The 72,089-nt window shown below is 32.6% G+C and overlaps 1 protein-coding gene and 2 long non-coding RNA genes across 5 annotated transcripts; 2 read left to right on the top strand and 1 right to left on the bottom strand.

Annotated features, from left to right (window-relative positions):
- The first annotated feature begins 1,740 nt into the window (after positions 1-1,740).
- LOC139858186 (uncharacterized) lies at positions 1,741-3,208 on the top strand. Its single transcript, XR_011762839.1, has 3 exons — positions 1,741-2,081; positions 2,545-2,637; positions 3,110-3,208. It is a non-coding gene; the product is annotated as an uncharacterized lncRNA (long non-coding RNA).
- A 47,136-nt stretch (positions 3,209-50,344) lies between these two features.
- LOC139858179 (uncharacterized) lies at positions 50,345-50,955 on the top strand. Its single transcript, XR_011762838.1, has 3 exons — positions 50,345-50,410; positions 50,609-50,755; positions 50,856-50,955. It is a non-coding gene; the product is annotated as an uncharacterized lncRNA (long non-coding RNA).
- A 10,406-nt stretch (positions 50,956-61,361) lies between these two features.
- On the bottom strand, positions 61,362-68,469 carry LOC139858162 (pre-mRNA-processing protein 40B-like). Of its 3 annotated transcripts, none has more exons than XM_071847015.1 (8): positions 68,396-68,469; positions 67,972-68,013; positions 63,077-63,111; positions 62,618-62,723; positions 62,130-62,183; positions 61,931-62,035; positions 61,714-61,834; positions 61,362-61,583 (listed from the first exon to the last, which is right to left on the bottom strand). In XM_071847015.1, the coding sequence occupies exons 1-6, from the start codon at positions 68,423-68,425 to the stop codon at positions 61,934-61,936; spliced, it is 369 nt and encodes a 122-aa protein (XP_071703116.1). In that variant the 5' UTR covers positions 68,426-68,469; the 3' UTR covers positions 61,362-61,583; positions 61,714-61,834; positions 61,931-61,933. The 3 variants fall into 3 exon arrangements, with proteins under 3 accessions (XP_071703116.1, XP_071703123.1, XP_071703128.1); XM_071847022.1 differs by having other exon boundaries at positions 61,931-62,002; XM_071847027.1 differs by having other exon boundaries at positions 61,931-62,002; positions 62,130-62,174.
- Positions 68,470-72,089: the final 3,620 nt, after the last annotated feature.

The following is a 72,089-nucleotide window of genomic DNA, read 5'->3' as shown; positions in this document are numbered from 1 at the left end:
ATTTATCTTCACCATTCTTCCAGAGTGGACAATCCTTCTTGTAGTGACCCCACTCTTGACATTTGAAGCACTGGATACCCTTCATGCCGTCTCCTGATCTAGACCTACTTTTATCACTAAATCTCTTCGGGGCAAACCTTCCCCTTCCATGACCAACCATAGCAAACTCATGCTCAAAACAGTCATCAGATCTTCGTCTCTTATCCTGAGATAAGAGTGCCGGTACTACCTCCTCCATCTTTACAGTAGCCTTTCCGTAAAGAACAGTAGTAACCAAAGTATCATACGAACTGGGAAGAGAGGTAAGAAGAATAAGGGCCTTATCCTCTTCCTCAATATTAACCTCAACTTTTGCAAGTTGATCCACCAGACCATTAAACACGTTCATGTGTTCAATGATATTCCCGCCTTCCTCCATCTTCAACCGATAAAGATCACGCTTTAAGTTCAGCTTTGTGGTCATATTCTTCCCGAGATATAAATTCTCGAGGGCCACCCACAACCCTGTCGCGGTTGTCTCGCCACTGACATTATTGATGATCTTATCACTGATGGAAAGACGAATGGTACTGACACATCTTTCCTCGATGTCATTCCAATCGTCATCCGTCATCTTTTCTGGCTTGCCGTCCTTTTTACCCTTCAACGGCTTTGCCAAGCCCTGCTGAACTAGGACATCCTTCACCCTTGCTTGCCACAAGGTGAAATTCCCGGTTCCATCAAATGGCTCCACCTTAAACTGCATACTGCTATTTCCTGCCATCTCCAAACACAAAAATATCCGATAAACCTGGATACGCTCTGATACCACTTGTTATGACAATTTGCCTAGCGCAACCACACCAGCGGAAGCGAGGATATAATTTGTTTGAGACAAACTTGAGAGAAATAATAGAAAGCAAATAAGGTAACTGATAACACGACGATTTAACGTGGTTCGGCAAAACTCTGCCTACGTCCACCCCAAGAGTCTCCTTTATTCTTATAATATAAAAGAACCCGGTACAAGAAAAAGTACACTATGAGTTAAACCCAAACCCAAGCCCCTTAGATTTTAGTATAAAATCTAAGTTTCCCGTACACTCTTTTACACTCCTTACAAGAATAAAACTCTCAACCTCACAAATACACACTCTCCGTTGATATTATTGATCAACTGTGTTTTTCCTTTGTGATCTTATTTTGTGGATGCCTTATGCTCTTCTCAGCTCCATCTATTTATAGTAATTCTTTGACATGTGAAAACACATGTATGAAAACAATCTTACAAATATAGCCTAACTATTCCTTCTTTGACTTGTTAATTTGATCATGCACAAAATGTGAGTCACCCATTGTGGGCTACCGTCCAACATAAATTTCAAGAATAAATTAGGGGTTTTGATTTTTTTTTTTTTTTTACTTAATAATCTTGTATTAGGGTTTAAAATAACCTGAAATCTGTATGATTAATTAGTTTGCAGGTTTTACATTCCAGTCATTGAATTGATATATGTTAGGATAAATAGATTGAACAAAACTAACACCATCGTAAATTGAAATTGTTTTTAAAAATTCTTATCCATGTGTACATGTTGTAAGTTAGTGTTAATAATAGGTTGTTATTTGAGTTAAAAATTAATCACAGTTGAATATAATGTTTTGATTGCTTGTGATTATGATTTATACTCGCAAGCAATGGAAGGCAGATTTTAAGGTTTACATTGTTTGTGAATTTGTTATTGTGGAGTGCAAATCATCATTATATAACTATAATTGTAGATTGCCCATTTTAGTTTAACATGCAGTAAGTGGGTGATGATGAACTCGGGACTCGAAGACTACAAAAACTTAGAGATCGTGAAAGAGATGAGATGAATTTCTAAACTTTTACTCACAAAAGACTCAGATACATTATTCTTTTATATCTAAATTTCTTATTCCTTTTATTGATTGTGTTGTGTTTCAATAACTTTTGTTAGTTACTGTTGTGTTGTGCTTATATTATTGTTTTTTTTATAATAGATAGCAAAGTAGAGCTGATCCGGATATGAACAAGCATGTTAACAATGTTACTTAAATACGATGATCGAGTTCTTGAGGTTAGTAAAAAGTGTGAACTTTTCCACGTGCTCATTCATTTGACATATCTAAAGAGAGTTAATTCTTCCAACACTGGCAATTACGAGAAAATATGGGTTACATAGTGTTGATTAATATGTGAAGGTGATTAATATATACTAACATCTTAGTGTGCTTTGAAATTATCTTGCATGAACTGAGATTTGAGAAATGCTAATTGTTCATCTGTTAAACTGGATATAAGTGGATTGAAATCCGAACTTCTCATTTATGTGTATATATTTTCAAAATTAGAAGGATAAACATATAACCACAATTTCTTGGTACTTCTAGAGAATGGTACGACTCAATTGATCTTAATATTTACAGCGTTTTTTCACCAGTAGATCATACAAGCTGGTAGATCAATCTTTATTATCATTATATATGTGTAAAGTCCAGCTGCTTCATGATTTATCTCAATTGTTTCTTATGTAACTCCAGATTCAGATAATGATTGTTCATTTGGAGTGGAATCTGATGTAGGTCATTGTTTCAAGGCTTCATCGTAACTTTCGTTTCTATAGCGACAAAAAGGTACTAACTATATACATAAGTTTTTGAAATGTATTTTGATATACTTACTGAAATTTCACTCTTTGTATCTTTGTCTTATATAAACCAACACTCATTAGCTTTTGGTTCGTAAACTTATTTACCTAGGTTTACTAATGAAGATTAATGGTTATTAATTTTCCTATGTTTACACAGCACACAGTAGATATAGATTTACTACGATGAACTTTCCCTAAGCTCACTTTTTAAAACACTACTAATGAGCAATGGGAAACGGACTTATGAGGATTCATATGTTTATTAGTTTTCCTTCAAATATTCTAATTAATGAATGAATTTATAATTTTTACTAATTCTGTCTTGGAATTTTAGTAACTTTGCTTATGCAGATATCATGTAGGCTATTTGAACTGACATTAACACTTAAATAAGGTTTTATACCTACAAAAATTGATTTCAGCTGCTTTGTTTTTTTTTTTTTTTACCCGAGCAGCAGTTTAATGGTGTTTATACCTCATGGGAGTGGAGATGGGATGGATCTGTGGACTATGGTTTCTTTCCAACTTTGTAAATATGATAACATGGGAAAGTGGTAAGCTTTATATCTTAATGTAAAACGGTTTACATATAGAATCAACTATTTCGATAGGAATAAAATTCAATCTTTCTTCATTGTTCCTACAATATAGGACCCTTCTATATTTTTTTAATGTTTACAAGCTCCAAAACTCATTTTAGTGAAAGCATCATGATTATTATTGTAATATTTTGGTTGTATGACAAAAGGTACTTGATGATGTAGCGAGGTGTATACGAAATATACTATATATTTTTATTGCGAAATACTATTAAAAACTACACAAGTTTTAAATATTTATTTACAGATGGGATATACCTAAACCTTGCTACAACACTATAGGCAGTGTACCTAATCGTAGAGTAGTATAGTTTTTAGTAAGTCCGGTTCGTTCCACAGGGAGACGGTTACATTATATTTTTATATAATTATATTTGTACAAATATATATAATTATATATAATAATATTTATTATTATAAAAGGGGGTTTACCGTTTAATGACTGGTTTGTCGATTTTATATCTTAAGTCACAATTAAAACCTAATGCAAAATATAAATGACGATAATTAAAGGTACAATGAAATATAAAATAAAATAATTATGCTTATTTAAACTTCCGTAATCATGATGTTTCACGTTTTGATTTTAATTTATTACCCTGGGTTATTTGTCCTTTGTCCTGGATGTAATTGAAACCTATCTGGTTTTTGTCCATAATAGTTCATCGGTCATAATTATAAAATGCTCGGCAAATTTAACCTTATACCCGAAGTCAAATATTCCAACTAATTGGGGATTCGAACTGTAATAAGGTCTTAATACTTTGTTTAATGAATACACCAGGTTATCGACTGTGTGTAATCCAAGGTTTTAATACTTTGTTAACAATTACACCAATTACCCTTGAATGTAATCCACCCCTATTTTAATGAGTCCATTGACTATTAATCCATCCCCATGTCCGGTCAAATGAACAATAATTTGTATTTATAAATATCCCGCCCATCGTATCCGATTAAGCGTATGTGGTTATATATAGATACGTCAAATTGTAACCTTTATATTAAATTAACGAGGTATCGTTAATTTAATATAAAGCTCATTAATCATAGTCTAATTTCCAAAACTGTCGTTCTTTTGTCCAAACCCCAATTATGGTCCAAAGCCCAATTATGTTCCAAAGCCCAATTACCCCATCTTAATATTTAGCTCAACATTACGATTACTTTGGCTCAAATAAGCATAATAATAACTTAAGTACGAGACATTAATTTAAAAAGGAGAACATAGCTTACGTTGATTATTTATCGCGTAGTGTTACATGGATAGAGCTTCGACTTCAAAACCCGTAAAATAACCTTTGCATAACCCAAAACTAATCTAATATAAAACTAAACTAATATATATATATATATATATATATATATATATATATATATATATATATATATATATATATATATATATATATCTTACAGAGGGAGTAATATATTTTTGGTATGTTTTTACTCGATCAGAAGCCTAGTATTTATAGATGTGGCCTGAGATTTCACTCCATGAGATCGCATGGAAAAATAGCTTCCAGGCCATGCGATCGCATGGCCAGCTGGATCCAGCCACATTGCTTTGTTTTCTTCTTTGTCGACGTATTATTTAAATATATATAATATATAAATAATTTATATAATTATTTAAATATTATATTATATTCTTGTGCATAGTTGACTCATAATTTTTAGCCCGTTGCGTCGCGCGTTGATAGTTGGCTCAGGTCCCGGTTCCGGATTTTCGAATGCTTTTTCGTATAATTTAATATCTTGTACTTTGCGTTCCGCAACTTGTACTCTTGTAATTTTTAGACGTTTCTCATCAATAAACGGAACCACTTGAATTGTATCTTGTACGTTTGAGCATTTTGGACGTTTTTATCTTCGAATCTTCGTTTTCGCCTTTTGTCTTCGCACTTATTTAATATAAACGAATATTACTTGAAAATAGAATAATTACAACTAAAAACTTTACATATTGGGATGATATTGATACTAAATATATGTTTATTTGGAGCACTATCAAATATCCCCACACTTGAACGTTGCTTGTCCTCAAGCAATACAGAATTTGAAATTAAATTACACGAATCACTTCTTTATTCTTCACACTTTATACATAAGTGATTTTGATACGGCGGTATAAACAATGGTAGTAACGATGTGGTTTACAGTCTCACATGACTATGAAAATTTAGATCCTTTAAGAAAATTGGATCTTTATGAAAACATTTGATCTTTTTGAAAATTCAATCTAGATTTTACCCTAGATAAGTTTTCCGGAATAACCCTTCACCGGTGTTTGCAAAATATTTTTGTGGGTTTTGTGGGTTTCAGATTTTAAAATTTTAGCTCAAAACTTGCGGTTTTGTGTCACCCACTTGCTAACCTTGTATTAGGAAAGCACACGTCCAGTATACTTGCTCCGTATATTACCTTTCGGTAAACTACCGTCCGGTTGTAAAGGAAAGCGTTGAACAAGCAACTGTTAAGGCAATGTCCCCTGGCATGCTTTTAATTATGGTCTATAACGTGTTGGATGCAATTACTATCCTTTGTAGGAGCAATAGTAAAGATCATCCTATAGTTTTTTGGTCTGGCACAAGGTCCTGTCTTCGACCATGCTATGCAACCACCGTTCTTACGGTTGACACCCGATTTGGTTCAGGTGACCTAATGAATTCCAGGTGAATTCCTAGGATTTTACGTTCAATGAACGTATTGAAAATAGGGTTTTCAGGAAACAAATCGGTTTGTAATTTTGATCAAAATATTTTCTCGTTCAAGCTCGAGTTTAGATATCATCGAATTCCATGAGTTTGTAATTCTCAATCTTTAAGGTCAATCTCAAGGATTGAGTAATATCAAGCTTAAAAGCTGATTTTTAATCTTTAAGGAGATTATCCTTTCTGGGGGTCTGATTCATTAGTCTTATCAAGCTAATTTGCACGGCGCCCTCCCCATTTTACGAGACAGATCCTCTCATGGTTAGGATAAGTCTGACCACTTGGCGACCCTGTTTGATGCCGAGGTCCGTGGATTTCCTGCTGATTTTAGAGATGACTTTTCTAGATTTTTCGTCAACCTACAGCTAGTCTGGACGACAACTTCTTGACCTAAATCAAGAAGCGCGTATCTTTTTTGGAAGACTTTACTTCCTTTTAATGATGAAATTGATTCATCGTGTAGATCCATCTATTTTTTCAAAAGTATTACAATAAATCGGGTAAAACAGTTAATTTAGTTCAAAACAAAAGCACTTGCAACAAACTTTACAGAAACATGTGATAGATAGTTTTTAATTGAATAATTTGGTACATTCTCCGTACACTTGGCTTTTTCCATGCGTCTTTTTATATCTTAATAAATAAATTCAAGCGTTTTAGTTGTTTCTCAATTTATGTCCTTTCCAAGGTAACAATAATTTCGGTATTAACACCTAGTTTTATCGTTCATAAATATGTATAAACATGATTTTGAGTTCATTTAGTTGAATTTTTTTTTTAAAATTTTTACAAAATTTAGAAAATAAGCCAAATATAAACCCGAGAGAATTTATAACCCTTCCCCACACTTGAGATCATGCAATGCCCTCATTTGCATGAAATCAGACTCTAATTATAAATTCATGAGGGTGATTAGTGTAGAAAATGATTAAAAATACCCAGTTTGTATTTTTAAAGCTCGTCGAATGATAGATGATGCAACTCATAGTTCATCCCTTCTTGTTTTATCACACATGTTTTTTTTCTCTTCAAAAACGGCTGCTTTTCTGAGCTGTTTGTTAATATTTAAAAATGCGTCTTTTACCCTTACTTATTATGCATGTTTATTAACGAGTTATGCACTAACCCGAACTCCTAATTTAACGTTAAGTGGGGTTAGACTTCCCCACACTTAGCTGACGATATGTGAAGTCTGTAGAATAAGTTCCACGAATTAGAATAGTGAGCCAGTTATTTACATCTCGGGTGGTGTATAATATATCAATGGGTTTAAAGTTTAGACTCATCCGATCGTCATTACTTAATTCTTTTTTAAGTGTAGCTTTTAGTAAATGGATATGTCGCTTTTCTGGTTCTTGGTCAAATGGATCGATATACACCGACATACATATTATAGGGTGGACAATTCCTGACATTTCCTTCCTTTTATTGTCGGGATCAAAGTTTTCACCTCTATTACTCAATTGGGTGAAATTCGAGGTGTCAATATCTATTACAGCTTGTCGTTCATCTTTGGTAGATGACTCGTCTATTGAGAATATTGGGTTGGAAGGTTGTGGAATGGTGAATTTCGGGATCGAAGCAAATTCTTCTTCATTAATGGTACTTATCGGTCCCACCATTTTGGTCTCGGGGGTAAAGTTTTCAACGTTATCATTTTCCCAAGAGTACCAATTTGTCACCCTTACTTCTTCTTCATCCACTGATGGATCGATGATTTCGTCGGTAGAGGCTAATGTGTCGATATGTTGTGAAATTGGTAAAGCTGAATAAAAAGTATCATCGGGATAATTGGTGATTTCGGAGCTCTCGAATTCATCAAAATTCGATGATATGAGATTTTCTTGCACAATACTCCTTAGATCAACAGGTGTGTAATCTGATAGAGTTTCAGCTTGCCGATTTACAAACTCTCTCATTTGTTCATTTTGAGCATCAAGTTTTTCGAGTTTGATTTTCATATAATCTAAAGAATTTTCAGGCACATAATTTTCCTCGTCTTCTGGTTGTTGAGTTTGGATATATTCTTGGGAATAATCCCAATTAGAATTGTAGTCCTCATAATCATTCCATTCAGGTTCCATGGGTGCATAATTTTCCATAGGAACGTAATAATAACATTCCCATGTTGAGTGATAATCTCCACAGATTTCACAACCAGTTATTGTTTCATCATTCGTGATCCAAGATTGACCGAATGAATTGTCATCAACACCCGTTTAAGAGTATTGATTAAATTGATTTCGGATGTCATAAAGAGTTTCCAAAATATTCTCGAGATTTTCCATAATGCGCTTATTACCAAATTTTAGCTACAATGTGGTGCATTTACTTAATTATCCTATTAGTTATAAAAATAAAAATTATATAAGTTATCAAATTAATAGACTTTTCTGCTTTTGCCCACGTTTCGAATAGCCAATAGATGCAGCAGGGAGCCAGAACCCTTTAAATCGGAAGCTCACAACTCAGCCACTAACAAATCCAACTATTACTACGAAGCAGAAAATTTGAATGTCTATCAATTTAACCGCTTAAAATAATTTTATATAAGTCCAGTTTTTTTTTTATATATATAACTTTATATTGTTTTTCTAAAAATATATATAAATATATTTATACAAAAATAAATTAAAAATATTGCGTTTCGCCGACTTCCCCGGCAGCGGCGCCAAAAACTTGATGATGTAGCGAGGTGTATACGAAATATACTATATATTTTTATTGCGAAATACTATTAAAAACTACACAAGTTTTAAATATTTATTTACAGATGGGATATACCTAAACCTTGCTACAACACTATAGGCAGTGTACCTAATCGTAGAGTAGTATAGTTTTTAGTAGGTCCGGTTCGTTCCACAGGGAGACGGTTACATTATATTTTTATATAACTATATTTGTACAAATATATATAATTATATATAATAATATTTATTATTATAAAAGGGGGTTTACCGTTTAATGACTGGTTTGTCGGTTTTATATCTTAAGTCACAATTAAAACCTAATACAAAATATAAATGACGATAATTAAAGGTACGATGAAATATAAAATAAAATAATTATGTTTATTTAAACTTCCGTAATCATGATGTTTGACGTTTTGATTTTAATTTATTACCCTGGGTTATTTGTCCTTTGTCCTGGATGTAATTGAAACCTATCTGGTTTTTGTCCATAATAGTTCATCGGTCATAATTATAAAATGCTCGGCAAATTTAACCTTATACCTGAAGTCAAATATTCCAACTAATTGGGGATTCGAACTGTAACAAGGTCTTAATACTTTGTTTAATGAATACACCAGGTTATCGACTGTGTGTAATCCAAGGTTTTAACACTTTGTTAACAATTACACCAATTGTGAAGACCCGTCCTAATCCATCCGGACGAAGTCCATATCGATTATAAACGATTCACAACAGTTGATTACATCGCGAGGTACTTGACCTCTATATGATACATTTTACAAACATTGCATTCGTTTTTGAAAAGACAAACTTTCATTACATCGAAAGTTGACAGGCATGCATACCATTTCATAATATATCCAACTATAATTGACTTGATAATAATCTTGATGAACTCGACGACTCGAATGCAACGTCTTTTGAAATATGCCATGAATGACTCCAAGTAATATCTATAAAATGAGCAAATACACAGCGGAAGATTTCTTTCGTACCTGAGAATAAACATGCTTTAAAGTGTCAACCAAAAGGTTGGTGAGTTCATTAGTTTAACTTAAACAATCGTTTCCATCATTTTAATAGACCACAAGATTTCAGATTTCCATTTCTCATAAACATACGTCCCATGCATAGAGACAAAAATATCATTCATATGGATTGAACACCTGGTAACCGACATTAACAATATGCATATATAAGAATATCCCCATCATTCCGGGATCCTCCTTCGGACATGATATAAATTTCGAAGTACTAAAACATCCGGTACTTTGGATGGGGCTTGTTGGGCCCGATAGATCTATCTTTAGGATTCGCGTCAATTAGGGTGTCTGTTCCCTAATTCTTAGATTACCAGACTTAATAAAAAGGGGCATATTCGACTTCGATAATCCAACCATAGAATGTAGTTTCACGTACTTGTGTCAATTTCGTAAAACAGTTATAAAAGTTGCGCATGTATTCTCAGCCCAAAAATATAAAGGGTAAAAAGACAAATGAAACTCACGATACTGTATTTTGTAGTAAAAATACATATGACGTCATTGAACAATGCAGGGTTGGCCTCGGATTCACGAACCTATATCAATTGTGTATATATTAATACGTATAATGTAAGTTACAAAATTTCATTTATTAATATGTATTATTTATATATTATAGTTTTGTAGAATTTATTCTAACCTTTATTTTAAAACGTATACTTATATTATATTTTAAGTTATATTTTATATATATATATCTATTTTATGTATATATATCTATAATGATTTACGTTTATATAAATAGTGACATTAATATATTTATAAACATATATTTGTGGTTAGTATTGTATTTATGAAATTTTATTAGTTTGTTATGTGAATTATTAATACAATCCTAGTATATACCATAAGTATATATATAGTGTACAAAAGATTTATTTGTTAAAATAATAATTTAGATAATAATGATTTACTAATAATAATAATAATTTTATTAATAATGATAATACTAATAGCAAAAAAAATGAAAATGATAACTGTTAATGATACTAATAATAATAACTCTAAAATAATATTAATACTAATACCATACTTATGTTAATAATAAGGGTTCTAATATTTATAAAATGATAAATGATAATCATAATAATACTAGTAAATATTAATGATGATACTGATAAATATGATATTATTAATTGTAAATGTACTGATGATACTATTATTTATAAACCGGTACAAATTCTAATATTGATGATAATAATATATTTTTATTTCCTTCATAATAATAATAATGATAATCATAATCATAATCCTAATGATGATAAAATACTAAAATGATAAGTTTATTACTAATAATAATATTATTAATACCTATCATAATAATAATAGTAATGTCTATAATACTTTCAAATATGATAACAAGTATGATACTAATAATAACAATAACAATAACAATCAAAACAATCACAATAATAATAATAATACTAATAATAATTAATATATAATAACAATAATAAAATTAGAAAAGAAAACTACCTCACATGAAAAGAGTTTCAAAAAAAAAAAAGAAACTACCGTCCTCTGGACTCGATCTCGTGACCACATGCTCACACGCAAACACTCTCGACCATCCCACCAATTCTGATTCTCTGTACTAATATCGAATTTAAATTTTATATATAAACTGTTTTTCTTCTATTCCTCTTCTTCTCCACAAGTCTCATGGATTCAACAAAACATCAATAACCAAAAAAAAAAAAAAAAAAAAAAAATCGGGGTTCCCTTTAAAGCTTCAAAACATTACAGAAAAAAAAATAATTTGGGTTCTAAAATAAAAAAAAAATATATACTAAAGGCCTACTGCAGCGTCGGTTCTTGGAACAAAACAAAAAAAATTGATTTCGTAATAGATAACATTATAGATAATGTTTATAACACGAAATAGTTTTCTAAACATGTATAAAAACTACTGGAATCGTCAATTTGATCAGAAACATATACACGAACGCGAATTTGTCTCAAGAACAATTGTCGACTTTTTTTAAACTAAACTTTGACTTCAATATTCAATATCGATATAAAGATTTGAGAGTTGAGATTTTGCAGATAGATTCAAAGAAAGATTTCTAACCTTTCTGCATTTTTAGATTTTGAAACTTTATTCGAAATTGAATTAAGAGAAAAAAAAAATTGGAGCGTGCAGAGAAGAAGAAAAAAAAAATATCGCTGTGCTCTTTAATCCCATTGGATTTCCTTTTTATTTGATTTGCAATTATACATAATCATGTTGTAATAATAGAGATCGGTTGATAAAAAATGGAGAAAATGTCAACACAGGTTCACGAGTTGGGAGCAGGAAAGAAACAAAAAAAATAATAATAATAGAGATAAAGGATATAGAGGTCACGCGTATAATATAGATCCCTACTGTTTTTTTTTAATTAATAATAATAATATATAATAACAATACTATTAATATCTAATAATATTAATAAAATTAATAATAATGATAAATATAATATTAATGATAATAATAATTGTAAAAATGATAATAATAATAATAATAATAATAATACCATACTAATTATGATAATATTAATATTTTATCGATAATAATAATATTAGTAATAATAATAATAATCTAATTTATACATTCAATTTCATCTTTATATGATATAAAGTGATATTATGAATACAAATATTGATATTTGACGATACAAATAACATTACTAGAACAACTATATTTGTATTTAAATTTAATTTATTAATATCATCTATTATTATGTAATATTTAATAATTATGTAATATGTATTGTAACATATACTGAATATTATATATTTATGCATTTTAATATAAATATATTATAATATTTATTTACATACTAATTATATTATACTTATGTAAGTATTATATATATTTATTAAAATAGTACATTATTTCATCATAGATATATTATAAATTTCTACATATACATAATATAATAATTATGTATAAAATCATATATATAGTTATATTTATGTATATATGTATACTACCATATATATAAAATCATGTTTTAAATGTTGAGTAGATGATTAATTATGTATATTAAACAATTAACTACAAAGTATAACATTGTACATTTAATATTTTGATAACGTTGGTAAAATATGTTTGAATCATTTATATACAATATACTATATATATTCAAAATGAAAATCTTTAGTTATTAAATGTTATCTTTTATAATAACAAAATTACTTAATAGTTCATTAATACTAATATAATTAGTTTTATATATAATTATTTATATTTACATTCTTAGTTACAATTAAAGGTTCGTAAATCGTCGAAAATAGTTAAAGGTCAAATGTTATCATGAAATAGTTCAAACATAATGAGACTCGGTTTAATAGACTTTGCTTATCGAGTCGAATCATATAAGATTATGTTTAAATTTGGTCGGAAATTCTCGGGTCATCACAGTACCTACCCGTTAAAGAAATTTCGTCCCGAAATTTGAGTGAGGTCGTCATAGCTAACAATAAATATGTTTTCCTGACGAATATGAGTTGATAACTTGAGTTTTATCATCATTGAGTAATATGGATAAAAATAATTCGATTATTCGAAGAGTGCGAATGAAGCTATTCACAAAAGGATGAAATGAGAAACAAAGATTTGTTTTTAACTTTTGACGTAGTCAGGTTTGAATTTAGAAAATAAGGCGCGTCTTAACTTTTGACATTGTCTTGGTTGAATTCCGGAATTTAAGGGATTTAAAGAAAATCTTGAAGATCTATAAAATCTGATTCTTCGGGATTTATGGAAATTAAGATCTCTTTAATTAAATACGGTGATCTGCCCCGATTACTACGTCTGATATTTCCAGTATAAATTAAGCTCTTCCTTTCCATTATTCTCACCATTCTTATACTTTCTTTCTTAGTTCATACATCCAAAAGATTCTGAAAATGATTAATCCAGTTCTGATCCTTGTCCTCATCCTTACTATCGCAACAATCATTCTCCTTTTCCAACTTCCACCAGAGGAATCTGCTTTCTTCTACTTCGCCCTCGGGATTATAATGTTTTTAATTCTCCCGTGTCTTTATGTTGCGATAAACATTGATATACACGGTTTGTAATTTATGTGTTGTTATCGGACTTTATATTCTCCCTTATATTTCAAAGCTCTATGCTTTTGTTTTCTCTTCCCGACTTCAAGTCAAGCGAATAATGGTCCAGAATTTATAGATATAGAGTTTCGAATGATTATAATGTTCTAAGCATGAAGGAACGTGATAGCACGATTTGATTTTCAAATTTATCAACATCACGGAAGATAGAACCATCAAGAATACATTTTCTTGATTTGTTACGGAGTTAAGTAGGATGAAAGAGTTATGTAACATGGCACATGATGACGTTATGATCTGTGAATCATCACGTTTCATTTAGAAACTCAGCATGACTTACTGTAATATAATCACGTTGATCAAGTGTCATTAAATTATACTAACTCATGCATCAGTTCCCATCATTACTACAATAACATTCATATTTTAAGCTTGAAAATTTACAGAATATAGAAACTAACAGTTTCTATATGATGTAATACTGATAGCACGAAAAGATTAATGATTTCAGATAAGAATAGTTATAAAAATATCTCCAGAAATATGGAGGATATTTATAATGAAAGGTACGATAATATCTCAGAATATCTAAGATCAGAGGATGATAGAAACTATTGTCTGCAAGGGTTTAGAGTAAGGAGCAAGTTATTCACTATAGACTTTAGCAGACATTGAATTATTTGGATTCTTTGAAGTCAAACTTATTCTTTGTGATTTATCCACGGCTTTCTTCATAGTTTCGCATAATCTGCTTTTCGGTACTATATTTTCTATTGAATGTTTCCAATATATTGATACACAGGAAGCACGAAGATGTATATAATTTCGGACGAGAATATTTATGAAAATATCCTCAGAAATATCAAAGATATTGATGATGATATTTTGGAATTTCTAAGTTCGACGGTTGATGGAGAAAGATTTTCCGCAAGATTTTAACATGACTTCGGAGCAAGATATTCTCTAAAGATTTCAACGGATCCAGAATTACCTGAATCCTTTGAATATAGGATTTGGTCCTTGTATTTGTCCTTGGTCTCCTTCATGGGTAACTCAATCTGTTTTTCAATACCCAATTTTCTATCGAGCGTTCCTAACACTCCTTTCTTTATCATCAAACTTTTGTCCGTTTAGACCATCTACCATTTTTCTGTTTCCTCTGCATTTAATGCTATGATATCTGAATCATCGGTTATTAATCCGAGGTGGTTTCAGGAGAATTGTGTTTTTAGATGATTAAACGCTGATGGTAATATGATGGAATATGAAAGGTTACCTGGTAATAATAAAAGAGCACGCGTATATATAAACGTTATAATAAGGTTGTTTCGTACGAAAAGTCGAAGTTGACTTGTTGGAGCTGTGACAAAATTGGCTAATTTTGAAAAGGGATCGCAAAGTTGTTTTTGTTAATAAATGCCAAAGGATCTGACGCGGCTACGTGTTGAACTTTTACTCAATTGCCGAGAGTTTCTCAGGTGCATAACTATATGCATAAATCTTTCCTTCCGTAGATGAAGTGCGGTTGATTCATCCTATCGATTGAGGTGTTTTCAAGAATCATGAAAGGTTTGAACGCAGAATGTAATCGTGAAGATACAAATGAGGTTTAAGACGAAATCAAGTGGCAAACTTGAAGAATTGTTTAGTTTCATATGTTATATTCAATATTTTAATTCATTTTAATTGTCCAATGTTATTAGTCCACAGTCGATAGTCCACAGTTGACAGTGCAATCATTCATATATAGTTTAATATATAATATTTGAATTAATTAATACGTATCGTGACCCGTGTACATGTCTCAGACTCGATCACAACTCAAAGTATATATATTATTATAGAATCAACCTCAACCCTGTATAGAGAACTCGATCATTACTGCATATAGAGTGTCTATGGTGATTCCAAATAATATATATAGATGTGTCGATATGATATGTCAAAATCTTGTATACGTGTCCCGATATTTAAAGTGCGTAAAATAAATAACAGAAATTAAATGACGATAAATAAAGTGCGTAAAGTAAATAACAGAAATTAAATGACAATAAATAAAATTGCGAGAATATAAATTGCGATAAATAAATTGCGATAAATAAAATGTAATACGGAATTAACAGTTAGCTAGGAACAGTTAGCTAGGATTTTGTTAGCGTGGTTTCTTAATAAAATTTAATATTGTTAATTAGTCTGTTTCTAATCAATTTTAATTGTGTCCATTATTTCTTCATTATGCCACTTGTTGGATTCTGATAGGTCAAAATTCAAATATGAAATTGAATTTGAATGAAAATAGTTATTCTTTGGTGAATGGATAAGTATCCCGGTGGTTGTAAATAGGATAGTGAATAACTGTTGAATCAGATTCGAAGAATATACAGTGTAACTTATTAATGTGAAATTTAAATATTCCTCGGGTATTACCTACCCGTTAAAATATTTTTATTATTAACAGTTTGTACAAAAGAATTTTTAATTACAATCTTTATGAAAACATATATACATATATATTTTCTTCAAATGTAATCATGAATTTAATGAGTTAACATGATATTAAACTCATTTAGTTTTCAGTTGGAACTAGAATAAATAATCTCTAAAACATTAGAGATTACATAATCACCATGTCGAACGAAGATAACTGATGTAGAATGTCATGTAGAATGATGATTATACTCGAGGTATAGATTGAGATGTTGAGGCATGTGATATTGAAATTTGGGTTGTTAGTGGTACTGTTGGTGCCGGTGATTTGGATGAAGCTGGTACGTTTTGCACCATATTTTCCAAGACTACAACTTATGCGCGAAGTTCGTTAACTTCTTCTATTACACCGGGATGATTGTCGGTTCGGACGAGCGGATGAATGAGGTTTAGAATCTGAGATAGTATATGATCGTGATGAGATACTTTGGAAATGAGAGAGAAAATGGTGTCTCGAACAGGTTCGCCGGTAAACGTTTTAGGTTCATTGTCAAGAGGTGAATTTGGTTAGTGGAAATGATCGCCTTCTTCGCGTTTCCATTGATTAAGTCGACTACGAACCCATCTCTAATTCATTCAGAATAGATGATGGCTAATTGATCGATTCATTCCGGTTACTCTGCTTTCGGAGCTCGAGTGGAAATCCATATCGAAATAGCTGTCGGAATAACTATCGAAATAGCTATCGAAATCTGATGGACTCGAACTGGTTGAGGGATTCATCTCGTACGATCAGATGAAGGATTTTCGATAAGAAATAGATTATAGGATGTAGATTAGTACCCTGCAATACATAATTTACATATGCATATATAATACTAAAATCCCATAAGCTACGGAGGAATCTACGGAAGCTGTCAGGCAAAGGTAACAATAACAGATACGCTAAGATATGAATTTAACTATACACTGTCTATGCAATAAAGGCAGTAAGACGTGTCTTAGACTTTAAGGATGATAAGCAAATAATTTTTCGATACTAAATGATAAGCAAAACTTTTGACATGCAAACACGGTCGAAGTCCAGACTCATTAATGCATTCTAACGACTATCAGTTAGACTCACTAATGCAAGACCTGGTTCGCTAAGACCACCGCTCTGATACCAACTGTGAAGACCCGTCCTAATCCATCCGGACGAAGTCCATATCGATTATAAACGATTCACAACAGTTGATTACATCGCGAGGTACTTGACCTCTATATGATACATTTTACAAACATTGCATTCGTTTTTGAAAAGACAAACTTTCATTACATCGAAAGTTGACAGGCATGCATACCATTTCATAATATATCCAACTATAATTGACTTGATAATAATCTTGATGAACTCGACGACTCGAATGCAACGTCTTTTGAAATATGCCATGAATGACTCCAAGTAATATCTATAAAATGAGCAAATACACAGCGGAAGATTTCTTTCGTACCTGAGAATAAACATGCTTTAAAGTGTCAACCAAAAGGTTGGTGAGTTCATTAGTTTAACTTAAACAATCGTTTCCATCATTTTAATAGACCACAAGATTTCAGATTTCCATTTCTCATAAACATACGTCCCATGCATAGAGACAAAAATATCATTCATATGGATTGAACACCTGGTAACCGACATTAACAATATGCATATATAAGAATATCCCCATCATTCCGGGATCCTCCTTCGGACATGATATAAATTTCGAAGTACTAAAACATCCGGTACTTTGGATGGGGCTTGTTGGGCCCGATAGATCTATCTTTAGGATTCGCGTCAATTAGGGTGTCTGTTCCCTAATTCTTAGATTACCAGACTTAATAAAAAGGGGCATATTCGACTTCGATAATCCAACCATAGAATGTAGTTTCACGTACTTGTGTCAATTTCGTAAAACAGTTATAAAAGTTGCGCATGTATTCTCAGCCCAAAAATATAAAGGGTAAAAAGACAAATGAAACTCACGATACTGTATTTTGTAGTAAAAATACATATGACGTCATTGAACAATGCAGGGTTGGCCTCGGATTCACGAACCTATATCAATTGTGTATATATTAATACGTATAATGTAAGTTACAAAATTTCATTTATTAATATGTATTATTTATATATTATAGTTTTGTAGAATTTATTCTAACCTTTATTTTAAAACGTATACTTATATTATATTTTAAGTTATATTTTATATATATATATCTATTTTATGTATATATATCTATAATGATTTACGTTTATATAAATAGTGACATTAATATATTTATAAACATATATTTGTGGTTAGTATTGTATTTATGAAATTTTATTAGTTTGTTATGTGAATTATTAATACAATCCTAGTATATACCATAAGTATATATATAGTGTACAAAAGATTTATTTGTTAAAATAATAATTTAGATAATAATGATTTACTAATAATAATAATAATTTTATTAATAATGATAATACTAATAGCAAAAAAAATGAAAATGATAACTGTTAATGATACTAATAATAATAACTCTAAAATAATATTAATACTAATACCATACTTATGTTAATAATAAGGGTTCTAATATTTATAAAATGATAAATGATAATCATAATAATACTAGTAAATATTAATGATGATACTGATAAATATGATATTATTAATTGTAAATGTACTGATGATACTATTATTTATAAACCGGTACAAATTCTAATATTGATGATAATAATATATTTTTATTTCCTTCATAATAATAATAATGATAATCATAATCATAATCCTAATGATGATAAAATACTAAAATGATAAGTTTATTACTAATAATAATATTATTAATACCTATCATAATAATAATAGTAATGTCTATAATACTTTCAAATATGATAACAAGTATGATACTAATAATAACAATAACAATAACAATCAAAACAATCACAATAATAATAATAATACTAATAATAATTAATATATAATAACAATAATAAAATTAGAAAAGAAAACTACCTCACATGAAAAGAGTTTCAAAAAAAAAAAAAGAAACTACCGTCCTCTAGACTCGATCTCGTGACCACATGCTCACACGCAAACACTCTCGACCATCCCACCAATTCTGATTCTCTGTACTAATATCGAATTTAAATTTTATATATAAACTGTTTTTCTTCTATTCCTCTTCTTCTCCACAAGTCTCATGGATTCAACAAAACATCAATAACCAAAAAAAAAAAAAAAAAAAAAAAAATCGGGGTTCCCTTTAAAGCTTCAAAACATTACAGAAAAAAAAATAATTTGGGTTCTAAAATAAAAAAAAATATATATACTAAAGGCCTACTGCAGCGTCGGTTCTTGGAACAAAACAAAAAAAATTGATTTCGTAATAGATAACATTATAGATAATGTTTATAACACGAAATAGTTTTCTAAACATGTATAAAAACTACTGGAATCGTCAATTTGATCAGAAACATATACACGAACGCGAATTTGTCTCAAGAACAATTGTCGACTTTTTTTAAACTAAACTTTGACTTCAATATTCAATATCGATATAAAGATTTGAGAGTTGAGATTTTGCAGATAGATTCAAAGAAAGATTTCTAACCTTTCTGCATTTTTAGATTTTGAAACTTTATTCGAAATTGAATTAAGAAAAAAAAAAAATTGGAGCGTGCAGAGAAGAAGAAAAAAAAAATATCGCTGTGCTCTTTAATCCCATTGGATTTCCTTTTTATTTGATTTGCAATTATACATAATCATGTTGTAATAATAGAGATCGGTTGATAAAAAATGGAGAAAATGTCAACACAGGTTCACGAGTTGGGAGCAGGAAAGAAACAAAAAAAATAATAATAATAGAGATAAAGGATATAGAGGTCACGCGTATAATATAGATCCCTACTGTTTTTTTTTAATTAATAATAATAATATATAATAACAATACTATTAATATCTAATAATATTAATAAAATTAATAATAATGATAAATATAATATTAATGATAATAATAATTGTAAAAATGATAATAATAATAATAATAATAATACCATACTAATTATGATAATATTAATATTTTATCGATAATAATAATATTAGTAATAATAATAATAATCTAATTTATACATTCAATTTCATCTTTATATGATATAAAGTGATATTATGAATACAAATATTGATATTTGACGATACAAATAACATTACTAGAACAACTATATTTGTATTTAAATTTAATTTATTAATATCATCTATTATTATGTAATATTTAATAATTATGTAATATGTATTGTAACATATACTGAATATTATATATTTATGCATTTTAATATAAATATATTATAATATTTATTTACATACTAATTATATTATACTTATGTAAGTATTATATATATTTATTAAAATAGTACATTATTTCATCATAGATATATTATAAATTTCTACATATACATAATATAATAATTATGTATAAAATCATATATATAGTTATATTTATGTATATATGTATACTACCATATATATAAAATCATGTTTTAAATGTTGAGTAGATGATTAATTATGTATATTAAACAATTAACTACAAAGTATAACATTGTACATTTAATATTTTGATAACGTTGGTAAAATATGTTTGAATCATTTATATACAATATACTATATATATTCAAAATGAAAATCTTTAGTTATTAAATGTTATCTTTTATAATAACAAAATTACTTAATAGTTCATTAATACTAATATAATTAGTTTTATATATAATTATTTATATTTACATTCTTAGTTACAATTAAAGGTTCGTAAATCGTCGAAAATAGTTAAAGGTCAAATGTTATCATGAAATAGTTCAAACATAATGAGACTCGGTTTAATAGACTTTGCTTATCGAGTCGAATCATATAAGATTATGTTTAAATTTGGTCGGAAATTCCTGGGTCATCACACCAATTACCCTTGAATGTAATCCACCCCTATTTTAATGAGTCCATTGACTATTAATCCATCCCCGTGTCCGGTCAAATGAACAATAATTTGTATTTATAAATATTCCGCCCATCGTATCCGATTAAGCGTTTGTGGTTATATATAGATACGTCAAATTGTAACCTTTATATTAAATTAACGAGGTATCGTTAATTTAATATAAAGCTCATTAATAGTCCATAGTCTAATTTCCACAAGTGTCGTTCTTTTGTCCAAAGCCCAATTATGGTCCAAAGCCCAATTACCCCATCTTAATATTTAGCTCAACATTACGATTACTTTGGCTCAAATAAGCATAATAATAACTTAAGTACGAGACATTAATTTAAAAAGGAGAACATAGCTTACATTGATTATTTATCGCGTAGTGTTACATGGATAGAGCTTCGACTTCAAAACCCGTAAAATAACCTTTGCATAACCCAAAACTAATCTAATATAAAACTAAACTAATATATATATATTACAGAGGGAGTAATATATTTTTGGTATGTTTTTACTCGATCAGAAGCATGGTATTTATAGATGTGGCCTGAGATTTCACTCCATGCGATCACATGGCCAGTTGGATCCAGCCACATTGCTTTGTTTTCTTCTTTGTCGACGTATTATTTAAATATATATAATATATAAATAATTTATATAATTATTTAAATATTATATTATATTCTTGTGCATAGTTGACTCATAATTTTCGGCCCGTTGCGTCGCGCGTTGATAGTTGGCTCAGGTCCCGGTTCCGGATTTTCGAACGCTTTTTCGTATAATTTAATATCTTGTACTTTGCGTTCTGCAACTTGTACTCTTGTAATTTTTAGACGTTTCACATCAATAAATGGAACCACTTGAATTGTATCTTGTACGTTTGAGCATTTTGGACGTTTTTGTCTTCGAATCTTCGTTTTCGCCTTTTGTCTTCGCACTTATTTAATATAAACGAATATTACTTGAAAATAGAATAATTACAACTAAAAACTTTACATATTGGGATGATATTGATACTAAATATATATTTATTTGGAGCACTATCAGTACTACCAGGCTAACCTGCCCTGGTAAATTTTGACAATGACCGGTGTCAACCCGCCCAAATGTGTTTGTGTTGTTGTAGTATGTAACACATGCATTATTTATTTTATGGTTGTGTAATAGAATTCAAACAATAACGGTTTGTTAACTTAACTTATAAAGATGTGGGAATTATTGATGCATCTTGAGTTGTTTAATTGGTCAAATGAGTGTTTAAGCTTCGTTTAAAGTTTTGATTTTAGTGATTTAATTGGGGGTTTATGTTCGTTGTTTCAAATCAATTTTTGTCTAGAAATATAGGTGTGCTGCCCTTGACAATTGGGGATTTGACCTTGAGTTGGTTGCATTGGCATTGTTTGGGTTGACCAAAAGTTCAGTTACGTATCGTAAACAGTTACAGAAGAGTATGCATTACCAGCCGTCAATATTTTTCAGGTCAACCGCTCTTTGCCCGCGCAGCAAAGCGCGGTTGACCTCCAAGGTTGTTATAAGTATTTGATATGATTATTTTTATTGCTTATTTGACATTTAATATTCATATCATGTTTAATGTTTATGTGTATTTGCATGACTAGATAATTTCAATTTACTGAAACATCGTATGTAATTTGTCATATTGGTTTCTTTTAATAACTATCTTATTAAATATTAACTCATGTTTAAATTCCGCGAAATCGCGGGTTATAAACTAGTTTTAAACCATTCATAAACTATTGCAACTAAAAAAGCCCTAAGTTTCTCTTAAAACCCAAGACAATCGTCAAGATCGAGCATCAATTCGTATCCTAATCTCAATGGTTTTGATTTTCCAATTGGTAAAGAACAAAGTTTGCGTATCATGTGCAATTCGTTGAAATCCATTTAATTGATAACGGAAATCAGTTTTAGATGAAACACGATATGAATCGATATCAATTTTAGATCAACCATCCAGGTAACTTTAAGTTTTTAGGGTTTTTACCAATTGTGTTGTTTGTTGATGATAATCGATGTTGTGTTGATGTTTTTACGGTATATCTTTGGTCGTCAGGGCTTTGGACTTCAACTTTGCTTCGTTTTTTTAAGGTGTTTTGTTCATTTAATTTAACGTTTTTTTACTTCGTGTGTTTCCTATTGTCAACGTATATGGATTATTATGTTGGAAGCTTCGACGAGCCCAACACACCCACTATAGAGGACCTAGACTATACTAGACTCACTACACCAACACTTTGACGTTGGTTAGCCTTTAATTTTATAAATCCTTAGTGCACAATGTACTTAGGCGACAGTGTCAACCATATATCTTTAGGCGGTATAACCGACCATGTATTACTTAGGCGGCAGAGCCGACCATATAATAAGAACAATAAAAGTGCACTAAGAACTTAAACACAAACTGAGGCTTAAATGGGAAACTTAACGAAAAACACTTTTATAATTACAAAGAAACAATTACAATATTATGAACTAACTCACACTCTTCTTTTACTTCTTCACCTTACTTCTTCTCTACTTCCTCACAACTCTCACACCTTACTTCACAACTCACTTCTTATTTCACTCTCACAACTTTCACACATATTTATACTACTCCATGGAACATTCTAGAAACTAGATATTTCCATGGATAAATATCTAGATATTTTCTACACATACAAATATCTAGATTTTTCCTATCAAATATTTCTAGATTTTTCCTACCATATTCTAAATTCTAGATATTTTCTTATACATATTAATATCTAGATATTTTACATATATACATCTACTAATACCAAATTTGCATTGTATTTTAACACTCCCCCTCAATGCAAATTTTCTTCCAACGATGTCTTGCAGACTATTCCAAGTGCTTCTCTGAATTTTGTAAACTTCGGTTTACTTAGGCTCTTGGTGAATATATCTGCAACATGTTCATCTGTCTTTGTTGGCACCATCTTGATCTCCCCTTCAAGGACCTTCTCGCGAACATAGTGATAGTGCACTTCTATATATTTTGTTCTCGCATGAAAGACTGGATTTTCTGCTAGACGTATAGCTGATAAGTTATCGCAGAAAAGCTTTACTTGATAATCTGTTGATTCATGAAGATCTTCCATTAGTTGTTTCAACCATGTAATTTCTTGTGTTGCTGATGATGCCGATCGATATTCTGCTTCGGTGCTTGATAAGGATACAGTTGGTTGTCTCTTGCTGCACCATGATATTACTCCCGATCCAAGACTAAACATGTATCCAGTTGTTGACCGTCGTGTATCATAGTCTCCAGCGTAATCGGCGTCACAATATCCAGTCACGTGACATTCTTTTGTTTTCTTGTATAAAATACCAAAGTTAATAGTGCCTTTAACATACCTTAAGATGCGTCGTACAACATCAAGGTGAGGCTTCTTCGGATTGCTCATGTATCGACTAACCACTCCAACTGCATAAGATATGTCTGGCCGGCTTAGTGTGAGATAAATAAGACTTCCGACCATCTTTCGATACATGGTAACATCTTGAAGACTTTTTCCTTCATCTGCTCGTAGTTTTGTATTCGGATCCATTGGGGTTGAGATAGGTTTGCAATTAAGCATTCCGTACTTTTGTAAAAGATCTCGCGCATATTTCTGTTGTTCCAGAAATAATCCTTCTCTTTTCTGCTCTATTTCGAGTCCAAGAAAATGTTTGAGTTCTCCAAGCTCCTTCATATGAAATCTGATAGACAGATTCTCTCTTGTTCTTTGGATCTCCTCATAGTGATCTCCCGTGATGATTAAGTCATCCACATATACTAGCACTATGGCTAGTTTTCCTTGATCTTGTTTCACAAATAAACTAGAATCTGAAGGAGCAACTGTGAAACCACTTTGTACTAAGAACTCACCAATTTTCCCGTACCAAGCTCTTGGAGCCTGCTTCAAGCCGTATAGTGCTTTCTTTAATTTGCAGACATGGTCAGGATGGAACTTGTTCTCAAAGCCTCTTGGTTGCTCCATATAAATTTCTTTGTCAAGTTCTCCATGTAAGAAAGCATTCTTGACATCCATCTGCCACAACTTCCAAGATTTGCTAGCGGCTAAAGCTAGTAGAACTCGAATTGTTGTGATCTTCGCCACTGGACTAAACGTTTCTTCATAATCCAGCCCATATTGTTGAGAAAAACCTCTAGCAACAAGTCGAGCTTTATACCTTTCAATGGAGCCATCTGATCGAGTCTTCACCTTGTAAACCCATTTACAAGATATTGGTTTTACATCTTTTGGCTTTGGAACTAAACTCCATGTCTGGTTTTCTTTTAGTGCATTAATTTCTTCTTCCATCGCTTTCTGCCATTCTTGACTTTGTGCTGCTTCTTCATAAGTGGAAGGCTCAATAGGTATTGATTCATCCACATGAGCAGCATTGGCATACCTCGGATTAGGTTGCCTCGGCCTTGTTGATCTCCGTAATTCTTGCACATGCTCCTCGGCATCCATTTGGCTTGGACGAACCTCTTCGGATGTAGATTGATGTATCCCAGTTTTCCATGGACTCGTTTCCTTAGAGTACGATCCATCTCCTTCTTTAATTGGATCCGTTATGTGCTCTTTATGTTCTTCTTTCTCTTTTGGAACTTCTTCTAATCCATGAGATTCTGGAAGCTCTATCTTTTGAGGTGACCACCATGAAGAAGCTTCATCAAATACCACATTTCTTGAAGTATGACACTTTCCAGTATTTGGATCACAACATCTCCATCCTTTTCTTGATTCATCATAACCGACAAAAATGCATCGAATTGCCTTCTTATCAAATTTGCTTCGTAGATGATCTGGTACGAAGACGTAGCATACACATCCAAAAACCTTGAGATGGTTGATGGTTGGCTTGATCTTCCATAATCTTTCATATGGTGAAATATATCCCAACTTTGTTTGTGGGAGTCTGTTAATCACGTATGAAGCCGTCCTCATACATTCGGCCCAAAATCTTCCGGGTACATTCTTACCATGAAGCATACTTCGACAGGTTTCAGTAAGATGACGATTCTTACGTTCTGCCACTCCATTCTGTTGTGGAGTATTAGGGCAAGTTAATTGCCTTCTGATCTTGTGCTTCTCAAGATAGATATTGAACTCAGTCGATAAATATTCTCCTCCATTATCTGTGCGTAAGCACCGGATCTTAGTATTGAGCTCACTTTCTACCTTGTTCTTGAACTCTTTAAACTTCAGAAAAGTCTCCGACTTCTCCTTCATGAAGTAAACCCACACATATCTTGAGAAGTCATCAATGAATGTCACCATATATTTCATACCTCCAAGTGATGTTTGTTTCACTGGGCCGAAGACATCTGAGTGTATGAGCTCTAGTGGTGTCTTGGACTGATGCTCTGACTCCTTGAATGGCAATTGGTGAGCTTTGCCAAATTGACATCCAGCACATATTGTATCTGTTCGGATATCAATTTGAGGAAGCCCATTTACTATGCGTTTCACCATCATCTCCTTTAACTTATTGTATCCCACATGCCCAAGACGTTCATGCCACAGATCAGCCGTCTCATTCTTTCGAGTCTTATCCACATATGCTGTTTCAGCAGATAGTACATAGACCGACTCTATTCTTTTTTCTTGCATAATTGGATTGCCAACAACCTTCACTCTCTTGAATACGGACACATCTTCTGGTCCAAAGAGCACATAATTCCCTTCTGCTGTCAATTGTGGTACTGATAGTAAATTCTTCTTTAGGCCAGGGACAAGATACACCTTCTCGAGTTGGAGCTTATGAGAGTCGCCTTCATTTGGAATTATTGTCTTTCCAATGTGAGAAATAGACAACCTTGAATTGTCGGCTGTCAACACGACTCTCTTTCCTTTGTAATCCTCCATTTCTTGCAGCTTCGTCTCATCATTGGTCATATGATTTGAGCACCCAGAATCAATGATCCAATCATCTTTGTAGTTTATTTTTAACTTTAAGGTTGCTGCAAGAGCTTGATCATCCATGTCAGCTTCAACGGAGAGTCCTGCTTCTGCATCCCATGTTTTCTCATTAATGGTTGCTTCGAATGTGACCTCTTTCTTCTCATCTCTTGCGGCGGCCACATTTCCTTCTAAAGTTCGCCTTCTGGGGAATCTACATTCTCGAGCAAAATGACCCTTCTTGCCACAATTGAAGCATTCACCATTCTTTCTCTTATCATTTTCCCCGTATTGTTGGCGATGATCTCTTCTTCCTTGTTGAGCTCCCCCTGAAGCGTTGCCTTTTGATTTTGGGTGACCCTTCCACCCATATGTCTTACTTTCTTTCATCGTCGCTTGTCTTCGAGATGTTGCTTTCTTTTTATTGGTGAAGAGTGCATCTTCTCCGTCTTTTACGGTTACTTCATTCATCTGCTTGGCTAATGCCTCTTGATTTGCCAATAGATTCTCCAGCTCTATTAATGATGGTTGAGTAGGCCATCCTCTCACAGCGGCTATAAATCCATTATACTCGGATCTTAAGCCGTGGATGATAATTCTCTTCATCCTTGCATCACTCACTTTCTCTTCAGGAGCAAGTTGAGATATCTCACGACAAATAGATTTCACCTTGGTGAAATACTGAGAAATAGATAGACTTCCTTGTGAGATAACTGCGAGTTCATTTTCCAAGAGCTGGAGGCGTGCTTCATTCTTCTTTGAAAATAATTTTTCAAAAGTTTCCCAAGCTGCCTTTGGTGTTTTCTCATCACGGATGTGCTCCAATAGATCCTCCTCGATTGTAGTCTTCAATATAAATAAAGCCTTCCCGGCCTTGATGTTCCATTTTCTCAAGGCTTCGGCATTTTCTTTCGGTGGAGGCGTTGTGTCACTGCCAGCAACTATTTCCCATAAATCCTGTCCTTGTAGGTAGGATTCTATGCAAGTCCGCCAATAACCATAGTTGTGGTTATTGAGACTCTTGATTCCACTGCTCGTACTTGCAAGATCTGCCATCATGACGTTCAACGTCCAATAAGCTTGGTCCCTGACCGATGAGCTTTCACAGTTCCTAACTGTGCTCCGACAGAATCTTCCTTAGAGCCTTGGTGAAAACAAGCCGATGTAAACGTCCAACGTTTACCGATTTCCTTCACTAGAAATGGTCCCGAACGACCCGCTCTGATACCAATTGTTGGAAGCTTCGACGAGCCCAACACACCCACTATAGAGGACCTAGACTATACTAGACTCACTACACCAACACTTTGACGTTGGTTATGAAATGTCCCGTTCTTATTGATTAAAAACGTTCCATATTAATTGATTTCGTTGCGAGGTTTTGACCTCTATATGAGACGTTTTTCAAAGACTGCATTCATTTTTAAACAAACCATAACCTTTATTTCATCAATAAAGGTTTAAAAAGCTTTACGTAGATTATCAAATAATGATAATCTAAAATATCCTGTTTACACACGACCATTACATAATGGTTTACAATACAAATATGTTACAACAAAATAAGTTTCTTGAATGCAGTTTTTACACAATATCATACAAGCATGGACTCCAAATCTTGTCCTTATTTAAGTATGCGACAGCGAAAGCTCTTAATAATCACCTGAGAATAAACATGCTTAAAACGTCAACAAAAATGTTGGTGAGTTATAGGTTTAACCTATATATATCAAATCGTAACAATAGACCACAAGATTTCATATTTCAATACACATCCCATACATAGAGATAAAAATCATTCATATGGTGAACACCTGGTAACCGACAATAACAAGATGCATATATAAGAATATCCCCATCATTCCGGGACACCCTTCGGATATGATATAAATTTCGAAGTACTAAAGCATCCGGTACTTTGGATGGGGTTTGTTAGGCCCAATAGATCTATCTTTAGGATTCGCGTCAATTAGGGTGTCTGTTCCCTAATTCTTAGATTACCAGACTTAATAAAAAGGGGCATATTCGATTTCGATAATTCAACCATAGAATGTAGTTTCACGTACTTGTGTCTATTTTGTAAATCATTTATAAAACCTGCATGTATTCTCATCCCAAAAATATTAGATTTTAAAAGTGGGACTATAACTCACTTTCACAGATTTTTACTTCGTCGGGAAGTAAGACTTGGCCACTGGTTGATTCACGAACCTATAACAATATATACATATATATCAAAGTATGTTCAAAATATATTTACAACACTTTTAATATATTTTGATGTTTTAAGTTTATTAAGTCAGCTGTCCTCGTTAGTAACCTACAACTAGTTGTCCACAGTTAGATGTACAGAAATAAATCGATAAATATTATCTTGAATCAATCCACGACCCAGTGTATACGTATCTCAGTATTGATCACAACTCAAACTATATATATTTTGGAATCAACCTCAACCCTGTATAGCTAACTCCAACATTCACATATAGAGTGTCTATGGTTGTTCCGAAATATATATAGATGTGTCGACATGATAGGTCGAAACATTGTATACGTGTCTATGGTATCTCAAGATTACATAATATATAATACAAGTTGATTAAGTTATGGTTGGAATAGATTTGTTACCAATTTTCACGTAGCTAAAATGAGAAAAATTATCCAATCTTGTTTTACCCATAACTTCTTCATTTTAAATCCGTTTTGAGTGAATCAAATTGCTATGGTTTCATATTGAACTCTATTTTATGAATCTAAACAAAAAAAGTATAGGTTTCTAGTCGGAAAAATAAGTTACAAGTCGTTTTTGTAAAGGTAGTCATTTCAGTCGAAAGAACGACGTCTAGATGACCATTTTAGAAAACATACTTCCACTTTGAGTTTAACCATAATTTTTGGATATAGTTTCATGTTCATAATAAAAATCATTTTCTCAGAATAACAACTTTTAAATCAAAGTTTATCATAGTTTTTAATTAACTAACCCAAAACAGCCCGCGGTGTTACTACGACGGCGTAAATCCGGTTTTACGGTGTTTTTCGTGTTTCCAGGTTTTAAATCATTAAGTTAGCATATCATATAGATATAGAACATGTGTTTAGTTGATTTTAAAAGTTAAGTTAGAAGGATTAACTTTTGTTTGCGAACAAGTTTAGAATTAACTAAACTATGTTCTAGTGATTACAAGTTTAAACCTTCGAATAAGATAGCTTTATATGTATGAATCGAATGATGTTATGAACATCATTACTACCTTAAGTTCCTTGGATGAACCTACTGGAAAAGAGAAAAATGGATCTAGCTTCAATGGATCCTTGGATGGCTCAAAGTTCTTGAAGCAAAATCATGACACGAAAACAAGTTCAAGTAAGATCATCACTTGAAATAAGATTGTTATAGTTATAGAAATTGAACCAAAGTTTGAATATGATTATTACCTTGTATTAGAATGATAACCTACTGTAAGAAACAAAGATTTCTTGAGGTTGGATGATCACCTTACAAGATTGGAAGTGAGCTAGCAAACTTGAAAGTATTCTTGATTTTATGAAACTAGAACTTTTGGAATTTATGAAGAACACTTAGAACTTGAAGATAGAACTTGAGAGAGTTCAATTAGATGAAGAAAATTGAAGAATGAAAGTGTTTGTAGGTGTTTTTGGTCGTTGGTGTATGGATTAGATATAAAGGATATGTAATTTTGTTTTCATGTAAATAAGTCATGAATGATTACTCATATTTTTGTAATCTTATGAGATATTTCATGCTAGTTGCCAAATGATGGTTCCCACATGTGTTAGGTGACTCACATGGGCTGCTAAGAGCTGATCATTGGAGTGTATATACCAATAGTACATACATCTAAAAGCTGTGTATTGTACGAGTACGAATACGGGTGCATACGAGTAGAATTGTTGATGAAACTGAACGAGAATGTAATTGTAAGCATTTTTGTTAAGTAGAAGTATTTTGATAAGTGTATTGAAGTCTTTCAAAAGTGTATAAATACATATTAAAACACTACATGTATATACATTTTAACTGAGTCGTTAAGTCATCGTTAGTCGTTACATGTAAGTGTTGTTTTGAAACCTTTAGGTTAACGATCTAGTTAAATGTTGTTAACCCAATGTTTATAATATCAAAAGAGATTTTAAATTATTATATTATCATGATATTATGATGTACGAATATCTCTTAATATGATATATATACATTAAATGTCGTTACAACGATAAACGTTACATATATGTCTCGTTTCAAAATCATTAAGTTAGTAGTCTTGTTTTTACATATGTAGTTCATTGTTAATATAATTAATGATATGTTTACTTATCATAATATCATGTTAACTATATATATAACCATATATATGTCATCATATAGTTTTTTTTACAAGTTTTAACGTTCGTGAATCACCGGTCAACTTGGGTGGTCAATTGTCTATATGAAACCTATTTCAATTAATCAAGTCTTAACAAGTTTGATTGCTTAACATGTTGGAAATATTTAATCATGTAAACATCAATCTCAATTAATATATATAAACATGGAAAAGTTCGGGTCACTACAGTACCTACCCGTTAAATAAATTTCGTCCCGAAATTTTAAGCTGTTGAAGGTGTTGACGAATCTTCTGGAAATAGAAGCGGGTATTTCTTCTTCATCTGATCTTCACGCTCCCAGGTGAACTCGGGTCCTCTACAAGCATTCCATCGAACCTTAACAATTGGTATCTTGTTTTGCTTAAGTCTTTTAACCTCACGATCCATTATTTCGACGAGTTCTTCGATGAATTGGAGTTTTTCGTTGATTTGGATTTCATCTAACGGAATAGTGAGATCTTCTTTAGCAAAACATTTCTGCAAATTCGAGACGTGGAAAGTGTTATGTACAGCCGCGAGTTGTTGAGGTAACTCAAGTCGGTAAGCTACTGGTCCGACACGATCAATAATCTTGAATGGTCCAATATACCTTGGATTTAATTTCCCTCGTTTACCAAATCGAACAACGCCTTTCCAAGGTGAAACTTTAAGCATGACCATCTCTCCAATTTCAAATTCTATATCTTTTCTTTTAATGTCAGCGTAGCTCTTTTGTCGACTTTGGGCGGTTTTCAACCGTTGTTGAATTTGGATGATCTTCTCGGTAGTTTCTTGTATAATCTCTGGACCCGTAATCTGTCTATCCCCCACCTCACTCCAACAAATCGGAGACCTGCACTTTCTACCATAAAGTGCTTCAAACGGCGCCATCTCAATGCTTGAATGGTAGCTGTTGTTGTAGGAAAATTCTGCTAACGGTAGATGTCGATCCCAACTGTTTCCGAAATCAATAACACATGCTCGTAGCATGTCTTCAAGCGTTTGTATCGTCCTTTCGCTCTGCCCATCAGTTTGTGGATGATAGGAAGTACTCATGTCTAGACGAGTTCCTAATGCTTGCTGTAATGTCTGCCAGAATCTTGAAATAAATCTGCCATCCCTATCAGAGATAATAGAGATTGGTATTCCATGTCTGGAGATGACTTCCTTCAAATACAGTCGTGCTAACTTCTCCATCTTGTCATCTTCTCTTATTGGTAGGAAGTGTGCTGATTTGGTGAGACGATCAACTATTACCCAAATAGTATCAAAACCACTTGCAGTCCTTGGCAATTTAGTGATGAAATCCATGGTAATGTTTTCCCATTTCCATTCCGGGATTTCGGGTTGTTGAAGTAGACCTGATGGTTTCTGATGCTCAGCTTTGACCTTAGAACACGTCAAACATTCTCCTACGTATTTAGCAACATCGGCTTTCATACCTGGCCACCAAAAATGTTTCTTGAGATCCTTGTACATCTTCCCCGTTCCAGGATGTATTGAGTATCTGGTTTTATGAGCTTCTCTAAGTACCATTTCTCTCATATCTCCAAATTTTGGTACCCAAATCCTTTCAGCCCTATACCGGGTTCCGTCTTCCCGAATATTAAGATGCTTCTCCGATCCTTTGGGTATTTCATCCTTTAAATTTCCCTCTTTTGAAACTCCTTGTTGTGCCTCCTTTATTTGAGTAGTAATGTTATTATGAATCATTATATTCATAGATTTTACTCGAATGGGTTCTCTATCCTTCCTGCTCAAGGCATCGGCTACCACATTTGCCTTCCCCGGGTGGTAACGAATCTCAAAATCGTAATCATTCAATAATTCAATCCACCTACGCTGCCTCATATTCAGTTGTTTCTGATTAAATATGTGTTGAAGACTTTTGTGGTCGGTATATATAATACTTTTGACCCCATATAAGTAGTGCCTCCAAGTCTTCAATGCAAAAACAACCGCGCCTAATTCCAAATCATGCGTCGTATAATTTTGTTCGTGAATCTTCAATTGTCTAGACGCATAAGCAATCACCTTCGTTCGTTGCATTAATACACAACCGAGACCTTGCTTTGATGCGTCACAATAAATCACAAAATCATCATTCCCTTCAGGCAATGACAATATAGGTGCCGTAGTTAGCTTTTTCTTCAATAACTGAAACGCTTTCTCTTGTTCATCATTCCATTCAAATTTCTTCCCTTTATGCGTTAATGCAGTCAAGGGTTTTGCTATTCTGGAAAAGTCTTGGATGAACCTTCTGTAGTAACCAGCTAGTCCTAAAAACTGGCGTATGTGTTTCGGAGTTTTCGGGGTTTCCCACTTTTCAACAGTTTCTATCTTTGCCGGATCCACCTTAATACCTTCTTTGTTCACTATGTGACCGAGGAATTGAACTTCTTCCAACCAAAATGCACACTTTGAAAACTTAGCGTACAATTCTTCCTTCCTCAATACTTCTAACACCTTTCTCAAATGTTCACCATGTTCTTGGTCATTCTTTGAGTAAATAAGTATGTCATCAATGAAAACAATGACAAACTTGTCAAGGTATGGTCCACACACTCGGTTCATAAGGTCCATGAACACAGCTGGTGCATTAGTTAAACCAAACGGCATGACCATAAACTCGTAATGACCGTAACGTGTTCTGAAAGCAGTCTTTGGAATATCATCTTCTTTCACCCGCATTTGATGATACCCGGAACGTAAGTCAATCTTTGAATAAACAGACGAGCCTTGTAGTTGATCAAATAAGTCGTCGATTCTCGGTAGTGGGTAGCGGTTCTTGATGGTAAGTTTGTTCAACTCTCGGTAGTCGATACACAACCTGAATGTACCATCTTTCTTCTTGACAAACAAAACAGGAGCTCCCCACGGTGATGTGCTTGGTCGAATGAAACCACGCTCTAAAAGTTCTTGTAATTGGCTTTGCAGTTCTTTCATCTCGCTGGGTGCGAGTCTGTAAGGAGCACGAGCTATTGGTGCAGCTCCTGGTACAAGATCTATTTGAAATTCAACGGATCGATGTGGGGGTAATCCCGGTAATTCTTTCGGAAATACATCGGGAAATTCTTTTGCAATGGGAACATCATTGATGCTCTTTTCTTCAGTTTGTACTTTCTCGACGTGTGCTAGAACAGCATAGCAACCTTTTCTTATTAGTTTTTGTGCCTTCAAATTACTAATAAGATGTAGCTTCGTGTTGCCCTTTTCTCCGTACACCATTAAGGGTTTTCCTTTTTCTCGTATAATGCGAATTGCATTTTTTGTAACAAACGATCTCCGCTTTCACTTCTTTCAACCAGTCCATACCGATTATCACATCAAAACTCCCTAACTCTACTGGTATCAAATCAATCTTAAATGTTTCGCTAACCAGTTTAATTTCTCGATTCCGACATATATTATCTGCTGAAATTAATTTACCATTTGCTAATTCGAGTAAAAATTTACTATCCAAAGGCGTCAATGGACAACTTAATTTAGCACAAAAATCTCTACTCATATAGCTTCTATCCGCACCCGAATCAAATAAAACGTAAGCAGATTTATTGTCAATAAGAAACGTACCCGTAACAAGCTCCGGGTCTTCCTGTGCCTCTGCCGCATTAATATTGAAAACTCTTCCGCGGCCTTGTCCATTCGTGTTCTCCTGGTTCGGGCAATTTCTAATAATGTGGCCCGGTTTTCCACATTTATAACAAACTACATTGGCATAACTTGCTCCGACACTACTTTCTCCGCCATTACTCGTTCCGACACCATTTGTTCCTTTCGTTCTATTAACCCCTGGTCCGTAGACATCACACTTCGCCGCGCTATGACCATTTCTTTTACACTTGTTGCAAAATTTGGTGCAGAACCCCGAGTGATACTTTTCACACCTTTGGCATAGCGGCTTCTGATTGTTGTTGTTGTTGCGGTTATTATTGTTGTTAAGATGATTGTTGTGGTTGCTGTTGTTGTTGTTGTTGTTGGGCCGTTTGTTGTTGTTGCGATTGTTAGGATAGTTGTTGCGATTATTGTTATAATTGCTGTTGTTGTTGTATTGGTGATTCTTATCACCGTTTTCCTCCCACTTTCTTTTGACTTGCTTCACATTGGCCTCTTCAGCAGTCTGTTCTTTAATTCTTTCTTCAATCTGGTTCACTAGTTTGTGAGCCATTCTACATGCCTGTTGTATGGAGGCGGGCTCGTGTGAACTTATATCTTCTTGGATTCTTTCCGGTAATCCTTTCACAAACGCGTCGATCTTCTCTTCCTCATCTTCGAATGCTCCCGGACACAATAGGCACAATTCTGTGAATCGTCTTTCGTACGTGGTAATATCAAATCCTTGGGTTCGTAACCCTCTAAGTTCTGTCTTGAGCTTATTGACCTCGGTTCTGGGACGGTACTTCTCGTTCATCAAGTGCTTGAATGCTGACCACGGTAGTGCGTACGCATCATCTTGTCCCACTTGCTCTAGATAGGTATTCCACCATGTTAACGCAGAACCTGTGAAGGTATGCGTAGCGTACTTCACTTTGTCCTCTTCAGTACACTTACTTATGGCAAACACCGATTCAACCTTCTCGGTCCACCGTTTCAATCCGATCGGTCCTTCGGTTCCATCAAATTCCAAAGGTTTGCAGGCAGTGAATTCTTTGTAGGTGCATCCTACACGATTTCCTGTACTGCTAGATCCAAGGTTATTGTTGGTATGTAGCGCAGCCTGTACTGCGGCTATGTTTGAAGCTAGAAAAGTACGGAATTCCTCTTCATTCATATTCACGGTGTGTCGAGTAGTCGGTGCCATTTCCTTCAAAATAGTTAAATGGAACAAGTTAATCATACAGAATATTAAGAGTAGTTAATAGTATTTCGTAGCATAATATGAACTCATTTATAAAAGCTTTTTCTTCATATTAGCGTTTTATAAGTTTAAATTCGGGTAGTACCTACCCGTTAAGTTCATACTTAGTAGCTAATATACAATTCAACTACTACAATTCTATATGAAAAACTGATTATAATAATATTTCGCGTTCAAACTTTTATACAATATTTTACAAATTTACAATACCGCTTATTTTACATAAAGCATGAAATATAGCACACAATAACTTTGATACAAGATAGTTGTGAAGATAATTCTAGCTAGTACACAAGTCGTTCAGCAAAGGCAATAAAGACACGTAATTCATACGTCCAGAAACAAGTCATGCATTCTGGTTTTACTAGGACTACTTCCCATCCTTGGTCTTGTGCAACATAACCGTTATGGCCGTTGATAAGACAGCGTGTTGTAACGTCATCAAAGGGACGAGGGTTACGTAATGTCCAACAGTCCCGTAATAATCTAAAAACCTCATTTCTTACCCCAATTACCGACTCCGTCACTTGTGGAAACGTTTTGTTTAATAGTTGTAGCCCGATGTTCTTGTTCTCACTTTGGTGAGAAGCGAACATTACTAATCCGTAAGCATAACATGCTTCTTTATGTTGCATGTTAGCCGCTTTTTCTAAATCACGAAGTCCAATATTCGGATATATTGAGTCAAAATAATTTCTTAACCCGTTGCGTAAAATAGCATTTGGGTTCCCCGCAATATATGCGTCAAAGTAAACACATCGTAACTTATGGGTTTCCCAATGTGATATCCCCCATCTTTCAAACGAAAGTCTCTTATAAACCAAGACATTCTTGGAACGTTCTTCGAATGTCTTACAAACTGATCTCGCCTTAAATAGTTGTGCCGAAGAATTCTGGCCGACTCTAGACAAGATTTCATCAATCATGTCTCCGGGTAGGTCTCTTAAAATATTGGGTTGTCTATCCATTTTGTGTTTTTAAACTGTAAAATAGACAAGAGTTAGATTCATAAAAAAAATACTTATTAATACAAGCAATTTTTACATATATCATAAAGCATAAGAACACTATATTCCATATATTACACCACACGAATACAACTATCTTATTCCGACTCGCTCGTTTCTTCTTCTTCGGTTTTGGTTCGTTTTGCCAAGTTTCTAGGGATATATGATGTTCCCCTAATACGAGCCGTCGTTGTCCACATTGGTTTAGAAAAACCTGGTGGTTTAGAGGTTCCCGGGTCATTGTTACAACTTAAGGACTTCGGGGGTTGACGATACATATAAAGTTCATCGGGGTTGGAATTAGATTTCTCTATTTTTATGCCCTTTCCCTTATTATTTTCTTTTGCCTTTTTAAATTCAGTTGGGGTAATTTCTATAACATCATCGGAATTCTCGTCGGAATCCGATTCATCGGAGAATTGGTAATCCTCCCAATATTTTGCTTCCTTGGCGGAAACACCATTGACCATAATTAACTTTGGTCGGTTGGTTGAGGATTTTCTTTTACTTAACCGTTTTATTATTTCCCCCACCGGTTCTATTTCTTCATCCGGTTCCGATTCTTCTTCCGGTTCCAATTCTTCTTCCGGTTCCGACTCTTCTTCCGGTTCCTCTTCGGGAACTTGTGAATCAGTCCACGAATCATTCCAATTTACATTTGACTCTTCATTATTATTAGGTGAGTCAATGGGACTTGTTCTAGAGGTAGACATCTATCACATAATATCAAACGCGTTAAGAGATTAATATATCACATAATATTCACATGTTAAAAATATATAGTTTCCAACAAAATTTGTTAAGCAATCATTTTTCAAGTAAACACGGTCGAAGTCCAGACTCACTAATGCATCCTAACAAACTCGATAAGACACACTAATGCAAAATTTTCTGGTTCTCTAAGACCAACGCTCGGATACCAACTGAAATGTCCCGTTCTTATTGATTAAAAACGTTCCATATTAATTGATTTCGTTGCGAGGTTTTGACCTCTATATGAGACGTTTTTCAAAGACTGCATTCATTTTTAAACAAACCATAACCTTTATTTCATCAATAAAGGTTTAAAAAGCTTTACGTAGATTATCAAATAATGATAATCTAAAATATCCTGTTTACACACGACCATTACATAATGGTTTACAATACAAATATGTTACAACAAAATAAGTTTCTTGAATGCAGTTTTTACACAATATCATACAAGCATGGACTCCAAATCTTGTCCTTATTTAAGTATGCGACAGCGGAAGCTCTTAATAATCACCTAAGAATAAACATGCTTAAAACGTCAACAAAAATGTTGGTGAGTTATAGGTTTAACCTATATATATCAAATCGTAACAATAGACCACAAGATTTCATATTTCAATACACATCCCATACATAGAGATAAAAATCATTCATATGGTGAACACCTGGTAACCGACAATAACAAGATGCATATATAAGAATATCCCCATCATTCCGGGACACCCTTCGGATATGATATAAATTTCGAAGTACTAAAGCATCCGGTACTTTGGATGGGGTTTGTTAGGCCCAATAGATCTATCTTTAGGATTCGCGTCAATTAGGGTGTCTGTTCCCTAATTCTTAGATTACCAGACTTAATAAAAAGGGGCATATTCGATTTCGATAATTCAACCATAGAATGTAGTTTCACGTACTTGTGTCTATTTTGTAAATCATTTATAAAACCTGCATGTATTCTCATCCCAAAAATATTAGATTTTAAAAGTGGGACTATAACTCACTTTCACAGATTTTTACTTCGTCGGGAAGTAAGACTTGGCCACTGGTTGATTCACGAACCTATAACAATATATACATATATATCAAAGTATGTTCAAAATATATTTACAACACTTTTAATATATTTTGATGTTTTAAGTTTATTAAGTCAGCTGTCCTCGTTAGTAACCTACAACTAGTTGTCCACAGTTAGATGTACAGAAATAAATCGATAAATATTATCTTGAATCAATCCACGACCCAGTGTATACGTATCTCAGTATTGATCACAACTCAAACTATATATATTTTGGAATCAACCTCAACCCTGTATAGCTAACTCCAACATTCACATATAGAGTGTCTATGGTTGTTCCGAAATATATATAGATGTGTCGACATGATAGGTCGAAACATTGTATACGTGTCTATGGTATCTCAAGATTACATAATATATAATACAAGTTGATTAAGTTATGGTTGGAATAGATTTGTTACCAATTTTCACGTAGCTAAAATGAGAAAAATTATCCAATCTTGTTTTACCCATAACTTCTTCATTTTAAATCCGTTTTGAGTGAATCAAATTGCTATGGTTTCATATTGAACTCTATTTTATGAATCTAAACAAAAAAAGTATAGGTTTCTAGTCGGAAAAATAAGTTACAAGTCATTTTTGTAAAGGTAGTCATTTCAGTCGAAAGAACGACGTCTAGATGACCATTTTAGAAAACATACTTCCACTTTGAGTTTAACCATAATTTTTGGATATAGTTTCATGTTCATAATAAAAATCATTTTCTCAGAATAACAACTTTTAAATCAAAGTTTATCATAGTTTTTAATTAACTAACCCAAAACAGCCCGCGGTGTTACTACGACGGCGTAAATCCGGTTTTACGGTGTTTTTCGTGTTTCCAGGTTTTAAATCATTAAGTTAGCATATCATATAGATATAGAACATGTGTTTAGTTGATTTTAAAAGTTAAGTTAGAAGGATTAATGTGACGATCGCTCCAAATCCATGTGGACAATACGTCATTCATTGATTTCATTGCGAGGTATTTGACCTCTATATGATACGTTTTGTAAACATTGCATTCTTTTGAAAAGGCACACCATAAATGAATATTTAAATCAAAGGTTTTTAACATCTGATGATTTCTACATATAGACAATCACTGTAAATAATAGTTTACAATAGTACTTCCGTTGACAGTACAGTCAAAATAAGATACATGGTGATGATTTGGTGAATGCAACGTTTCCTTGAAAAATATGCCATGTATGACTCCATGCACATAGCTTGTCTAACATATAAGCAAACAGCGGAAGACTTCTAGAAACCTGAGAATAAACATGCTTCAAGTGTCAACACAAAGGTTGGTGAGTTCATAGTTTTAATATTACACATAATCCGTATATCAATGTGGATTTACAAAAGTTCAGTTGTTTTATTCAAAACGTTTATCAATAGGTTTTACATAAAAGGTGGATCACAAGATTTCAGTTGTTTCATCCGAAACGTTTATCAATCGGTTTACGTTTATCAATCGGTTTACGTTTATCAATCGGTTCTACAAAATTGAGCACCCTGGTAACTAAACTTTAATGCTTATATAATTTGTACCCTTTGTATAATCATCTTAATAATACACGCAAACCAACGTGTACGCTTCTCAAATAGCATACGTCCGTTAAAAGGCTAGCGCTCTAGCTCGGACGGGGATATCAAGCCCTATGGATCCATATACTACTACTCGCGCCCACCAGTTCTTATAACCGGCAGTTACTAGTTACCAAAGCTAAGGGATTTTCGGTTCAAACTCGGTGTAGAATTAAGTATGTACTTGTATCCATTGCGTTTAAAATAAATTGCATGTATTCTCAGCCCAAAAATATATATTGCAAAAGCAATTAAAAAGGAAGCAATGAAACTCACACATATAAATATTGTATATCGGTTAATAAAGCATTTGCATGTATTCTCAGCCCGAAAATGTAGAAAGTAAAAGGGATCTTATGAAACTCACACAAAATCAGTTTTAGTATTTGTATCCATTTAGTAAAACAGTTTATAAAACTGCGCATGTATTCTCAGCCCAAAAATATATGTAAAAAGGGATCAAATGAACTCACTGTTTAATATTGATATACAATATTGCAGGAAAGCACGTAGACGCATTGGAGATGATAAACACGAGGTTTGATTCACAAAAAAATACCCCCGAACATTACCCATAACCTCCTTGGCAATAACCCATAATTTCCTTAGCTCTAGCTTGCTCGAAAACTCATTTTTGAAAAATACTTGGACAGCACTCCGTCGTAATATTTTATGTACATTATTATTTTTGTATCGCAAAAATAATAACACTAATAATAAAAATAATAAGATTAATAATAATCTTATTATTATTAATAATAATAATAATAATAATAATAAAATAAATAAATACGGAGTAAAAATAATATATATGTGTGTGTGATTTATCTGGCCAAAACTCGAGAATTTATAGCACTTGGCCTGAAATTTGGAGTCATGCGACTCGCATGGAAATGGCCTTCTGGCCATGCGACTCGCATGAGGACCAGGGACAGCTCACATTGATTTGTAATTTAGCTCGTCGACATAATTAAATATTAATATAATATATATAATTTAAATAATTAATTATATATTATATTAAATTCACGTGCATAGTTGACTTGTAATTTTTGTTCCGATAAGTCATACGTCATCACTCGACTTATGTCCCAGTTCTGGTTTTTCGAATGTCCTTTCGTACGCTGAGAAAACTTGCATTTTACGTTTCGTGACACGTACCTTTGTCAAAATATAGCCTTAAGTTATCCATAAACTATACCACTGTAGCAAAGTTACTGTACCACTGTAGCAAAGTTACTGTAGCAAGTCAATTTTTACTGTAGCAATTTACTGTAGCAAAGTCAATTTCACTGTAGCAAATAGTTATTTTCAAAAACACTGTAGCATTTTGGGTACTGTAGCAATTTGAAAATGTTACTATCGTTTACTAAATAACTTAAAATTATATATATGTATATATCTTTTTAATATATATAAATCAGTTTTTAAATACACATTGGAAGTTATTTATAAATAAATTTTAATAATAAATATTTCAACTTATCATATATATTCAAATAGATATTTAAACCAATAAGTTTAATGTACGGTATCAAATAATTAATACATTGTTACCTTTTCAAGTTATAGTATATATGTATCTATTTACATATAATTGTTCGCGAATCGTCGAAAACAACCGAAAGGTATTTAAATATATAAAAGTAGTTCAAAAATTTTGAGATTCAGTTTTACAGACTTTGCTTATCGTGTCGAAAATGTTAATCATACAAAGATTAAGTTTAAATTTAGTCAAAATTTCCGGGTCATCACAGTACCTACCCGTTAAAGAAATTTCGTCCTGAAATTTGAGTGAGGTCGTTATGGCTAACAATAAAAATGTTTTCATGACGAATATGTGTTGATAAATAGAATTTTTATCACCGTTGAATAATATGGATAAAACAATCCAATTACTCGAAGCGTATGAGAGAAGTTATCGTAATAGAGTGAAATGGAGAATAGAGATTCGTCTTATCTCTTGACGTAGTAATGTTTGATTTTCGTAATTTAAGGAATAGAAAATCTTCATTATCTAAATAAGATTTGATTCTTCGGAATTTAAGGAAATTGGGATTTCCTTTGATTAAATGCGTAATCTGCCTCGATTGCTATGTCTGATATTTTGCTATAAATTAACCTCTTCCGTTTCATTTATTTTCACCACTCCTATAATCTTCTTTCTTATTTCATACTTACAAAAGATTTGTGAAAATGCTTCATCCAGTTCTGATTCTTGATATTTTCTTGGCTATCATATCATTCATTCTTCTTTTTCATCTGCCACCAGAGGAGGTTATTTTCTTCTACTATTACCTTGGGGTTATATTATTTTTCATTCTCCCGTGTCTTTATATTGCTATACGCATTGATATACACGGTTTGTAATTTCGGGGTTGTTTTCGGGCTTTATATTTTCCATTATATTTCGGAGCTTCATGCTTTCGTTTTCTCTTCCCGACTTTAAGTCAAGCGAATAATGGTTCAAAATTCGTAGATATGGATTTTGAAATGAACATAATTAATGTTCTAAGAAAGAAACAGTAATGGCACAATCTGACTTGTCAAATTACCAGAATACCTCGAAAAAGACCGAATCATCAAGAAAAATATTTTCTTATTATGTTTAGAGGTTAAATAGAATGAAAGAGTTATGTAACATGGTTCATGATGAGGGTATGATCTGTGAACCTTTATCACGTTCCATTAGAAACTCAGCATGACTTACTGTAATATAATCACGTTGATCAAGTGTCATTATATTATATTAACTCATGCTTCAATTCCCAACATTACTTCAAAACATTTATATTTTAAACTTGAAAGTTTTAGAATTTAGAAACTAAAATAGTTTCTTTTATGGTGTAAGACAGATATCGTAAAGAGAAAATTGATTTTCGATAAGAATGATTATGAAATTATCTCCAGAAATATGGAGGATATTTATAATGAAAGATACGATGATATCTTAGAATTTCTAATATCAGAGGATGATGAAGAATATTGTCCGCAAGGGTTTAGATTCGGAAGCAAGGTATTCGTTAATGGCTTCAACAGATACTGAATCATTTGGATTCTTTGAAGACAGGTTTTGTCCTTGTGATTTATCCACAGCCTCTTTCATACTTTGCTCAATCCGTTTTCCAGTTCCAAACTTTCTCTTTTTCTCAGCTTTACCACCATACTATTCTTTATCATGAAACTTTTGACTATTAAGGTCGTTTACAGTTTTTGCTGCTTCATCATCTTTTTCAAATTCGAAGAACAGTTTAGTAGGTTAGGGTGATTTTCATAAGTTCAGGATTAATCTCATAAGTCCAGAAGATAGGCGTTATATATATAATGATTTCCGGAGAGATTCAAATTGCAGAGTGACAGAGTCGCTAGTACATTTACTGCTAATATGGTGGGATATAAAAGGTTCCCCAGTAACAAAAACGTATATGCCAAAGTTATAAGTCTGAAAGGTCGTCGTTGACTAGTTGAATGGGTGATAATACTGGATACTTTTAAAAAGGAATTGCAAGGTTATTTTCAGTAATAATAATGCCGAAGGATTTATCACAGATACGTGTTAAAGTTTTACTTAGGTTTCGAGAGCTTTCCAGATATATGATTATAAGTACAAATCTTTCTTCTCGTAGATATCGTGTAGTTGGTTTGTCTTCTCGTTTGTTCATTAGTTGAAGTGTTTCTAAGAATTTCGATGGGTTTGAACGCAAAATGTAATCATATGATGTTCTAGTACTGTTCTGAATTCAAAGCATGGTTTTCGAAGCATGGTTTTGAAAGATGTAGGAATCTAAGAGTGATGTTTTTCGTTTAATCTTGACTTGGATTCTGATCTATCGAAATCAGAATATGAAATTGAATGAAAATGGTTATTCTGCGATGAACAGATACGTATATCTATAGGTTTGAGCAGTATAGTTAATGATTGCTGAATCAGAATTGAAGAATGTATAGTGTAACATATTAATGTGGAATTTATATATTTCTAGGGTATTACCTACCCGTTAAAATATTCTCATCATTAACAGTTTGTACAAAAGGATTTTCAATTACAATCTTTATGAAAATATATGTATGTATATTTCCTTCGGATGTAATATAGATTTAATGAGTTATTAAACTCATTTGATTTTCGGTTGGAACTAGAAACGAATAATCTCTTCTATATTAAAGATTACATAATCGTCGCAGGATATTTCTCCAATGAAGTTATGAATTAATACTTCATCGTTTATGGTTATTAGTATTCTTCGGTGCCTACGGTGCGTATGAGGTTGATACTCGTGGGACAGATTGTGAGGTTAAGGTTTACGTTGCGGATGTTGTTGTTGTCGGTACTGGTACCGTTGTTGGTTGTGCTGCTGGTTCTGGTGGTGCTACCGGTGCTGCCTGTGATGCCTGCAAATTGTGCATCATATTCTCCAAAGCCACAACTCGAGCGCGAAGCTCGTTAACTTCTTCTATTATTCCGGGATGATTGGCGGTTGGTACGAGAGGATGAATAAAGTTTAAAATTCTAGTTATCATATAATCGTTGCGAAATATCCTGGAAATGAGGGTAAAGATAGTGTTTCGAACGGGTTCGCCGGTAAGTGCCTCAGGTTCCTCACCAAGAGGTGAATTCGGTTGGTGGAAAGGATCGCCTTCCTCTTGTCTCCATTGATTAAGTTGATTACGAACCCATCCCCAATTCATCCAGAATTGGTGATGACAGATTGGTTGATTCATTCCGGTTACACTGCTTTCGGAACTCAGGTGAAAATTCATATCGGAATCCGAAGAACTCGAATTACTTGCAGAATTCATCTTACACGGTTAGATAAATAATTTTCGATGTGAAATGATTTTCGGATATCGGATGATATTTTAATTACATAGAATACCTTTATATAGTACAAAGGATCCGTAAATTATGGAGAAACTTTCTGAAACTGTCAAGTAAAGGTAACAGTAACAGATACGCTAAGATATTCATTTTGTCTATACACTAGTCATGCAATCCATGCAATAAGGTGTGTCTAGACTACAAATGATAAGCAGGTAATTTTCCACACAAGGAATGATAAGCAGGTAATTTCTAACAAAAAAAATTATAAGCAACAACTTTTATCATGCAGACATGGTCGAAGTCCAGACTCACTAATGTATCCTAACAATAACCAGTTAGACACACTAATGCAAATTCTGGTTCGCTAAGACCAACGCTCTGATACCAACTGTGACGATCGCTCCAAATCCATGTGGACAATACGTCATTCATTGATTTCATTGCGAGGTATTTGACCTCTATATGATACGTTTTGTAAACATTGCATTCTTTTGAAAAGGCACACCATAAATGAATATTTAAATCAAAGGTTTTTAACATCTGATGATTTCTACATATAGACAATCACTGTAAATAATAGTTTACAATAGTACTTCCGTTGACAGTACAGTCAAAATAAGATACATGGTGATGATTTGGTGAATGCAACGTTTCCTTGAAAAATATGCCATGTATGACTCCATGCACATAGCTTGTCTAACATATAAGCAAACAGCGGAAGACTTCTAGAAACCTGAGAATAAACATGCTTCAAGTGTCAACACAAAGGTTGGTGAGTTCATAGTTTTAATATTACACATAATCCGTATATCAATGTGGATTTACAAAAGTTCAGTTGTTTTATTCAAAACGTTTATCAATAGGTTTTACATAAAAGGTGGATCACAAGATTTCAGTTGTTTCATCCGAAACGTTTATCAATCGGTTTACGTTTATCAATCGGTTTACGTTTATCAATCGGTTCTACAAAATTGAGCACCCTGGTAACTAAACTTTAATGCTTATATAATTTGTACCCTTTGTATAATCATCTTAATAATACACGCAAACCAACGTGTACGCTTCTCAAATAGCATACGTCCGTTAAAAGGCTAGCGCTCTAGCTCGGACGGGGATATCAAGCCCTATGGATCCATATACTACTACTCGCGCCCACCAGTTCTTATAACCGGCAGTTACTAGTTACCAAAGCTAAGGGATTTTCGGTTCAAACTCGGTGTAGAATTAAGTATGTACTTGTATCCATTGCGTTTAAAATAAATTGCATGTATTCTCAGCCCAAAAATATATATTGCAAAAGCAATTAAAAAGGAAGCAATGAAACTCACACATATAAATATTGTATATCGGTTAATAAAGCATTTGCATGTATTCTCAGCCCGAAAATGTAGAAAGTAAAAGGGATCTTATGAAACTCACACAAAATCAGTTTTAGTATTTGTATCCATTTAGTAAAACAGTTTATAAAACTGCGCATGTATTCTCAGCCCAAAAATATATGTAAAAAGGGATCAAATGAACTCACTGTTTAATATTGATATACAATATTGCAGGAAAGCACGTAGACGCATTGGAGATGATAAACACGAGGTTTGATTCACAAAAAAATACCCCCGAACATTACCCATAACCTCCTTGGCAATAACCCATAATTTCCTTAGCTCTAGCTTGCTCGAAAACTCATTTTTGAAAAATACTTGGACAGCACTCCGTCGTAATATTTTATGTACATTATTATTTTTGTATCGCAAAAATAATAACACTAATAATAAAAATAATAAGATTAATAATAATCTTATTATTATTAATAATAATAATAATAATAATAATAAAATAAATAAATACGGAGTAAAAATAATATATATGTGTGTGTGATTTATCTGGCCAAAACTCGAGAATTTATAGCACTTGGCCTGAAATTTGGAGTCATGCGACTCGCATGGAAATGGCCTTCTGGCCATGCGACTCGCATGAGGACCAGGGACAGCTCACATTGATTTGTAATTTAGCTCGTCGACATAATTAAATATTAATATAATATATATAATTTAAATAATTAATTAAATATTATATTAAATTCACGTGCATAGTTGACTTGTAATTTTTGTTCCGATAAGTCATACGTCATCACTCGACTTATGTCCCGGTTCTGGTTTTTCGAATGTCCTTTCGTACGCTGAGAAAACTTGCATTTTACGTTTCGTGACACGTACCTTTGTCAAAATATAGCCTTAAGTTATCCATAAACTATACCACTGTAGCAAAGTTACTGTACCACTGTAGCAAAGTTACTGTAGCAAGTCAATTTTTACTGTAGCAATTCACTGTAGCAAAGTCAATTTCACTGTAGCAAATAGTGATTTTCAAAAACACTGTAGCATTTTGGGTACTGTAGCAATTTGAAAATGTTACTATCGTTTACTAAATAACTTAAAATTATATATATGTATATATCTTTTTAATATATATAAATCAGTTTTTAAATACACATTGGAAGTTATTTATAAATAAATTTTAATAATAAATATTTCAACTTATCATATATATTCAAATAGATATTTAAACCAATAAGTTTAATGTACGGTATCAAATAATTAATACATTGTTACCTTTTCAAGTTATAGTATATATGTATCTATTTACATATAATTGTTCGCGAATCGTCGAAAACAACCGAAAGGTATTTAAATATATAAAAGTAGTTCAAAAATTTTGAGATTCAGTTTTACAGACTTTGCTTATCGTGTCGAAAATGTTAATCATACAAAGATTAAGTTTAAATTTAGTCAAAATTTCCGGGTCATCACAATTAACTTTTGTTTGCGAACAAGTTTAGAATTAACTAAACTATGTTCTAGTGATTACAAGTTTAAACCTTCGAATAAGATAGCTTTATATGTATGAATCGAATGATGTTATGAACATCATTACTACCTTAAGTTCCTTGGATGAACCTACTGGAAAAGAGAAAAATGGATCTAGCTTCAATGGATCCTTGGATGGCTCAAAGTTCTTGAAGCAAAATCATGACACGAAAACAAGTTCAAGTAAGATCATCACTTGAAATAAGATTGTTATAGTTATAGAAATTGAACCAAAGTTTGAATATGATTATTACCTTGTATTAGAATGATAACCTACTGTAAGAAACAAAGATTTCTTGAGGTTGGATGATCACCTTACAAGATTGGAAGTGAGCTAGCAAACTTGAAAGTATTCTTGATTTTATGAAACTAGAACTTTTGGAATTTATGAAGAACACTTAGAACTTGAAGATAGAACTTGAGAGAGTTCAATTAGATGAAGAAAATTGAAGAATGAAAGTGTTTGTAGGTGTTTTTGGTCGTTGGTGTATGGATTAGATATAAAGGATATGTAATTTTGTTTTCATGTAAATAAGTCATGAATGATTACTCATATTTTTGTAATCTTATGAGATATTTCATGCTAGTTGCCAAATGATGGTTCCCACATGTGTTAGGTGACTCACATGGGCTGCTAAGAGCTGATCATTGGAGTGTATATACCAATAGTACATACATCTAAAAGCTGTGTATTGTACGAGTACGAATACGGGTGCATACGAGTAGAATTGTTGATGAAACTGAACGAGAATGTAATTGTAAGCATTTTTGTTAAGTAGAAGTATTTTGATAAGTGTATTGAAGTCTTTCAAAAGTGTATAAATACATATTAAAACACTACATGTATATACATTTTAACTGAGTCGTTAAGTCATCGTTAGTCGTTACATGTAAGTGTTGTTTTGAAACCTTTAGGTTAACGATCTAGTTAAATGTTGTTAACCCAATGTTTATAATATCAAAAGAGATTTTAAATTATTATATTATCATGATATTATGATGTACGAATATCTCTTAATATGATATATATACATTAAATGTCGTTACAACGATAAACGTTACATATATGTCTCGTTTCAAAATCATTAAGTTAGTAGTCTTGTTTTTACATATGTAGTTCATTGTTAATATAATTAATGATATGTTTACTTATCATAATATCATGTTAACTATATATATAACCATATATATGTCATCATATAGTTTTTTTTACAAGTTTTAACGTTCGTGAATCACCGGTCAACTTGGGTGGTCAATTGTCTATATGAAACCTATTTCAATTAATCAAGTCTTAACAAGTTTGATTGCTTAACATGTTGGAAATATTTAATCATGTAAACATCAATCTCAATTAATATATATAAACATGGAAAAGTTCGGGTTACTACAGGTTAGCCTTTAATTTTATAAATCCTTAGTGCACAATGTACTTAGGCGACAGTGTCGACCATATATCTTTAGGCGGTATAACCGACCATGTATTACTTAGGCGGCAGAGCCGACCATATAATAAGAACAACAAAAGTGCACTAAGAACTTAAACACAAACTGAGGCTTAAATGGGAAACTTAACGAAAAACACTTTTATAATTACAAAGAAACAATTACAATATTATGAACTAACTCACACTCTTCTTTTACTTCTTCACCTTACTTCTTCTCTACTTCCTCACAACTCTCACACCTTACTTCACAACTCACTTCTTATTTCACTCTCACAACTTTCACACATATTTATACTACTCCATGGAACATTCTAGAAACTAGATATTTCCATGGATAAATATCTAGATATTTTCTACACATACAAATATCTAGATTTTTCCTATCAAATATTTCTAGATTTTTCCTACCATATTCTAAATTCTAGATATTTTCTTATACATATTAATATCTAGATATTTTACATATATACATCTACTAATACCAAATTTGCATTGTATTTTAACATATTATCAATCGTATATGCATCTTAAAAGAAGCTGGGAATCTCAATCGTTCACTTTCACAGCTTTGGTATGCCATTTCATATTTTCGTGCTATTTTATTATCAATATTATTAGATTATTATTATTATTATTATTATTATTATTATTATTATTATTATTATTATTATTATTATTATTATTATTATTATTATTATTATATTATTATTATTATTTGCTTTTATATTATTTATTCTTAAAATTCAAATCTTTGTTGTTTAATATGCAGCAACCTGATTAATTTTTTAGAAGTTTCCCAAACTGGAATGCAACTACATATCCCTTACAGAGACTCCAAGTTCACATTTTTGTTACAGGAGTGGCTAGGCGGTAATGCTAAACTTGCTATTGTTTGTGTCATATCTCCTGCACAAAGGTAACATGAATATCAAAGCTCTCTGTGTATTCTGAAAACTTAATTAATACACTTTAACATAAATATATTTTATATTTATTCATTTTATTAAACGCTGTAGCTGTAAAAGCGAGACTTTTTAGTACTTTGAGATTCGCCCAGCGTGCAACGGCCATCAAGAACAATGCAGCAGTCAATGAACATATGTAGGATGACATGAAAAGAAGCATTTGCACTAATGGCTTCTTCTTTTCAACTCTCAATCTCCTCAAATAATGGATTTTATAAACAATAACTTTATCGAAACGATTTGAGTTATATTCAATAAGCATATAATAATAGTATAGTTTTAGTATAAGACATAAAACAGACCCTATTAGAAAGACTGAACTTGACCCACTTACATATAATAGGGTTACACTACCACCTACGTGCTCATATGGTTCTATATCAACGATTATGAACTGTGTCGTATCCATATGAAGACATAACCTGCAAGCAAGATCAACCAAAAAGATGTCAGAGCGACGCTCAATAAAATAAAGTACAACACAACATCAGAAAATTATGCAAACGCCTAATGTTACAAATAACCTAAGACATGATGTTACATCACCTTTAGAAATCGGTGGTGATCATCGCCTTTAGAATAGAACTATAAAATGACAGCACTTTAGATTTCAAATTTCAAAGTTCTAAGGATTACTAATCGTAACGTAGTTAATAAGGATAACTTAAAGTGTATTAATGGTCATAAAGGGTTAACCATTTCATCTTGAGAATTATACTTTCATTTATTTGAAATTTGTAAATTGTCCGCCATTTCATTGTATTATAAGGGTATTTTTGTAATCAACTAATTCAAGGCCAAGATTATGAGGTCATAATCAAGATTAGAAAAGAATCAATGGTCTATATCATTGATGGGAAATTGAATGGATGGCTATAATTAGTTGTGTCTATAAGTATCAGACAATATATAATGTGTTCAAACTTGAAAAATGTTTACCTTGAGAATTAAAGTGTTGTGCTAACACTGTATGCTTGAGAACTATTTCTTCTGACATCATTATTTGGACTCCATCTTCTTATCCGTATTTATTTAATTAACAAAATCAATTAAAATTAATTAAGTAAATGATGTCATCAAGTAGTTTCCATAATATTAAGTAGTGTGCCAGCTGTCCTATGGTTTAAATTATTTAATGATGTCCAAGTTGGCAGTTGTAAACAATGAAATAGATTAAACTATTATTTTCAAAATTGTTAATCTAATAATCTTCTTTCATATATACCAATGTCTACCTGCATGTATAAGAAACCCCTTAAAGAACCAATTTTCTTCCATATATATTAATGTCTACCTTCATGTATAGATAAACCCATTAAGTATCCATACCTTTCCATGTAGTCATCCATTGAGACCTTGACCCATTTGTTAAACCCAAGGTTATATGGTACCCAACTCACCATTAAACACTATATAAGATTTCTCCATCGATCTTGAAACATTCAGCTTCCTACAAACTTATAATTTCCATCTTACATAGGCATTGATAGTTGCTTATATGACCACAAATTATGATATATGACCACATATTATTAGATTTCCACACAAAATGTAGAAAATCAATACAAACGTATGATAAAAATAAGAGTCAAGTGAAAGTTACTATGCATAGATTTTCACATAAAATATAATATATCTAATATTTATATAGTAGCACATCAATTCAAGCAAAGGTTTGGTTTATAGTGGATACAATAAAAAACATATAGTCTCTGTAAATCTAAAACCAAACAATTCATGGGTAAAAAAAGCATTTGTACAGTACTAACATGCTAATTGATGAAAAGATGTTAATTAAGGCACTACAATTACCTTTTTGACAACGTTGTGCGAATTGGTTCGATCTACAACGCTGTGAACTTCCATCACAACGTTTACAATTAAAGGTAAAGGTGTAAACACAAAGTAATTTCTAGGTGATAACACGTAGACATCATACGATGGATTCTTCATAATTTTCAAGAAGTATGTATAGTCGTGGATACACCATACACCCAAAACCCTCAATGATGAAAACGTAAATAGATGTTAAGTTGAATATTTAGCACAACAAACTTCTAAAAGAAATGCTTAAAATTTTGTTATGATCTGCTACACCATATAAGAAGATAATGTTACCTTTATGATTTAGTTTTCGAGCAAATAACACATTCGAGGTCAAAAATTCCTTAACTCCATTTAGCCATGCCTCTAGTTTTAGCTTTTGGTTTTTCAACTTCACTCCATGTGCAGAGACCAAAGATAAGACACTGTCCAACATGAGTACAAAACTATAGCATAGATGATGATCATAAAATAGCACAAACCAATGATAATATATATATATATATATATATATATATATATATATATATATATATATATATTCATAAACGAAGTGTTTACCAGTTGTAGGTAGTTGAATCTGAAGTAGTGGAAGTTCCATGTGACACTACAATATACTCATCTTAACCACTTGTCTAAGTGACACAGAGATGCACAAGACTAATGTCATTATGACTAAGAACTTCATCGGTCAAACGCTCCTCATGAACAAATTTCTTTTGCTTTTCTTACCTGCCATTAAGTCAATTAAAAATTTTATTCAACCACTAAAAAGAATCAAGATTCTTAAAAACAAAACACTTATAAATAACCTCTACAACACCAAAATTTAACACAAAAACGTAATGATAAATTCAAAAATTACCGTGAAACAGAAGGAAGCTCGAACATGATGAAAGCTCGAACACTAATCTACAAACAAAAGCACCCAAAATATCTTTTTATACAACCTGATGACACAAAGCAAACATACAAAAAATACACAAATCGACATGAATTTATAAAAATTAACAACCATAATGATTATCATAATCAATATTATCAAAACATTAGCACATAAAATCAAAAACGTATATATGAACTTGAAATAACAAACAATAAGAAGTAAGATGTTATAACCATGTTAGATAATAAGTACCGATCTAAAAAGGAACGATAATGAAACTTTCATATTCACCGATTGTTTTAAGACCACAACACAAGATGTCGTGCTTCGTAATCCAGAAATCAAGTAACCCATCAATTTGAAGGCAAAAAATGAAAAATAAATAGTGTTTTGATTACTCAGTCAACATAATTCTCTCAGAAATTGTATCCCTGTATGCTCCTATAGTGCACAAAACTTCACACCACTGATGACACAAAAAATGTTAAAGTGGTCTATGGGTCATCTAAACCACAAGAAATTCCAAGAACTTATACCCTTGATACCTGAGTCGGTGAAGATAGTGATACTCATATTCTCCTTCATGAGGAGAATATCTAGCAAGGTTTTTAGTAATACAGATACCATGGTGAATGTTCCAGTGGTTCACATTTTCACAGCCATAAAACATTATCATTTGATTAACATAATATTTTAATCAATAATATCATTATCATAATATCATAATATCATAATCATAAACATTGATATTTATCATAATATCATTCAACAAATTTTATAAAGAGAAGTATTTGATATGATTATGATTATATACAACCTATCTCATTTTAATGATTAATATAAGACATAATAATTTGAACATAATGAAGTGAAACTATAGTTCTAGTGCAATTAATAACTTGTTACATATAATGCATATCATTTCAATATAGAACTATCTTAAATAAACATATTGTACAATTTAAGTCGGTGGGCCAAAGAAATAAGTATCACTTGGTACATTTTATTCGAAGTAGAGTTTATTATTTCAAATATACTTTTATGAGAAACCATAAACTTGAGACCATATTTGATTTTGCTTTATTAGTAAGGAGGAATACTCGATCAAAACAAATTAAAGTAATACTTACATGTATAAAAACTTATATACAAAAAAGATTCAAAATAAAGTTAATAAAAATAACCTATTTTAAAATCTTAAATTGAAAATTCAAATAGAAATTATCAACTCCAAGCCTTTAAACGACATTAACTCTTTGTATGCTGTCCCACTAAATGACATCCCAACCTTGGACAAATAGTATACAGTATGAATATGAATGAATATGAATATGAATGAATATGAATATGAATATGAATATGAATATGAATAACAGTTTATAAATAATAGTAGTAATAATAATAATAATAATATTTATTATTACTACTACTATTATTTTATTTTATTTTGAAAAAGCTTTATTATTATTAAATTATTAACAACTATTATTAATTACTATTATTATTTTATATTTTATTTTTATTATCAATGTGCACGGCTAATTAAGTTATAAAAAGCTATGATTAAGAAGTATATGATACCTGCTTGCGTAGTCTCGAATGATGAGCTTCCTCCCTGTTGGATTGTTTTCTTCTCTGTCTCTTCAGTTCCCACTTATCTTGCTGAGTGATAATTGCAACAATCACAAGTTTTCATATTCAAATCTTGTGTGGCTGGGTTTAGAAACGGTCACAGACTATTCCGGATATGCTGCATTCAAGTATAAAATACTCACCCTCCCGGGTAACCTATTATCCGTGTGTATGGCTAAGTAACTTTGAAAACCTATCATTAAGAAGTTTGTACCTGAGCAATCAATTTCTGAACTGCCTCTCTGTTAGATTGCTTTCTTTTCTGCCCCTTCAGATCTCGCTCATCTTTCTGAGTAATAATTGCAGTAATCATAAGGTCTCATGTTCAAATCTTGGGGTGGGCAGGGAAGGGTTTGAAAAACACTAATAGACTATTTTGGATATGCCACGTATATTAGAGTAATAAGTAACTTTATTATTAGTATTATTATTATATTATTCGTGTGCACGGCTAATTAATTTTGAAAAGCCATCATCAAGTATACGGTACCTGCTTGCGTAGTCTCAATTTTTGAGCTGCCTCTCTGTTGGCTTGCTTTCTTTTCTGTCTTCTCAGTTCCCGCTCATCTTGCTGAGTCATAATTGCAGCAATCATAAGGTTTAAAATTCAAATCTTCGTTGGCCAGGGAAGGGATTAGAAATGGTTAAACTGTTTCGGATCGACTGTGTAGGTCAGAGTGAAAAAATATTCACCCTCCCAGATAGCCCGAACAATGGAAACCTCATAACTTTATTAATATTAAATTATTATTATTATTATTATTATTATTATTATTATTATTATTATTATTATTATTATTATTATTATTATTATTATTATTATTATTATTATTATTATTATTATTATTATTATTAGTTAGAAAGTACTTAATGTGAAACATTATATTATTTGCGTGGTTTTTAGTAACGGACATAATCATAGAATATTGTTATATAGTTGTTGGGCAAATGATAAAAAATAAATCCGTAAATGCAAGTCTAAACATGCTTTATAAATTATATATTAAGGCCCGCGATTTCGCACGCACTATTCTATGAGTGTTATAGAAAGTGTGATGATTTAAGTAAGTAGCTTTATACATCAGTAGCTTTATACATAAATACATATTGATAATGAAATCTAAGTTTTTACACATGGATAAATAAGCAGACACAAGGACGCTTACAACAATTGTAATTATTAAATAGAGAACAATAAAGTGCAAATCAATCTGAAGAAGTGGTAGGGTTCCTTTCCGGATCATGCCTTCACCACCTATTGGCCAACGATGCGACTAAACATGCAATCCATTTAATTAGGCACACATTAGGCTCCAATAACAAATTCTCTTAAAACCTTTGGATTTAATTCATACAACTTAAAATACAATAGCATTTTTAAAAAATTGTTTGTACATTACCTTGTAGTTATCTGAAGCTTTTTCTCCTCATAACAACTATTTTCTAATTATTCCTCTAAATCTGTGTACATGCGAAATTAAACCTACGCCATACTAACAAAAATATAAAAGCCATGCATTTACTTAAGTTACAAAGCTATCACCCTATAATAATTACTACATTTTTAGTCACTCTGCCATGTTAAAAAGTTCAAATAAAGAATCCCGGTATGAGCAAACTATGTTTGGGATATCGATATCTGTCAATAGCAAGCACTGTATGAAGCTGAGGTACAACCCACTTGACCCACTACACTTTTAGTTAAGTTCATTATAAATGGCATTTGACCCATACCAATTCATAAGATATACCTTGAGCTCTCAAACAGGCTAATATCTAGAAACAACATCTGATTTGTCTGACTTTCCATCATTTTACTCAAAACCCTAAACCTAAACTCTAAGCCCTAAAATCTAAACTCAAAAATCTAAATCTAAACCGTAAACCCTAACCTAAATCCTAAACGGTAAATCTAAACCCTAAACCTAACCTCTAAACCCTACACCCTAAAGCCTGAACCCTAACCTAAATCTCGAAACTCTAAACCCTAAACCCAAACCTAAACCCTGACGTAAACCCTAAATGGTAAATCTAAACCCTAAACATAACCTCTAAACCCTACACCCTAAATCTATACCCTAACCTATACCCCGAAACTCTAAACACTAACCCTAACCCTAAACCCTAAGCCCTAAGCCCTAATATATAAACCCTATACCCTAAACTCTAAACCCTACACCTTAAACCCTAACCTAACCCCTAAAACTCTAAATCTAAACCCTAAGCCCTAAAATATAAACCCTAAAATCTAAACCCTAAACCTAAACCCTAATTCTAAACTCAAAATCCTACACCCTAGAATCTAAACTATAACCTAAACCCTAAACTCTAAACCCTAAAATCTAAACCCAAAACCTTAAATTTAAACCCTAAACCCAAACCTAAGACTCGAATACTAAGCAAAACTGATCCATTTTGACCCATAATGAAAAATTACCCATTTTGACACCCGACCCATCTATTGACCAGATTTGGGAACGCTGCAGCTAAATTATCCGTTCGCCTTTTCCCACCATATATTTCACCTGCAGCTATATATTTGTATATTTTGATCAACTCTAGATGATCTTAAAATTAAAGCAGTTTCTTTGGATGTCGTAGGACACAACCCTTCTTTTCTTTTAATATCCGAATCGATTTCTTTCTCTTTCCATCATGGATACGCATATCTAACAATTTTAAAAACACCCCAGATGAGAAATAATAAAAAACTTAAACGAATAATAATAAAAATCAAATCTTTTTTTAATAAAAATATCTCATTCTTGTTAATTCTTCTACTTCTTCATCGTTACAGCCTTTTATTCATCCCAAAAAGCTAACATATCCATTAACACAGATTATCAGTTTAAACAAATGTTGCTTCATCTAAGAACATGATCATTTAACCACAGCTTACACACAAATTAGATAATTCATAAGTCAATAATGTAATAATATGAGAAATAACTAATGCAATAAAAATTCTCAATCAATACACCTATAACGTGCAAGTTCACCTATTTCAATAAACATATGCAGAAACGCATTGTAGGTATTGAACTTCAAAGATGTACCAACATGGTATAACATTATAGTGACTAAAGTAAAATATTATAGCAACAGTCAATGCAAAGATGCGTTTAGCGTTTTCATTATTTTTGGATGGGACCAGGATGAACAAACAACAAATACTCGATAAACTAACATACACATCCCACAATAGAGAAACTGGTATACCCTTAGACACCATAAGTAATCCCTGTTAATCCATAAGATATAGTATAATTTGCATCTAGACAATATTTTGCAAGAGTCAAGTAACCCCTTCTGTCTATAATACAAGCTCTACATACGCTCTTCCATAAATTTATATCTTAACTTTTACTTATATTGTTTATTGTGTATATCATAGCTTAAGCATCTTGCGACTTTCTTCAAGTTTGTAATATCAAAAATTTATACTTTATAATGACAACTGAAAATACTGCAACATTATGTTTCATACCTTAACTGATAGGCGAGATGAAATTGCAGACAAAGACTTTAACGCAGGAAACCCTATATCCAACGAAATCGACCCATCAGGTTTTACCTCCAGCACGCATCAATCGAATCAAATACATCGTCCATTTGTAATTTGATTAAAATTGGTTCCTCAACTATCCGATTTGGTGGTTTCTCAGCAACCATTCGTTATTAGGGTTTATTAAACCTAATTATGCTCCATATGTTTTAATTTGTCTATAATATGGACTCCGTATTTTTGACTCCCTATTAAAAATAAGGAATTTTATCATATATCCCCTTCTTAAATAGTAAAATCACATATTTATTCATCTAAATTAGATAATATCACATATATTCATGTTAAACAATTAAATTCATCATATATATATAACTTAAAGTAAATAATGTCACATACACACATTTTAATCAATTTATCCTAACACACGACAATTATGATATACACACATTTTAATCAATTCACATACACACACTTTAATCAAACGAAAATTGTTTCCGTTATACCCTTTTGTTTTTTATTTTGAAATTATGAAAGGAAATCATTCTTTTGTTTCTGTTTGTTTTCGAACGACCTTTGAGTGTGATTTTTATTCATTAAATAAATTGTCTACTATCATGCTTCACTTATCGTGTTTATTTAATTGATTGAAAAATGGGTGTATGTGAAAATATATGCTTTTAGTGGATATATATGATGAATAAGATGAAAACAAAACGATGTAAATAAACTTAGCAGCAAAACATTCAATGCATTGAATGTTTTTATATTTTTTTCGAGCGTTTTTCCGCCAAAATAATGACATTCATCACAAAGTGTCTTTTTAAATGTTCATATTTTCATGTAATCTATAATGTTCGTGAACAAAGTTTTTTCAAAAAACGAAAAAATAAACAAAAAATAATTTGCTTCCCCCTTCCCCCCAAAAAAGTGCTTCCCTCTTGATTACGACCCTATATATATATATATATATATATATATATATATATATATATATATATATATACATATACATATACATACACGCACACACACGTACGTGATCAAGTGAGAAGCAAAAAAAACAGGGAAGGGTAGGAAACGGCGTGATAAATGTTAATTAAATTTTCGTGATGAATGTAATTGCAATGGTAATGAATGATATTGCATTGTTTCTACCTCTTTTTTCTTTTACTTCCCATGACTATAAACAATGTATATAAATTTTCTATTTGTTTAAAATGATGTATTTATAACATAAGTTTCATATATGTGTAACTATATGAATACCATTAAAGCGGTGTTGCAACCCACTTTTGACTGAGAGTTGACTTTTTCTAAAAAAATCAATTATTTGCGATTTGAGAGACTTAAAACGTGAAAATGAAAAAGCAAGTCACCCCTTACTACAGCAAAACGTGATTATCACGACTATGTAACTAGAGCGTGATTAACACAGCTTATGGTTCCGGCCATGGCTAAGTAGAGGATCGTTGCCAGCCCATTTGATGGGTTTTGGCAAGGTTACATGGTTGTCTGACAATCTTAACTTTGTATATTTCTTTGAATAAAATGAATCTTAACTTTTTAGCTTGTTGATGTGTGTGTTCATATTAGTAGAAGATTTGATTATGTATTTATATCCTGATTATACATAGAATAATTTCGAATGAAGAATTTTTTTTTTATTACTAGATGTTTACTTATTGATGAATGTAATCTGAGACTATGAGTAGATAAGTTTAGGGGGTGTTTGTTTGTTCGTTTAGAAGTTAATTATTTGATTATCACGTTTTCAAATCGTTAATAATCAGTTTCTAGTGTTTGGCAAGTTAAATAAAAAAAATCAATTATTTGCGATTTGAGAGACTCAAAACGTGAAAACGAAAAAGCAAGTCACCCCTTACTGCAACAAAACGTGATGATCAGATTATTGAGTTTTACTTGTTAATTTGAACAAATAATCAGATTTACCAAACACGTAATTAACTACTTATTTGATTATTGCGTTGTCAAACAATATAATTAAATCCAAACACTATTATTTTATAACACGTTTTGATACAACCGATTATTTGATTATAATTAACTCAAAAGCATAATTCATTTAATTTTTTAAAATGAACACAATAATATGAATATATGAAGGTGTTTTGCATTTTGATATCAGGTGCACGATTCATACATGATGATCCATCTTTTTTGTTGAGACATTGTTCTGGTTGAGGACACATGTTGGATCTACAAAGTAACAAGCTATTGTAATTGATAATAGATGAGTTTAAGATAAACTCAAATATGACATGCATATTGCCATAAAGAAACAAAAATTAATGTCCACCTGTGTCTTTTTACACCGTCATCATATACATATTGATAAGTGGTATTTTAGGTTTAATTTTAGGGATAATTAAAAAGGTAATGGCAGTATAGTCGTCAAATAACATATAGTAGTGGCGTAAGGTAAAAGTCTAGTGGTAAAATGATCATCACCCTTTATATATTGTTATTTGTTAACACAGAGTATGTATGTTTGACCTGCTCAAATCTTTGGTTGAAATTATGGCATGTCATGTTGTTTACTTGTACAAAATACAGAATTTTAAAACTAATGCAGACACCCTGCAGAAGACTCCATTCATATTGAAACTTTATCAAGTCTCAATAAGTTTGATTAGCAATAAAAATAAATGGAAGTAACAAGAGCATTGTATGATGTAACATCATTGACAATGGAGTAACATGTGATGAAACAAATGAAACATATATAAAAAGGTAAGAAAAGGAGAAGTTAAACCGATGGTCATAGGGCTAAACTTTCTGAGCACAACGCTAGCGTTAGCTGTCAGAACGGTGTGATGGACTTTGTTTAGCTTGCAGGTTTAATCAGAGTGGACTCTGACGTTTTTACGTTTCCATAAAAAACTTGGTTTGATCCTTCATCCCAATATGCCTGCACAATTTAAGTCCATTACGTAGTACTCATGTTGCGGTACTCATGTTAGCAACTTGCACTTCGATACATACAAGTATGTCATACAAAGACATGTTTTACTACCAACCAACTTATATGTTTATACTACCTTCCAATAGGGTGGGAGTTGTTCTGTTAGCTCAGCGAGATCAGGCTGTTGGTACATCAACAACGGTGGTCTTTCAACTTCGGCCGATTGTTTAGCCTTCTTTTGTCTAACCCCCTCTCGACTAAATGAACATGCATAATATGTAAGCAAAGTTGTCAAAAGTTTATGTATACAAACAAAATAAAGGAAGAAATAAAGAAAATACATATGGCTTTACCAATCACCGCCAACGGACTGAAAGTTGGCACTCTCTGGCTTCTCGAGTTTCAATCTGCTGAGCGTCACATTGCTGGATCATAATAAATGAAGTAGCATAAGCAACCTTTTAAAAACGAATAAAATATTATAAATATTTGAACACATGCCAAATGAAACTAAAAAAATTGATGACAAACAAACGAAATGGGTTAACCAACCTCAAACTTCCGTTTCCAATTCCTCTTCTCTTCATGCAACTCCTTCTGGCATAACTTTAATTAACCATCAATATGATCCATGGTGAAAAATGAATATTTAAATAATAAAAAATAGGTAAATCCTACCTTATCCACTAAACCAGAAACCTTCTTAAATAACAAATTGATACAATACAGAGTACATACACTATATACAAGGGTTTAAACGCGACAACATAGAATTAGAAGTCTACAACTTGACCCACTTGAAACAAACAGGCTTATGTATTATCCTTCCTTAGCAAGTTAAAGTCACCCAATATGCAATGTACTAGTTTCAACAGGTCCTAATCATTTTATCGGATTACTCGGTAGACCTATTTCAAATATAAATGTCGGTCCAAAAATCGGTCAACCTGGATTGATCGGACAAGTTCTGTTACATGATCGTTGAAAAAAAAAAAAAAAAAAACCCTTAAAAGACAATTATAATACTAAATAATATCCACCTTTTTCTTAAGTTCTGAAACATGATTGTTGAAAATCTCCTCGAGCTTTTCTGATTGCTCAACAGCTTTGAATCGATAATCATCTTTAAAGGTTGAGACCGCTTTACTACACAATGTCCAAAAGGAAGTGAAGGAAAAAAAAAAAAAAAAAAAATTCATTTAAAGTATAAATTCACGGAGACAAGGTTGTAAAAGTCGCTAGTCCGGGACTAGTCAGTCGGTACTTTGTAAGAACTAATCGGCCAAGTTGGAGACTATTTGGAAACTACTAGGAAGTTAATCGACTTTGACTTAAATTTTGACAACTTTGACCAAATAAATTGGCCAAGTCAGTGACTATAGTCAGACTAATTTAAATCGCGACTAGTCGGGGACTAGTCAGCCTTGTCTCGGACTTTTACAACCAAGCACAGAGACAACTAAATTATTAAAGAAATAAATAAATAATTATACACAGACCTCCATTCAGTTGATGATGTGATCTCTTTTGACTCCTGTGAGAAACATTGAGATGAAAAGATAAAGAAATTGACAACATTCAATTAAGTACAGTATGTTGAAATATAGTAATGTATTTCTAGACTCATCTACATGTAATTAGGAATAAAAAGATTAATCAAGAATTATGTAGTAGTATTAGATATTAACTAGTAAATATTTAATTAGAATAATCTAGATTAGCAATTGCTAGATGATTCTAGCCAACTTAGGAGGCCTATAAATAGGCTAAGATGTTTGCAAAGTTGATGTACACAACACACAAACAATCTCAATAATACACATTCAACTTCCTAAAAGAAGTCTTCTTATATATTCACTAATTCACACTAATCACCCCTCATCAATTAAAAAATAATCACTAATTAAATTAAATTAATCTAAAACTATAACAAATCTAACAAGTGGTATCAAGAGCCGTGTTGGGCGTTGTTCGAATACACCATGACTACCGTCGGTGCGTACAATATTCCCGTCCCCATCTTTGATGGTGATAACTATGATTTTTGGAGTATCCGAATGAAGACATATTTCCAAGCACAAAGCTTGTGGGATATTGTCGAAGTCGGGTTTACAACTCCAAAAGACGTCGAAACTCTGTCCGCAGAAGAACAAGAAAAATACAACAAAAATGTTGTAAGAAATGCTACTGCTCTAGGCTACATTCAACAAGCCTTGACACCGTCTATCTTTCCACGAATCATGGGAGCTACGACAGCCAAAGAGGCGTGGAAGATCCTTCAAGAAGAATTTCAAGGAAATGCCAAGGTGAGATCTGTAAAACTACTAACTCTAAGACGAGATTTTGAAAATTTAAATATGAAAGAGACTGAGACCGTTAAAGATTACTATTCTAGAATCAAAGAAATAGTAAATCAAATGAGAGCCTATGGAGATAATATAACTGACAAAAGGATCGTAGAAAAGATACTTATCAGTATGACCGAAAAATACGATCATGTCATTACTGCTATCGAAGAGTCAAAAGACATCGAGACTCTGTCGCTAACAGAATTAATTGGCTCTCTTGAAGCATATGAGGCTAGATTGAGTCGGCGTAGTGAAAACTCACTAGAAAGTGCCTTTCAGTCTAAACTCAAAATAAGGTCTCAGAAATCTAATAATGAGGGGAAAAGAAATCTCGAAGAAAAGTCGAGAGGAGGAGAAAAACCCAGAACTGGGTTTGATCAGAGAAGAAAAAACTATCCTCCATGTGGTATCTGCAAAAAGACAAACCACTTGGAGAAAGATTGTTTCCACAAAGGGAAACCACAATGCAATAACTGCAAAAGATTTGGGCATCTAGAAAAAGATTGCCGTTTAAAACAAAATCATCGAGCTAACTTCACGGAAGAAAGTGAAGATATTCCGGAGAACAAAAATCAGCTATTCTATGCCTGTCATGTCGCAAATAAACAGAGGGACGATACTTGGTTGATCGACAGTGGGTGCAGCAATCACATGACAGGAGATGAGAAGCTATTTCAGAGTATCAACACCTCCGTAAAGTCTCGTGTCAAGTTAGGGAATGGAGAACTCGTGGATACTAAAGGCAAAGGTACTATTACTGTTCAAACTAATAACGTCACTCGATCTATCAATGACGTTCTTCTAGTACCAACCCTAGCAAGTAACTTGTTAAGTGTTGGTCAAATGATGGAGCACGGATACTCTTTACTCTTCGAAGACAAATCATGCGTTATTCGTGACAAGAAAAATAACTATAAATTAATAGCCGAAGTGCCAATGGAGAACCGCAACTTTCCGCTTCGTTGGCAGTATATCCAAGACACAGCCATGAAAGTTCAAGTTGAAGAATCATGGCTATGGCATCGAAGATTTGGCCACTTTAACTTTCACGCACTAAAAATCCTCTAACAGAAGAATATGATGAGAGACTTGCCGAAAATAGAAGAGATCACCGACACGTGTGAAAGCTGTATGATTGGCAAGCAACATCGAAAACCTTTCCCTCGTGACAAAGCTTGGAGAGCGAAAGGTATACTGGAGCTGGTGCACACCGACGTTTGTGGACCAATGAGAACCCCGTCACTTAACCAAAACAGGTACTTTATTCTCTTCATCGATGATTATTCTAGAATGACGTGGGTTTATTTCATGCGTGAAAAATCAGAAGTATTTACAATATTCAAGAAGTTCAAGAACTTCGTCGAAAAAAGTAGTGGCCATTATATAAAAACACTAAGGAGTGATAGAGGAAAAGAATACACCTCTACACAATTTAATAAATTCTGTGAAGATGAAGGTGTTAAACGCCAACTCACTGTTGGTTACGCCCCTGAACAAAATGGCGTCTCTGAACGCAAAAACAGAACTGTAATGGAAATGGCCAAAACAATGATACACGAAAAAGGCCTTCCAAACAGTTTCTGGGCCGAAGCTGTATACACGGCTGTATATATACTAAATCGATGTCCTACGAAAGCCGTAGAAAACAAGACTCCGATAGAGGCATGGAGTGGAAGGAAACCATCGGCGAAACATCTGCGAGTATTTGGGAGTATTTGCTACATCCATGTTCCTAAGGAGAAACGTCACAAACTCCAAGAAAAATCAGAAAAAGGAATATTTTTGGGCTATAGCACACAGTCAAAAGGCTATCGAGTCTATAACCTGAAGACCAATAACATCGTGATAAGCCGAGACGTGGAGTTTGACGAAGACGCTTCTTGGAATTGGGAGAAAGATAAAGTCGAAAAACAAACATATTTGCCGAGGATATCTATAGAAACTCCAGCTCAACAGCCACTACAAACAGAGCATCCTAGTCATGAAAGTACTGGAGAAACGAGCCCTACTACGCCAACTTCTCCATCAGCAACAATACCTATGGCGCAAGACGATTCAAGTCCAGAGTCAACACCTGGAAGAGTCAAAAAGTTAACAGAGGTATATGAGACTTGCAACTTCACAACTATAGAACCTGAAAGCTATGAAGTTGCAGCAAAAGATGAAAAGTGGGTGGCTGCTATGAATGAAGAAATCAGAATGATCGAGAAAAACAACACATGGGAGTTAGTTGATCCTCCAGAAAATAAAGAAATCATTGAGTAAAGTGGGTTTACAAAACAAAGCTCAACCCTGACGGTTCTATACAAAAACACAAAGCAAGGCTAGTAGCTAAAGGCTACTCACAACAACAAGGAGTCGACTACAACGAAACTTTTGCACCAGTAGCTCGACTAGACACTATAAGAGCACTTGTGGCATTAGCAGCTCAACGAAGGTGGAAGATTCACCAACTAGATGTAAAATCAGCCTTTCTAAATGGATTTCTCGAAGAAGAAATATACGTCGAGCAACCACAAGGGTTCATTCAGAAAGGAAAAGAAGACCAAGTCCTAAAGCTAAAGAAAGCTCTATATGGACTTAAACAAGCACCACGTGCTTGGTATAGCCGCATTGACAGCTACTTCACAAGTTCAGGATTCAGGAGGAGTCAAAGTGAGCCCACACTCTATATCAAAACCCAAGGTAACTCTGACACTCTCATTATTTCCTTGTATGTTGATGATCTTATATATACGGGAAACAATGAGAGAATGATACAAGAGTTTAAGGAAGACATGATGAAAACGTTCGAGATGAGCGACCTTGGTTCGATGCGCTATTTTCTTGGCATTAAAATCAGTCAAGAAAAGGAAGGCATCTTCATATGCCAAAGGAAATACACAGAAAATCTCCTGAAAAAGTTTAAACTATACGGTTGTAAAACCGTCGCGACGCCACTAGTTGCCAATGAGAAGATGAGACAAGAAGATGGATCGGAGAAAGCAGACGCTTCAAGATTCAGAAGTCTCATCGGAAGTCTACTTTATCTGACAACAACAAGGCCAGATATTATGTACGCAATGAGTCTACTATCCAGGTATATGAAAAACCCTACTCAAATACATTACGGAGCTTCTAAAAGAATATTAAGATACTTGCAAGGTACCATGGACTATGGAATATGGTACAAGCCCACTATAGACTCGTAGCTTCATGGATACACTGATAGTGATTGGGCCGGATCGGTGGATGACATGAGAAGTACTTCTGGATACACATTCTCACTTGGATCTGGTGTCTTCTCATGGGCATCAAAGAAACAAGAAACGGTGGCACAATCATCAGCTGAAGCCGAGTACGTCGCAGCCGCAAACTCAGCTAATCAAGCTAAATGGCTAAGAAGAATACTTGAAGACATGGGCGAAAAACAAGACGAAGCTACTCAAATATTCTGCGACAACAAGTCTGCAATTGCAATGGCAAAGAATCCTGTGTTTCATGGTAGAACAAAACACATTGATATCAAATATCACTTCTTACGAGAAGTCACCGTTAAGAAAGAGATTGAATTAAAATACTGCAAAACTGAAGAGCAAATTGCAGACATATTCACCAAAGCACTTCCAAGACCAAAGTTCGAGTTCCTACGCAACATGCTTGGAGTAACATCGAAATACATTAAGGAGGAGTGTTGAAATATAGTAATGTATTTCTAGACTCATCTACATGTAATTAGGAATAAAAAGATTAATCTAGAATTATGTAGTAGTATTAGATATTAACTAGTAAATATTTAATTAGAATAATCTAGATTAGCAATTGCTAGATGATTCTAGCCAACTTAGGAGGCCTATAAATAGGCTAAGATGTTTGCAAAGTTGATGTACACAACACACAAACAATCTCAATAATACACATTCAACTTCCTAAAAGAAGTCTTCTTATATATTCACTAATTCACACTAATCACCCCTCATCAATTAAAAAATAATCACTAATTAAATTAAATTAATCTAAAACTATAACAAATCTAACACAGTATAAAGAAAGCAAAACGAACTTACCTCTAGCATTTTCTTAAACGCTTTGTATCTTTTCTCTATAAACTATAACATGAAAATTCAAATATATTAGACAAGCTGTACCACGTACCAGGTACAATCAAGATTTCAAATGTATTATACAAGCTGACCAACTTTGACTTTGACTGTATTTGACCGTCTAAATTGGACACTTGACAACTTTGACAAAAAAAAAAAAAAAAAAAAACCAAGATTTCAAATGTATTGTACAAGCTGACCAACTTTGACTTTATTTGACCGACTTTCACCGATTTTGACCAGAAAAATCCGACTTTTACAGTATAAATTAGACATTTGACAACTTTGACCAAATAAAAATTTGGCCAAGCCGGAGAATAGTCCGACTACTTCAAAATCCTGACCCGACTAGTCGATCTAACAGATGAATAATTCAGGTAATTATTACCTCACGGAAAGTTTTCTTTCGCTCAATCATTGGTTTGAATTCAAGATATCTCGAGTCATTAGAGATTTTGCTAACCGTCTATTAAAAACAACACATGTCAATGTCAGAATGGTTAAAAGATATATATATATATATATATATATATATATATATATATATATATATATATATATATATAGAGGTAGGATCAAGAGGGAAGTAACCATTCGGGGGAAGCGGGGGAAGCAAAAACTTTTTTTTTTTTTTTCGTTTTTTGAAAAAACTTTGTTCACGAACATTATAGATGAGATGAAAATATGAACATTTAGTAGAGACACTTTGTGATAAATATTTTAATTTTGGCGGGAAAACGCTCGAAGAAGTAATATATAACAATTATCGTGTTTTTCGAGCGTATTTTAAGGTTTTAGCTATTGGGGTTTAGATATTAAGGTTTAGATATTAGGGTTTATAAGGTTTAGATATTAGGGTTTAGAAATTTAGGGTTTAGATTTAGGATTTAGATTGAGTTTTTAACACGAACGGTTTAGAGTTTAGGGTTTGGTGTTTTGAGTTTATGGAATAAACCCAAAACACCAAACCCTAAACACCAAACCCTAAACCCTAAACTCTAAATCGGGCTAAATTTTACTTCACAAAACATGAAGAAAAAAAAAACGTTCATATTCTTCACGAACAATATTATCTTGAATGTTATTTTTGTCGATCGTTTTCCCGCCTAAATAATAACATTCATCACGAAGTGTCTCTTCTAAATGTTCATATTTTCGTGTGATCTTGATGCAGGAAAAAAAAATTTAAAAAAAACGAAAAAAAAAAATTTTTGCTTCCCCCTTCCCCGATTGGTTACTTCCCCATTGATCCTGGCCATCTCTGAACATTTACATCTTCTAGAAGAGCCATGAATGCTCTTTTCTCTTCCTAAAATATTAAATTGAAATATAAATAACACACATACATGAGTTATGTACAATATAAAGACTACGTCAATAGAAATAAGCAAGTACACATTTACGCATAATCAGTTAATAGTCAAAATAAATTTTTAGAAGTATTGGATTGTTGAAAAAGAAAAAAAAAAAGAAAAAAAAAAAAACAACTGCACCGCAAAGAACAGGATGAACACAAACCTCACGACCTTCAGTTTCATCACGTGATACAACACTATCACTACTTTCAAGTTTATCAATATCAAAACATATTGCATGTTTATCGTGCTCAAAAGCTTCCAAATACTTGTTCTTTTCTTTTGAGTAACTCCTTTGATTAGGACTTCTTGGAGAACCTTCAAAAACAACTTTAGAAGTGGGCCTGTATGGATCAATAGTATTGTTGACCGTGTTCCAAAAAAGTAAATCATTAGATTCCAGATCCACTACGGCTACCCAAGGATGCGGAAGAGTAGGATCTTTCGGTGCCTCAAAAAACCCACTAGTGGGGAAATCACTTTGGGTAGCACCTGTCCAGTCATTCCAATAATAGTGATGACCCTTAGCATCAATACCACGCTTCCATGGTTTCGGAAGTTCCCTATTTGGAGCAGCAGTAGTAGACATATCAGCAGAAAAACCCTAATTATTGAAAAGAACCATTAATTAATTATAATACTCATTCGGATGCCAAGAGTAAGGTACTTTTTTCACAAAATTTATATTTTTTGTGTGGTAATATGGAATATTGATGAGATTTTTGCAATAATGTGTGTGGTCGGTTTGTATGTTTGCGTGTATAAGTTGTTAATTATTATTTGTTACCACTTAAGGGGTGTTTGGGATATTAGTATATAGGGCTTTGGTTGCAGAAATTGTTTATTACAGATCAAAGTAAACAAATAAGCACTTGCTACTTTTTACATCCAAAAACTTAAAAATGCTTAGTATATAGGACATCCAAACAGCCGACACAAGCAGCAAAAACAAATGAAACATAACCAAACGGTCCACCAACGGGGTGGATAAACACGTTTACAAAGAATCTAAACTAACAAAAGGACAGCCAACTAACCGAAACCACAAACGGATAAATAAACTAACAATCAATATAAAATCGGAAAAACGCCGATTATACCGGACACAAGACCCTAACAGTAAGACCGTCAAATCCAAATGAGGTGATGAATGGAAAAATTGAGGTGATGAATGATAAAAAGAAGGTGATGAATGATAAAAAAAAAACAAGATGAATGATAAAAAGAAGGTGATGAATGATAAAAAAAAAGATGAATGATAAAAGAAGGTGATGAATAATAAAAATGAGGTGATAATGATGAAAAACAAGACAATGATAAAAAGGAGGTGATTAATGATAGAAATGAGGTGATGATTGATAAGAATAAGGCGATGAATGATAAAAAACGAGATGAATGAGAAAAACCAAGTGATGAATGATTAAAAAAATTACCATTCATCAGAAAATTTTTATCATTTATCACCTCATTTTTATCATTCATCACCTCATTTTATATCATTCATCACTTAAAAAGTTATCATTCATCTTGTTTTTCATCATTCATGACTCACAAATATCAAATGAATGATAAAAGTAGCTGATGAATGATAAACGATGAATGATAAAAGAACGTGATGAATGATAAAAAATATCCGATGAATGATGAAAATATCCGATGAATGATAAAAATATCCGATGAATGATAAAAATACCCAGTGAATGATAAAGATAGCTGATGAATGATAAGGGAAGAATGATAAAGATGAATGATAAAAAAAAATACCCGATGAATGATAAAAATACCTAATGAATAATAAAAATACCTGATGAATGATAAACGATGAATGATAAAAGAACGTGATGAATGATAAAAAAAATATCCGATGAATGATAAAAATATCCGATGAATGATAAAGATAGCTGATGATTGATAAGCGAAGAATGATAATATAGCATATATGCGAGTAATCCGACCCAATATTCTTATGTACGCAGACCAACAAAATTATTCTCCGACTGTTTCCAACCCTTCCCAGGAAGGGCGAAACTACATGGGGGTAGGGGGCGCCCACCCCCAGTGGATTTTTTTTTCAGTGTAAAATTTTTGGGTTTTTCGACTTTGCCTCCGGTGGACTTTTTTTGCCACAAAACCTACATATTTTGCCTCAAAACCTACATATTTTGTCCCAAAAACTTCAAATTTTGACCAAAATTTTCCAACTTTTTCCCCAAAACCTTCAAATTTTGCCCAAAAACCTTCATAATTTGTCTAAAAACCTCAATTTTTTGCCCCACAACCTCCATATTTTGTCCAAAAAAATCGCTTTGGTTTTAAGAAATTTTTTTGTCCCCGGTGAAAAAAATCCTAGTTCCGCCACTGCTTCCCAGGCCATCTTCTGATTGTTGAAGTTACTATTAGCAATAAAACTATGACCGTTAATGATAGAACTGCATACATGCAGTATCATCTTTGAAAAAGATATCGGCATAGCACAAAAAATATACTTAACCCACACGATAAAGTATTTTTTCTGTATATATATAAAAAATGTTGATATGGTTGGAGAAATCGAGTACCTTCACCCATATCTTCAATGTCAAACACATTAACATGGCATTTTTTACAAGTGTCTCTGCATCAGCATCCTCAACATCTAGCAGCAATATAACCTACACCAAAAGGATAAAACTATCATACTATTACTATTATACGTGTATAAGACATGAGATATTAATAACAAGATGT

This window comes from Rutidosis leptorrhynchoides, chromosome 1 (genome assembly GCF_046630445.1).
Source record: "Rutidosis leptorrhynchoides isolate AG116_Rl617_1_P2 chromosome 1, CSIRO_AGI_Rlap_v1, whole genome shotgun sequence".
NCBI classification, from domain to species: Eukaryota; Viridiplantae; Streptophyta; class Magnoliopsida; order Asterales; family Asteraceae; genus Rutidosis; species Rutidosis leptorrhynchoides.
This window is presented reverse-complemented; position numbering and strand designations above follow the sequence as displayed.

Bases quoted from the DNA above. Each gene is read 5' to 3' on its own strand.
- LOC139858162 (XM_071847015.1), bottom strand. From the start codon at position 68,425: ATGATTGAGCGAAAGAAAACTTTCCGTGAG. The intron at 68,014-68,395 runs GTAATAATTACC...TTCATGTTATAG, and splicing joins GAAAGAAAACTTTCCGTGAG to TTTATAGAGAAAAGATACAA. The intron at 62,184-62,617 runs GTGGATATTATT...GGTTAATTAAAG, and splicing joins TTTCAGAACTTAAGAAAAAG to TTATGCCAGAAGGAGTTGCA.